General features: G+C 41.6%; 1 protein-coding gene across 2 annotated transcripts; it reads right to left on the minus strand.

Annotated features, from left to right (window-relative positions):
* Nucleotides 1-4820: 4820 nt before the first annotated feature.
* OLFM2 (olfactomedin 2) lies at nt 4821-59522 on the minus strand. Of its 2 annotated transcripts, none has more exons than XM_074203327.1 (6): nt 59445-59522; nt 12307-12456; nt 10247-10399; nt 9795-10014; nt 9424-9530; nt 4821-5903 (listed from the first exon to the last, which is right to left on the minus strand). In XM_074203327.1, exons 1-6 carry the CDS (start codon nt 59511-59513, stop codon nt 5226-5228), a joined length of 1377 nt encoding a protein of 458 aa, XP_074059428.1. In that variant the 5' UTR covers nt 59514-59522; the 3' UTR covers nt 4821-5225. The 2 variants fall into 2 exon arrangements, with proteins under 2 accessions (XP_074059428.1, XP_074059427.1); XM_074203326.1 differs by lacking the exon at nt 59445-59522 and adding an exon at nt 43738-44077.
* Nucleotides 59523-72089: the final 12567 nt, after the last annotated feature.

Raw genomic sequence — 72089 nt, forward strand, 5'->3', positions numbered from 1 at the left:
GTGGAACAGACCCTCCCCTTAGATCTTCCAAATTGTCTTGGGCCAGAAAATTGTTTCACTCAGTCTTTCTGTGGGTTTTGCTACTCTAGAATTTGGTTGGTCATAATTTTAGGATGTTTGGAGTGAGAACTTCTGGGATTTCCTGCCTTATTTCTGCCATCTTAGCTCTGCCCCCTCATCCGCAATATGTAAGCGCTAGTTACTATTATTATTATTGTTCTCCTGTAAATCTTTTTGCATTTTTACATTCATCTGTGCGATGAAATAAAGGTTGTCCCATAATCAATATGCACATTCTCCACAGAACACCTGTCCAGGATCTGGGATCTAACTCATTTTTGACACAAGTTATACCAGAAATTTATTTTGGATATTTCCTTTGTGGTTGTTGTTGAGTTGTTTCAGTTTTGTTCAACTATCTTATGCCCATTTGGGGGGTTTTATTGGCCTTTGATAATGGAGTAGCTTGTCATTTCCTTCAGCAGTTCATCTTACAGATGGGAAACTGAGGTAAACAATTACGTGACGTGTCCAGGTCAAAAAGCTAGATAGTGTCAGGGGCTGGATTTGAATCCAGGAAGATGAATCTTTCTGACTCTATGGCCAGTACTGCATTAACTGTGCCACCTAGCTGCTCCAGAGTTATTTGAGTAATTGATAGTCTTATAGTGTTTCCAGGGAACTGATTTGTAAACCTGCAAATGTTCTTCTATATGTGTATTTTATTTTAGAAGGATAACCAGTGGATGGTGGATATATACTCCGTGATATTCATACAATGTCAGGAATCAGAGCAAGGGGTTCACAGAACTTAAAAAATATTTTGATAACTAGTTTCACATAATTGGTTTCCTTTGACATATTTTGTTATGTATTTAAAACAGAGCATGGGTAGTACAGTCATTAGAACATCAAACCTGGGATCAGAAAGACCTTACCTTCCAGTTCAAATCTAGCCTCAGACCCTTACCAGTTGTATAACCCTGGGCAAGTCACTTAACCCTTTTGGCCTCAGTTTCCATATATGTAAAATGAACTACAGAAAGAAATGATAAAGAAATGGTATCTTTGCCAAGAAAACCCCTAATGGGGTCACACAGAGTCAAGCATAACTGAAAAAATGACAGAGCAAAGGAAAGCTGTGTCATTCTCCTCCCCTTTGACTCCATTCACCATGCATATAACTACAAAAAAAAAAGATCACTCCATCAATTAACATTTTTAAAGCTCCTACTGGGTACCAGGTACTGTGTTAAAGCACTGAAAATATAAAAAAAGACCAGAAAAAGGCTCTTCCCTCAAGGAATTCACAATCTAACAGAAGACAAAATGCAAACAAATTTATACTAAGCAAAACATGATTGTTGCTGTTGTTTGTACTTCCTTCTCACAGGACTATGACATCAGGAGATAATGCCATGACAAGCATGTGAATTTGTTTTGAGTGAGAGGGTGCTGTAATATAATCCCTAGTCTCCCTTTGTCTTCCAGAGCCATCTGGGTCCAGTGATCAGATATGCATCAGGATGATCAAAGATGGCCCTGGATGCAAGGTAGGTATCAGGGTTAAATGACTTGCCCAAGGTCACACAACCAGTGAGTGTCAAATGTCTGAGGCAATATTTGAACTCAGGTCCTCCTGATTTCAGGGCTGGAGCTCTATCTACTCTGCCGCCTAGTCACTCATCCACTACACTACCTACTCACCTTATACAAATAACGGAGGGAAGGTACTAGAATTAAGAAGGGTTGGGAAAGGCTTTCTGTAAAAACTGGAATTTTAATTTGGACTTAAAGGAAATCCAGTTAAGTAAGTAGAACTGAGGGATGAGAACATTCCAGGCATGGGGGTAAAGCTAGAGAAAATGTCCAGAGCAGAGAAATGGAGTTTCTTATTTGTAGAAGAGTCAAGGACCCTGTCACTGGATCAAAGAGAACACGGGGGCCAGTAAAATATGAGAAGACTGGGAAGAGAGTAGGGGACTAGATTATGGAGGACTTTGAATGCCAAAAAGAGCATTCTGAATTTGATTCTGGAGGCAGTGGGAAGTCACTGGAATTTATTGAGTAGGGGAGTAACATGGTTAGACCTGTGCTTTAGGAAAAATCAGTTTTTACTGAATGAAAGATGGATTGATATGGAGAGAAACTTGAGGTAGACAGGTCCACCAGCAGGCTACTGCAATAATTCAGGCATGAGGTGATGAAGGAATGCACCAGGATGATAGCAGTGTCTGAGGAGAAAAGGAAGAAATGAAGGAGAGATGTTTCAGAAAGTGAAGTCAACAAACATTGGTGACAGTTTAGATATATGGACATCAAGGGAGAGTGAGGAGTTGAGGATGACTCCTGGATTGAGAATCTAAGGGATTGGAAGGATGGTGTCACCCTCTTTAGCAATAGGGAAGATAGAAGGAGAAGAGGATCTAGGGGGAAAGATGTCTCCTGCACATCCAATTTACTCCCCTATGTTTTGTATCTTCCCTTATTAGAATGTAAACTCCTTGAACAAAATAAATTGTCTTTAATTTTATATTTATATCCTCAGTTCTTATTTGGCACATGGTGAGTTAATCAATAAATATTTATTAAGTACCTTCCATGTGCTAAGTGTTGGGGATACAAAATATGGCAAAAGACAGTCCTTGCCTGTAAGGAGTTAACAATTTAATTGTACTTAATAAATCTAAGTGCTTAAGAAATGCTCTTAAAAATTCATCCATTAAAGTATTATTATTATTATTATTATTTAAAATTAAAATAACAAGAATCAGAAACAATTGAAATCTTCTCAGGGCATGAATATTGTCCTTCCTCTTGGGATGTATTTGGACTTGATGCAAAAGTACTGCACATTGAGGAAAGGTGGGAAGACAGATATCATTCTACAATATCTTCAATAAGTGGTATTCCAATTTTCACTATGGTAACTTGTTATCCAAAGTTTATTTTTTTAATTTTAAAAAACTTTTAGAAACTAAAAAAAGATATGTTTTAAATGAACATATTGGGAAGGAACATTTGTTATTCATATGTTCCATTTCAAAATATGACTGCTATATCAGTGTACATGGAGATCTTGGAGTAGAAAAGATTCATCATTAGAGACATTAATTAGAACTGAGAGAGACTGGGGTTCCCCTCTCTGAAAAGCTAATGAACTCAGTCCCTAGTCTGAGTTTCTCCATGCTCCCACTACCCTTGGTAATTCATAGAGCATACTAGGGTGGGATTAGGAGATGAGGATTATCTGGGAAAGGAGCCAAACCCTGAGCCTTTGAATTCTGTCTGACTGGGGCCTTCAAGGCTTTAGGGCAAGGAGACTCAGGTGAGTGGGAGTAAAAGTTCCAAAGGAGATCTAAGGTGGGATTGAATGTCAAGTTCCCATGACCCTTGACATAAACCCATGACAAATAGTGTATGTTGTGCTTTGAGAACTCTAGTTCAACCCACTCTTGAGAACTACTCTGAGGAAAATATAGTACAGGGGAATAGATACACTAATACAAGGAAAGTCACCCGGGAAAGCAGACTCCCCTGAACTGCAGTGCTATGTTACAAAGAAGTTACATTTGTTTTTCATATTTGCTTGATTGTCAACACAATAAGTCAACTTAAGACAGTTTAGAAATGCTACTCCAGGAGGTTTATTGTCATCTGTCATGATAATGGATACCCTGGAGTGTGTGGGGTGTTCAGGAGGATTAGCAGCTCTAGTTGGAGGGTTGAGCCCTTCTCAGAGCTGCTCATCCACCTTTGGTGTTTATCTGCTTCACACAACTCTCACCCGTGGCTCCAAGAAGTTATACCATGAAAAGCTTGCTTCTCAGCAATTGGGGCTAAACCAGGTTGAAGGCAACCAAGGGGTATCAAACTCTTCATGTGAAGACTTCTCCAGTAGAATGAACAGGTGAGAACAATTTGTTCTAGTAGCCTCGAAGGTGACTGAAACCAGTTCTGTGCAGAGCTTAGAGTTAGGTCAGACATCAACGTTGCCAAGGTCATCCAATGCATCCCTGGCCATCATCGATCATCTTGACTTTTGTCTTTCTATTGGGCTTCAATGACTCAGCAAGAGAGAGTGTGGCTGACAACTGCACTTTTTTCCTCCCACCCTTTTATTTCTTTTCTCTTTGTAATGTGTACTTAGTAAGCAGTGTTCCATGATAAAGCCTTTCCCCCAGAAAGTTCATTCTACTGAACTTTTAGACCACCTACTTCTAGAAGGCAATGAACATGAGCAGGCCTATGGTCAGAAGTTTAGTGAGGGTCAGAGAAGGCAGCTTAACAGAAAGATTTCATGGTCAGTGTGAGCCATATGAGGCTTCAGGAATGTTTCAGTTGATCTCATTTTCCTTTTAGATTAGAGTGATGTGTGGACATAAAATTTCCACACTTGCGGACATGAAATTTGTGGACATAAAATTTCCTTTACTTGTAGGGAATGTCATATAGGAGACATAAGAATTTCCATGGATTTGGCTGTGTTCAGTGGGAGTTATGGAGAGGTTCCCTCCTTTCTTTCTGTTAAATGCATAATAAAGAATAAACCTAACAAGCCTTGAGAAGCAGAGTGGGTCTAACCTAGCTCTGTGTGTAGATCCTACCCATCCAACTGTCCCCCAATCATATCCTAATGACATTTGTGTCATTACCTACTCCATTTCCACCACACACCCCCAATCATGGGAAGGAATGAAGAGAAAAATGACCTCCCAAGAGCAAGCCCTGAACTCCATTCTTATATAAGAAAATTAAGGCAGACTCCCCACTTGAATACAAAAAAGCTTTCAAACGCAGAAAATGTCAAAGTTCTTGTTTATTGAGCCAGAAAGAAGAGCAATAAATAAAAAAAAGAAGTAGATTCATGCAGTCAATCCCTAGGCAGATTCCCTAGGCAGGATGAGACAGGGGATGGTGGGGAGATGGAGACAGAGAAAGAGACAGAGGCTCTAATCTATATCTAAATCCATAGATCCTTGCATAGATATAGAGAGAGCAAGAGAGGCACCCAGAATTACCAAGAAAGAACAGAGACAGAGCTATAGAGAGACAGGGACAGACACAGACATATAGAAAGAGGCAGACCAAAAGAGAGATTGAAATAGAGACAAAGAGATAGACAGATTGAGAGGAAAAAGATAGAGACAGATCAAAATAGGAAGACAGTGACAGAGAGAGGTTCCCCTCCCCCCCCACAATCCCCCCTTTTCACAGGCTGGGTCCTAGGGACCTCCAGCTGTGCTGATGACATGGAAGAGAGTGACGTTATAGAGAACTTGGTGGCCATTGTTCCAGGTGTAGAGGGCACGTTCACGAGGATTATAGTCCAGCATGGAGATGTGGGAGTACTGGTTGTGGAAGGGCACGTCCGTGTACTCATAGCTTGATGTGTTGGTAAAGTAAGCGAAGTAAACCTTGGCTCCAGCAAGATGTGAGTTGGTCACATAGAGAACACCACAGATCATGAAGGCTTCCCCTGCACTGCGCTTGGGGTAGCCTGTGTCCCATGACCGCATGACCTCAAGGGTGTGGGGATCCAGCCGACTCACCACAATGTTGCCCGCATTCTGGTTGGTGGTGTAGACAGCCCACAGACCACTCTCATCTACCATGAGGTCCATGTCAGAGAAGCCTCCCCAGGAGTAGGGGAAGGTGTTGTTGTAGCCAGCCCCAGGCAGACTGCGTTGGACCAACACTGAGCGTGACCGGAAGTGGTATTTCACTACCACATTGCTCTGGTATTTGTTGTAGAAGAGGGAGCCATTGTAGACCACATGGCCCGTACCTGCCCATGGTTGTGGCAGCAGATGCTGAATGAAGTTCTGTCCCTTTACAAAGTCCCCCAAAGTGCGGAATTCGAGCACCCGCCGTCCTTTGTAGTAACCATCCATGTACCACACCTGGAGGGGCAGTCACTGGTCAACGGAGGTACTCCCTACTGCTTCCCACCCCCAGAATCATAGGGAAGATCAGGTAAACCAGCAAGCCCTGTCACCTAGGACACTCATCATTAGGGATGGCCTTTGATGATCAGGGTTCCCCTGAGGTGAACAGCCACTTGGATGGGACCACTAGTCACTATCAGAGTGGCCTCTGTAAATTATCATATTGAGGTCCAGTAATTATCTGGAATCTTACCAGGTCCTAGAGAAACCAGTAGTTACTAAAAGGATCACCACATGGTCAAGTTCTTTTCCTCTTAACATTTTCATGAACCCTATTGTAACTAATCATTGTCTTGCCCTGATCCATCCCTGTTGCAAGGCATACCTCGTATCTTTAAGCAAGCCTTTCCTTATTACAATTATCTAATTCCTTTGGTTTTCTTCTTATTTATTTATTTTTGCAGGTGAAAGCAAGAGTGGCCCATCTAGATGGTTGGGAAAGCTATCTTTTATTACTTTCCCAGGTCTTGAAAATTTTAGAACTATGTAAAGAGTTAATTAATAATTCAAAGGTTTTAATGTGCATAAAGTCCTAAATTCAATCCTGGAGATATTAGGATAGATTAGACCCAGATTTGCTTCTCAATGACTTAAAATCTAATGGTAGAGTGAGCAAATAAGTACGTAAGATAATTGTGATAAAAGGAGAATGTGAAGAACTGGGGAAAAGAAGAGATCCAGGCCAAGAGAGAGGAGATGGGAATCTGAGCATTTGGCAATAGGTCCAATGTAAGGAATGAAGGAAAGAAAAGAATAAAAGATGACTAAGTGATTTGCAGGCCAATATGACTTGGGTATGAGGGTACCATCAATAGGGGTAAATAAATGAAAAGTAGGGGAAGATGATGAGGACAGTGAGATCACCTTTAGTTGGGGAAAGAACAATCAGGAAGACATCTTGGAGGAAATAAACTGTATGAAGTATAGATGTAGGTGGGAGGTCCATTCCAGATTTGAGGGATGCTGTTGGCAAATGAAGAGAGATGGGAGAGGGCAGTACAAGAAGGAAGAATAGGGGCAGCTAGGTGGTGCAGTGAATAAAGCACTGGCTCTGGAGTCAGGAGTACCTGAGTTCAAATCCTGTCTCAGACACTTAATTACCTAGCTGTGTGGCCTTGGGCAAGCCACTTAACTCCATTTGCCTTGCAAAAACCTAAAAAAAAAAAGAAGGAAGAATAGAGAATGGTTCAGTTTTGATTCAGGGAATGCAGCTGTGAAATGAAGGTAGAAAGAATGGCTGGAGTCAGACTCGTGAGGGCTTTGAATGCCAGGATGAGAAGTCATGCTTTATTTGATAAATAACTGGGAGGGATTGAAGGGTTTGTTTTTTTTTTTTAGTAGAAAAATGACATTCATAGCACTGTGTTTAGAAGATTTCTCAGTCCTATTGTTCTTTAAGAAATCATGAGAGATGGGATTTCAGAAAAATCATAAAGACTTGCATGAACTGTTGCTGAGTGAAGTGAGCAGAATCAGAAGAACATTGTACACATTAACAGCAACAAGATGATCAGCCATGATGGACTCAGCACCCCTCAGCAGTTCAATGATCAAGGACAGTTCTAAAAGACTTGTGATGGAAAAAGCCATTCACATCCAGAGAAAAATCTATGGCATCTGAATGCAGACCAAAACTTACTATTTTCAGTTTTTTTTAATTTGCTTTATAGTTTATGTTTTTCCCCTTGTTGTTCTGATTCTTCTTTCACAATATGACTAATATGGAAATATGTTCAATGTAGATATAAATGTATAACCCATAGTAGATTGCTTTCTGTTGGGGGAGGGAGGAGGAAAGTGAGGGAGGGAAGGAGAAAAATGTGAAACTCAAAACTTTGCCAAAAATAATTGTTGAAACCTATTTTTTCATGTAGTTGGAAAAAATAAATAATTTTTTTTAAAAAAGGAAGACTCTTCAGGCAGCATATGGTGGGTGAAAAGGGGAAAAACTGAACATAGAAAGGACAAGGGAAAGATTATTACAAGAGTCTCAGCAAGGCATGAAGACCTAAACTGGAACTGTAGCAGCAGCTATAGTGAGAAGCAGATTACTGAGAGAGTGCTGCAATGGATAAAAGCAATAGAGTCAAAAGAGGTCTTACTACAAGGAGTAGTACACATCAGAGGTAGAATTTGAACCCACATCCTTTACCCCAGAGCACCATGGAACTCTTTCCCCCTGAACAATAATGAATCAATAGAATTTTGTTACAAATTGGATAGGGGGATGCAGTGGGGAAATGGAAGATTCTTAGGTTACTCCAGAATTTCAAGTCTAAGAAACTAAGCATGGCCATATCAAGAGAGAATGAGAAGTTCAGGAAAAAGGAGGATGGATTTGACATATCGAAACTGAAGCATCTCGATGGAGATATCCAGCAGACAGCAGGAAAAACTGGACTAGACCTCAGGAGAGGTTAGAGTAGAGATACAATTTTGGAAATAATCTGAATGGAGGTGGTCACTGAAACCACAATCATGGGTACCACAGCATTATGGATTTAGAGCTGGCAAGGACCTCAAGGGTCCATTGAATCTAGGAGTTCTTAACATTTGGGGGGAGGTCATAGAGTCCTTTGGTAGTAAGTCTGGTAAAATCCATAAACCCCTTCTGAGAATAGTCTTTTTAAATATATAAAATACACAGAATTACATATAAAACCAACTATATTGAAATAACAATTAAAAATAACTTCAAACATCCCAAATTAAGAAATAAAATCCAATCCCCTTGTTTTTCAGTTGAGAAAATTGAGAACTGACCAGGTTAAATGACTGACTTGCCCCAGATCACAGTCAGTAGCAAAACTGGAGTGAGGGTGATCACTCAAGGAAAGGATGGAGGAGGAGGGAAAAGGCCAAGGACAGCTTTGGGGGAAACCTATATTTCAGAGATGCAACAAGGATGAGAAGACAGAAAGGTAAGCAGAGAAATACAAAGACAAGAGACTTGGCGGTATCAGGGGAACCAGAGGATAGATTATCAGGCAGAAGGGGGCGGCCAGCAATGTCGAGCATTGCAAGGAGGTCAAAAAGGAAGAGGAGGCTAAGAAAAACCCATGAGATTTGGTGGTTAAGAGGTGACTGATGGTGCTGCAGAGAACTGCCACACAGGAGAGTGGAGGCAGCAGGAGGCAGTTTGTAGGAGATTGAAGAGAGATCAAGTGGTTCTGAGGACTGCCTCAGGGACACTTGAATCAAATATAAGAGAGAACTAGGGAAGGGGGGTGTGGGGGGGGCAATAAGGCAGAGGTAGGGAGAGATAACAGAAATTTCCAAGGATAGGACTATATGTTCCCCTTCAAATCAAATCAGGGCTTCCCTGAGGAGGGAGGTCATTTATTCCCCCCTCCCCACCAGAGAATTGATGGGGCCACATCTACCACTCAGATCTTGGAACTCCCTGATATAGGGATATGTCTCTTATAACACTGGGGACTCTCCAAGGCAGATTGGGATAGGAATTAGAACTTACACGACTGTCTGCACTGGGGGCCATGGTATCTGTCATCCAGGATCCAAAGCGGGAGCCCATGGCACGGATAGTGATGGGGTTACTGACTCCAGTGAGTTTGCCACAGCCTTGAGGAAAGAGAAATTGGTGTGAAGAATGAAGGGAGTAGGAGATTCCATCTGGAGCATATTTAGAAGGGAAGGGTGATATTCTGAAGATCAGGATGGAACTACAGCCAAGGGACAAGGAAAGCGATTGTACCAGGTGAGGGCACACCAACTTCTACATTATGGAACTAGTCAGAGGCTGGGGGATGATACAGTATACCCAACTTCTGTAACATGGAACTACTAATAGAGGGGCAGAGGTCAAAGTTCAGGGTCCAGACATACCCAGTTTCTGTGCACAAGCATGGAGCCGGGCCTCAAGCACCAGCACGCGTTGCTGCAGTTCCTCATAGTCAAAGGCGCCCATCTCCTCCTGGATGGCCGCTAGGCTTGCTGATAGGTTCCTCACCTCCTCTCGTAAGCGTACAATCGTTCTCGTATCTGCTTTGTACTGCTCCAGGACTGAGCTCAGGGGTAGCAGCTCAGTCATCCTGTCCTTCAGCTCCTGTTGATTGAACTCTGTCATCTGACCCCATGCCAATTCAACTTCTCCCCTTAACCCAAACCCTTTGTTCTTTTTGCATCCCTAGTATTCAGTGTTAATACATAGTAGACACTTAATCTTTATTGATCAATTAACCCAGATAGGGCCCCTTACCAACCTCTGAACTCAAACTGAACCATGCCATGCTGCCAGTCCCAATCACCAACTCTGCCTTTGACCATGGGATTCCCACCTGGAAATTCTTGGCTGATAAGCTGCGGGCCCCATCAGCTGCCCGGAGCCTTGAGTCCAAGCTTCTCATGAGGGACTCTGTGTTCCTCACATACTGTAGATCACGAAATGTCCGTAGCTCAAGAACTTCCATGGACTGGGAGACATTTTGGACCTGCCGGCAAGAGCAAATAGACAGACAGCCCCAAGGTAAGATCACTGCCCCTGGCTCTGTCAAACCACCAAACAATTTTTTTCCAGTCACCTAGCCCCAGCCAGAATAGATGTGCCCCAACTAGATGGTGCTTCTCTTTAACTCCTGACCCCTCCCCCAGGACCAGACACCTCCAAGATGGCAAGTATCTTCCCTTAACAAAGGCCTTGCTGACTCTTCTCCATAGGGCTAGCCCATCTTTTAGATGGCCAGGGCCTCCTGCTGACCCACTACCCTCCCTAGAATCAGAGGACATCTCTGAGGTTCCTGGTGCCTTCTTCTGACCTCTTTTTGCAGCTCCAGGATACTTCAGAGACACCCACAACCTCCCTTCTGAGAGAGGCAGCAGGATGCCACGGATGGCTGAGTTTGAAGTCAGGTAGTCCTGGGTTAAAGTTCAACCTCTGATCCTTATTAACTTTTGTAATCAAGGGTAATTCACTCACCTCTCTAAACTTCAACTTCATCTATCAAGTAACTACAATAATATTTTTATTATTTAGAGTTCCTTGTGGTGTTGAGTCTCAAATGGGAAAATATATGTAAAGTGTTTTGACAATTTTAAAGTGTGATACAGAGATCAATTATTCTTTATTTGACTACTGAATGTGTTGATTCTTCTTCCCAAGCCCTCAACACATTCAGGTCAGCTGGAGCCTCCATTTGTCTCTTTTCCTTAGAGCTAGGGAAACCCTCAAGCATAGCTTCTTGACTACTGACCCTCTTTCTGGGGCAAAGATGTCTTTGGTAGGAAGCACTGGGATCATGGAAATTTTAAGAAAACTACCAGAGATGCTGCCAGGGAGACCCTGGTGCTGAGAAGCCCCTAAGAAATCCCTAGAAGTATCATTTTCTCTTGGTTTCCTCTCACTGTAGAGGGGTCATAGATACAGCAGAGCTGACCAAGAGGGACTCCACACCTTCTTTAAGGACTCACTCTATGCCCAAAACCTCTCCATCCTTCTGGGACTAGTTGAAGTCCCTTCTCCCTAAAGCCTTCCCCACTATTCTAGCCCCCACCCCTTCCCCTCTTCTCGGCTCCTATGACACAGGACTAAATACCCTTTTAGTTCAACCTCATTACTTTTCTAAATAAGGAAATGGAGACTGGAAAGATATGAAAGAACTTGCCCCAAATCATGTGACTATTCAGAGCCAGAGTCTGGCCTGGAAGTCAGATCTTCTGCTTCCAGAATCATTGCTCTTTCTAAAACACCAATCTCCTGTAGTTAGAGACCTCTGCTCTTATCTCCTATGGGTTTCACTGGGTAGGAACTCAATTATCATGATTATAGACCAAGAATTGGATTTATGAACAAATAACATGTAGATTAATCCCTTCATCTTACAAATGAAGAATCAAGACTTGGACTTAAGTGACTTGCCTGAGATCATATAGGAAATAAATATCAAAGGTGGAATGTGAACCCAGGTCCTCTGACTCCAGAGGTAGTGTTTTTTTTCCTCTGAGTCAAGTGACAAATTAAAGCCAGAGAACTTTAGGCTGGAGGGTCTGGGTAGGTATGATTCTATGTTGAGTACCCTGAACACTTTCTCTGGGAGTCTTCATCCTAAGTTGTAGGACACTTGGCACTTCTCAGGATTTTTGTAAAATCAGAAAGTTGAATTAACTGATCTCTAAAGTTTGTTAGGTTTATAAATGTTGGAGTTGGGGCCCAATGGAGGCAATAAGACTTTTTAGGATTCAAGAGAGTGAATAAAACTGGATTGTTCAGCCTTGAGGGCTTATTAAGGAGAGGTCTGTGTGTGTGTGTGTGTGTTGTGTAGGGCAAAGACAAAGAAGGTTCTAAGAACATGAATTCATCAAGTTGGAGTCTCTTCTCTCCTGTTCTCCCTTTTTCATGTACCTTCTCCATGAGCTGCCTCAGCTCCCTGCTCCGGCCATCACGGGAACAGCTGTTCTGCACAGGGATGACGGCTGTGCATACACACTTTCCGTCCGGAGCCTGGGCCGAGGTGTAGAGCTGCCAGCCATCCTCGGGACTTTGGAACAGCGTCTGCAGAGGAAGAGGGATATTTAGGGAATAGAGAAGCCCTTCTTTACTGCAGAAAGAAGAGAGACAGAATACTGCAACCATCCAGAGTCCTGAAATTCAGGATTGGCTCTCATGATGCCTGATTCCTGGTCCCCATTTCTGCATGAATCCAGCTTAAGGAGTTCCTGTTGTTCTCCATGTCAATCAGACTAGCTTTTGTGGTTAAGCTCTCTACCTTTGGCTGTTTTGTGTTCTCTGTGAGCAAGAAAGAACTGTGGAGATTGAGAAGATAGAGTTCTCTGTCTCCCTGTCCTTCCTGTCCTTTGTACTTACCCAAATTATATACCCAAGTCAATAAGAGAGATAAAGAGAGAGAGAGAGAGAGAGAGAGAGAGAGAGAGTGTGTGTGTGTGTGTGTGTGTGTGTGTGTGTGTGTGTGTGAGAGAGAGAGAGAGAGAGAGAGAGAGAGAGAGAACAGAGAAGAGAGATCCCCCTGGTCAGAACTTTTATCTAGACTAGAGAGTAAAAGGATGAGATTGAATCTGGCATTCAAAATCTATAGAATACAGATCTGCTTTCCAGACTCATGGTCCCCAAGCCACAGACCCTCTGGCTACTACTTGGTCCTGCCTGGAATGTGCTCCAAAGTCCTATTGAGTATCTGGTCCAACTTATGCCTATCAGGAATCTTCTCTCTCCAAAGCACTGCTCACAGGTGGCATGGGAGCCTTATTTGAACACCTCCAGTCCCCCAGAAAGAGGAATTCATTATGTTCTGAAGCAGCCCTGTTCTCCTTTACATGCTTTCAGCATTAGGAATTTGTCCTTACCTCTTCTACTGTTCAGTATTTTACCAGACCTCCATCTTTTTTCTCTGTATCTTGTACCCCTTGCTCATAATTCTGCCCTCTGGGGCAAAGCAAACCAAATTTAATCCCTATTTTACATGGTACCTTTCCAAATCCTTGCACTGATTGTCACGTTCCCCCTTGGTCTACAACAGGTTAAATATCTGCAGGTCCTTTGACCAAGCCTTATCTGTCATAGGCCAGGCCCTTTACCATCTTGTTCATACCCTTCTCCAGTCTATCAACCTCTTCCCCTAAAAGATGGCAGCCAGAACAGGACACAAAACTCATGTGTTTGTGATCAGGAAACCGTTCCCTTTCTGGGTAGACAATCTCTTATTAATGCAGCCTAAGCAGCCATTTGACTGCCAGGTCACCCTGTTATCTAATATTGAGCTTTTAGAAATCCTCTCCCCTCCTTTTGGGAAAAGATTGTCTTCTGATGACTCCCTTCACCCCATATTTTCCTAGTATAGAACTCGTGGTGTATTGAAAAGAGCATTGGTTGAAGGATTGGAAACATCCAGGTCTCACACCTACTTAAGAGAATAGTGAACAAATATTACCTCAGTTGATCCTCAAAACAAACCAGGGAGGTAGGTGCCATGATTATTCCTACTTCATAGAGGAGGAAACTGAGGCTGACAGAAGTTAGGTGACTAGCTCAGGGTCTGAGGCCGGATTTGAATGAAGATCTTCCTGACACCAAGCCAGTGGGTAACAAAGTAATTCAGTGTTAAGAGTGCTGGACCTGAAGTCAACAAGATCCAAATTCAAATCTGGCCTCAGATACTTAGTAGCTGGACAAGTTACCTTACCTTTGTCTGCCTCAGTTTCTTCATCTGTAACAAAGGCTAAAAATATCACCTACCTCCCAGGGCTGTTGTAAGGATCAAATGATATAATATCTGTAAAGTAACTGGTACATAGCACATAAGAGAAACTATGCAATGCTAGGTATTATCATCTATTGTGCCACTTAGCTGCTTCTGGCTACTTCTAAAACTTACTGGCTGTGTAACCCTGGATCACTCACTTTTCTGTTTGACTCAGTTTCCTCATCTATAAAATAATAATAATAATAATGATAATGATAATAATAATATCTGTAACACTTCCCAGAACTGATGTAGCACTTTGACAAACACTAAAGCACTATATTAATGTCAGTGATGAGTAACTCTATTCACTTTCAGTTTATCAGATTTGACCTATTGGTCTAACTAGAGGATCTTCACCTCATTTCTAGGAACTTTTTTTTAAGGATAGCTATATTTCAAAGGATTTTGTTTCCTTTGTAATTTTCTGCATTTTATTTTATGTATTTAAAAATTTTATTCTGAGAAAGAATTCCTAGAACTTACTAGGCTGCCCAAGATCTCTAGAGATCTCAAGATCCAAATTCCACCTGTTCTTTAAGGTCCAGTCCAAGGATCTCTTTCTTCTGGAGGCCTGCCTTGACTAGCTATCACAGCCTACACTGACTGACTCTCCATCCTTAAGGTTCATACCCCTCATCTGGTCCAGACCATGCCCATCCTTTTGTTCACTTAATAACTCAACAGACATTATAGACCCCTGAGGTGTGTAGGCTCCAGGTTAGGTGTGGGTAAGGAGGCAACTGGATCAGGAATAGCTCTGCCTAGAAGGGGGCTCTCTAGGAGAAGAGATGAAACTAGCAGGAAGCAGAATGGATGAGTGTGAGAGGGGTGGACCTATGGAGGAAGGGACACAGGGAAAGAGAGAAATACAGGCATCCAGATCCGGAGAAAGGGGCACACATGCATATACAGAAGGGAGCAGAAATACAGACAGAAGAGGGAGATGTAAACAGAGGCAATAGAAGAAGCAAGACACAGAGGGAGAAAGAGAGGAACACAAGAGTTAAATACACAGAAGGAGACAAACATGAAGCCAGAGACAGACCCAGACAAAAATGGTATATAGGCCCACAGAGGGCCAGACCCAGAATCACAGCCTGGGGCAGGCAAAGAGACTAAGCCTATCAATTCTTAGCCAGTGCAGATGTGGGCCCCAAATGGCACTTTATCCAATCTCATTTCCAGGACCTGGGTCTTGCTATATTAGAGACTCTATGGCAAATGTGCCTGTATTGCAAAGGGTCACCAAATTATAGCTCTCTGAGAAGGGACCTCCAAGGCCATCCAATTTCACTTTATACCTGAAAAAGAATACTCTCTATAAGAGACACCTGAAAAGTGATCACTCAACCTTTGTTTGAAGACCTGCAGAGGTGGAGAACTCATTACCTTTGGACTCAGCCCAGTCTAAAATCGTATCTTTTTCATCTTGTAATCAATGTTCCTAGCTCTATGCATTGGGATTGAGGAGAAAAAAATCACAAATCCTTCTTACACATGACAGCCCTTCAAATACTTGAAGAGAGCATCAGATTTCCCCTATATATCTTCTCTAAAGCTAAATCCTTTCTTTAACTGGTCCAAAAACCCTTACCATCCCAGATGCCTTTCTCTAGAAGCTTTTATCTTATTATTATCCACGTCTTTCCTAAATTTAGGTGCTTGGACCTAGTCCTATAATTGTGGCTTGACTGAGCAAAATATAGCAGGGTTCTCATTTCCTTAGGCCCCAGAGTGAACCAGCTTGAGTTGGTAAAGCTGGATTTTCTTCTACCAGATCTGCAGCAGGTAGGGGTCTGGTCAGACAGTCGGCCCCCTTGTCAGGGAAATCTCCAGGGGCTACTCAATGCTTCCAGTGATAAAGATTGGATGGGACTCCCTCCAAGTCTGTTCTATCCAGGGCCCAGACCTTGTACAAACAGAAGCTTTGACAGAGGGGGGAAAATAAAGTCCTTTTCAAGAGATTTATTCTGCTCACGACTATCGGCGCAGATCCCTCTACCTCCCGTCCTCCCACGCTGCCTCTCTCCCACACTGCCTTGCCTCCCTCCCACGCTCTTTCCAGCCCTAGAGTCCAGAGAAGGCCAGGGAAACCAGAGCTATTAAACACTGAGCTTCCCTCTGCCCTGGGAAGGGAAGGTGGAAGGGAAAAGGGTAAGGAAGGGGAGAAAGAAGAGAAGGGGGAAGAAGGAAAAGAGAAGAAGAGGGAGACCACAAGGGAAAGGAAGAAAGGAAAAGAGAAATGAAGAGAGGAGGAAGATTTAGGAAGGATAAAAGAGATTAAGGGAAAACTGGAAAGGAACTCCCTTTGATTCCCAGTCTGAATCTAAACTGCAGTCCCTTATTAGAATCTTAGAACCATACAAGGTTAGAAGGGCAAGAGTTCCCCAGAATCATCTTAGTTCATCCTCCTCAGTTTGCACACACAGAGACACACACACACACACACAGACACACAAACACACACACACTAAAGCCCAGAGAGGGAAAGGAACTTGTACAGGGTCACACAGCATATCAATCAAATGCTACCTCCTCCATGAAGTCTTTCTTTAGTAAGCAAAGTTCACTATCTCCTCCTAATGCACACAGAAACTTGGTTCACATATTTCTTCAGAGCCTCTTGGGGCAGGAGGTGGTACAGAGGATGGTGTACTGGTCCTGGAATCAGGAGAATTTCAGTTTAAATACAGTCTCAGACACTTATTGGCTGTGTGACCCTGGGCAAGTCACTTAACCCAGATTATTTCTGGGGGGAAAGGAATCTCTTCTCATATTGTTTTTATTTGTATTTCATTTCCTGAAGATACTGAATTCTGTAATGGTAGAAATTAGGACTTCCTTTCTTCTATCTTTGTCTTTGCAACACAGACCAGCACCAGACCCTGAGGAGCTCCAATGTTTGCTGAATGATAGTACAGAAGGTGAGGCTTTACATTTGTTTAAGGAAAACACCAAGCAAGCATTTTCAGAGGAAATCTCTACCATTTCTCTTTCTTTCCTCTTTTTCCTTTACTGAAAGTTCAGGGCTCAAAAATTACAATGAACTTTTCTTCCTACCCTTTTCTTTTTCCAGTGTGAGATGAACTTTTTTTGCCCGCTTTGAAGCAAACAATTGCTTTTTTCCCAATTAACATCTAAAATAGTCGATGGCAAAAATGGAGGCAGAATTTAAATTGCAAAGATGAAAGGCTTTCTTTTCTGTCTTGAAATAGATCCATGCATCCCTGTACCCTGCATCTCTCAGGGACCCTCCATCAGTTTCCTCACTGGCAAATATGATTTATTAAACATTTATGCTAAGCATAAATAAAGTGAAGAGTCCTCTTAGCTGCCTGTATGTGCCTGAGGCTCCTCTCTAAAGCAAAGCCAACTATAGAGCAACCCAGTTTGAAAAAAAGTAGGGAGGTTGAGCAAGCCTCAGGGCTGGTCAGTACAGACCAAAGCCAACCCACCAGTATTTTGGGGGGAAGCTTGAGGATCTGATTTTCAATATCAACTCCTTACTTACTCTTTGGAGAAATTATTTTCTTCTCTGGGCCTCAGTTTCCTCATGAAATTAAAGAGTTAAATGAATCAACGATCCCCTGCTCTTAATTCTCTATCTAGTTTTGGTGGGGTGCAAAAGAAATCCATGGGGACCAATTATCTCTGTTGGAGTGGCTGTGCTTCTCCCATCATTATTTCAGGCATGGATTTTTCAAGAGTTTTCATTGAGACAGCAGCACTTATCAGTCTAATCAACCTTCCTCATAATTTCTGGATCATCTCATTCTCTTAGAAGAAAAGATGAACCTGCTTTCTATAATACCTCTTTCCAGATCTCATTTTGGCTAAAACAGCTTATTTTTATTCAACCTACTTCATTTCAACACTGAACTAGAATGAGACAAAACAAAGAAAATAATACAAACACCCTTTCACCTCATGTGGCATATTCTCAAACAGAAAAACCATGTAGACATATAGACCTCAGAAACCATCAGGTTCAATTCTTATCATGTTTCAGATGAGAAACTGACATCCAGGGAGGGAAGAGATTTGCCCAAAGTCACCGAGGTAGCAAATGGCACAGCCAGGATTTGAAACCATGTCCTCTGACTCCAAGACTAGTTATTATTCTACCATACTAAACTGATGTCTTAGTCATTTAAATTCTTGTAGATAAGCATGATTGATAGAGGCTTGTCTTACATTCTTGAAGACCATGACAAACACATAAATTGGATCTGAGTGAGGGGGTGCTGTGCTAAGTCACCAATCTCACTTTCTCCTCTGGAGTCATCTGGGTCCAGTGGCCAGATATGAATCAGGATGCCTGGAGATGACCCTGGATGGGAGGCAAGCAGGGTTAAGTGACTTGCCCAAGCTGACACTGCTAGTAAATGTCAAGTGTTTGAGGTTGGATTTGAATTCCCATCCTCCTGACTCCAAGGCCACTGCTCTATCCACTGCACCAGCTATATAGTTAGATATAGATATATGTACACACACACACACACATTCTAGAAAGCTCTACCATCTGAGGAGAATCTTTCTGTTCCTGGTGCCCCTGGGGGTATAGCCAAGCTCACAGAAGTACCATTCACAGGAAAATAAGCACCTTTTATCTCTTTGATAGCCAAGGATGTTCAGAATTATCGTGGTAAAGCACAGACCAGTCTTTCCCCAAAAGGAGCTGACCTCTCTTAAGAGTTTCACAGGCTTCCCTTGGCAGCTCAAGAGAAATGATTTCCTGTTCACATCATATATGCCCATCTCCCTGCAGCCGCAGAGTATTTTCCTCTCTGTCTCCCTAATCAGTTTTGGGTTCCTCGGAGTCCTGCTAATGTAATGGCCACCGATACTCCCCTCTTTGCCCCACCTATTAACACCCCTGGATACCACCTATGGGGACAACTGCATTCCCATCTCTGTTGAAATCTTACTTGTTCCTAAAGGGTCAATGATGGATCTCCCTTTACAACTTTAATTCTTAGATCATCCAGTCCAAGCCCCCCTCCCCCCTTTAAAAATGTGGAAACTGATATCAAAAGGGAGGGAGTAACCTAAGTCACAGGGTTAGTGATGCCAGAGGGAATTTCAAACACAAATCTAATTCAAATCTTCACCTTGTCCACTATGCCCTCCTCTCCCATGCTGCCTCCTGCCTCAGGGGGCTCTTTGCCTTTTTATGACTTCTCATTATGGCTTGCACCAGTTATGTCTGTCTTATGGCTCCCACTAGACTATGAGGTCCCTGGCGCCACAGACTGTGTGTCACTCAGGCCTGAATGGGACACACAGATGGTCTTGGCAAGTGTGTGTTGAATTGATGTGCTTGCCTGGAGAGACCAAACTGCCACTGCCACAGGCTGGGGGGAATAATGGCCCCACCCTGCTCATTACAGAGAAAATTTAGCCTGATAGATGAGCTGAAAGAACCTAAAAAAAAAATTATTCCACCTATCCAAGAGGGAAATAAGAAAGGCAGCCCCTAAGCTCTTGTTGACTTCAGATCTTCTAAGTCCTTGGCAGTGATGACTTTGGAGGGGTGGGCAGACCTGGCCTAACATCCCAAAAGGTTGGAAATAGGACCTATTTTCAGAAAACAACATTGAAGAAGGGATGAGCAGCTGGGATGGTCCCTGATGAGAGGGCAGAAAAAGAGTATTGGGGGGACCCCCCCATATGGTCCCTGAGCATGGACCATTCTAACAGCAGCAGGAGTTTTGTTGGTAGTCAACAGTCTGGCACAAAATGGGAGTACTTGGTATGGGGGCAGGGCAGCAGGAGGAGAAACAGGAGGGAGGGCAGCTCTCTGAGCAGGACACTGAGAACACAGCTTGGCTATAAAACTCTTCCCACATCTGTTTTCCATTCTGTTCTCTCTTCTGTCCTTGTCTTTCACCCTGAAAAGACAGATTTTGATTTGGGCTGTCTCTGGACCCTGAGTGGGTGGTCATTGGATAGACCTAGGGGGTGAATTTAGGTTCTGAGCCTCATCCCAAACGCCTGCAGAATGGTTGGCTCCATTAATGATAACACAATACCCTTTCCTTCTCCCATCCTTATTCAATGAAGAGCAGAGATTCCAAGTCTTAGAGTCAGTGAACCTTGGTGCTTGTCCTTAATGTTTATGTGACCCTAGGAAAATCATTTTACTTTACTGATCCTCAGTTTCCTCATCTGTAAAATGATTTTCCTTCTCAGGACAATTGCGAAGAATAAGAAAGAAAATAGATCTGCAGGAACTTGGAAAAGTCTGGCATATTACTGATTCTAAACCTATCTCATTATTCTTCTCAGAAAGGTTCGGTCCAGGTGAGCTGCTCATATGACTTTTCCCTCCATAGTCTGGCAGGGAGACCTTTGGCTATATATTAAAACAAATGTAAAGCTTTTCCTTCTGGGAGAGGGTTTATGGTTCCTCTAAAGGCCGGTGGCTTCCTTCTAACCAGGGCTTTGGGCTCCAATGGGTCAGTTGCCTGGGTCTTCTTCCAGCCAGCCTCCACTGTTTTTCCCACTTTAGTGAAAGGTCTCTTAATTAGAGAAACAGAAACTTGAGAGGAAGAAGCTTCAGCAACAGGGAATTTCTGCAGCAAGCCACCCCACCCCCTTGTCTGCTTGCCTGCCTGCCTGCCTGCCCTGATGAACAGGGCCAGCAATGAGAATCAGCCATGTTGCTATAGAGCAAAATAAAAGCTTGGTTTCTCTGTCCCTTTAGAGAATGGAATGCAAGCAACCTTTCACCAGTGGGCAGCCCTGGGGTTGAATTTTCCCTTTTCCTCCAGCCCCATAGAGCATATTCATCTGCCTCTTGCAACTCACATTTTATAGATAGGAACCTGCTTCCCCTTAATGAGGCAGGTAATAACGGTGCCTTCCCTGACAGAGCATTGGCTTTTTTTTTCTTTTTTGCTGGGTGCTGGCACCAGGAGCCAAGCCCCAAGCTGGAGCCAGGGGAGCAGGGCCTTGCCTCTATAAGGAAGGGCAGGTGGCAAGATGGCAGCCCAAAGGGAGTTTCACAAAAACCATGTCCCTGCTGCAGGAATGGGTGCCCATTTAATCTCTTTGCTGAAGTTGTCAGAAGTAAAAATGAGCTGTTCTGAGGTTGCAGACACTTCCCTCGACTCACAGGAATTCAATTTCTGGAGAGAGCATAAATTTGCAACAGTAAGAGCCATAGCTGGGTAGAGAATATTGGCTGGGGATGGATTCCTGAAATCAATCTGATGTGTGGAATGGGCACAATGCGGGTATTTATCTTCTATAGCTGAGACATTTTATACCAAGGTACTTGCTTCTGTCCAGAGAGCACAAAATGGTGGCACTCTGCAATGCCTAGAACTGAGAAGTTGTATTATAACGAAGATGGGAAGCAATAGCATTCTTCCCTTCTGCACTTTTCCCACACCAATGAGGGCAGTCTGGAGACAAGTAGGGGGTGAATGGGGCACCATGGGGGCACTGCTCACAGATGATGGGGAAAGAAGCAGCAAGAGCTAACCTGTTAGCTAATATAAATAACACTTCTCGCCTTCCTGTCTCCTGGGGGACCTAGACTCAGCCCTCACCATCTGCTCTCACCAGCTCCAGCTAAGTTCCACTTGGTCCTCTGATGCCCGGTGGACGAAGAAGTAAATAGATCCGTCTGGTTTATGTACATGAGACCAGAGCACTCTTTAGAGCCCCCAAACCTTTCACTCTTCCCTTTAGTTTCCAAACATACAAAGGAGGAAAAAGAGAAATATGGATTACTCCATAAAGGACCGTCCTTGCTGCCTCTCAGGTTTGATAAAGGGGCTAGGGTTGAAATTCTGACCAGCAGCCCTGGGGATGACCAGCGGGGATGTTGTCACATGAGCAGGACTAGTGATTTGTTCATTACTACTGGCCAATTGAAGGAAAATCGATTGGGTAAAAGCCGATCACTGGCTTTCTTTCTCTCTCAGCTAGAATCCTGCCGGACATTCCAAGGCTATTAGTTGGTGCATTCATCAAAGCGAAAGAGACAGTGGTTTGTTCCTGCCACACCATCCGCACCAGCGCTGGGCAGAGAGCCAGGAGGGCCCTAACAGAATTGACCATCCAGGTGCAGCCTTGGAGAGGCCTTCAATCAGCAGCCATTGTGGTGGAGCCTCAGGGGCGGGCTGGCACCTGCGTTGCTGAAAAGGACAGGAAGTGGAGTATACAGCCCAGAACCCAGCCTCCTTCAGCACCTGCGCCTCTCTACCCTAGGAGCCAGGCTGCTGTGGTCAGATAGAAATAGTTCAACTCGAAGGCTGGTTTGTGGGGTTCTGAGCACTCTAGTCCCCAGGCCATCTCATTTCTTTTTCTTCTCCACCTGACCCCCAGAATCATCTTTGGTTTGGTTAGTCTCCAGTCCTATCTTGACTGCTCACTTTGGGGAGGGATGAGGAGGCCTAAAGTCCCTGGCCCAGTGGCTTAAATTATACTAAAGTCATGGCCTCTCAGGCCTAGCTGGCAGGTAAGGACTCAATCACATTTGTAAATCCCCAGGAAAGGTCTGGCCAGAAGCTGAGCACGCAGGGAGGGAGCAGTGAACTCCTCTGTGGGCTTTGTTCCTTCTTCAATTAAGATAAAAGGGATCTCAGCTGTCAGAGGATCCAGGCCAGCTGGCCCTGCCCCCAGCCAGGGCACTGGAAGAAAAGCCTGCTTGCCTGCCTCTTCCCTGTGTCAGACATTTGCACAGTGCTAGTCATCCCTGTTAGCCTGGCCTTTCCTGAGCATCTCTGGAAAGGGTCAGTGGGAAGGTGGAAAAACAAAGTCCAACAAAAGAGAGTATTTTTGATACTATTTCCCCCTGCTGAGCCTGGTCTCATAGTCAAAAAAACAGATTGGAACAAACATGGTAGGTCAGAACCTTGGCTGATTTTTCCCTAACAACCCAACAGATTTGTGTCCTCTCCCTACAACCTGTATCCAGCACTGACTCACTCCTAGGTGAATAAAAGGAAGCCCCTCCATCCCCACCCCACCATGGAAGGAAATCTGAATGCTGATTAGCCTGGTGGAATTTGAATAACCTTCTCTGAAGGCTGAGGATGGAGGAAACAGAAGGCAGAAATGGGGTAAGGGGTTTAGGAGAAGGGGATGAGAACAGCCAAGACAATGACTGAAAGAATCCTTGGTATTACTGGCCTGGGCTTAAGTCCCAGCCCAGTCAGGGGTGGCTGGGGCTGAAAGGATGCGGGTGTGAAGAAAGAAACCACGTCAGCCACAGATCCCTGTTATTTATAGACAGATCCTGGTTCATAAATTCCAAATTGGTTTTTTTTTTGTCTCCCTCACTGCAAGACCCCTATAAATATTCATGATTTTTCTGCCTTGGAATATTTAGGGAGTTGGAGGGAGTAATGGGGAGGGCTGCTGAGAGAGAGAAGAAAGAAGACTCAGTGGAGAGAAGCCAGCTCTGACATCCCTGGCCTGGCCTTAGAGGTTGAGGATGTAGGGTTTGGGGAGAGGAGAGGAATGGGCTACCAGCTCATTTTCCCACCCCTTAGCAGAGCCGTTCCCCTCCTGGGAGAGAAAGGCTAATCAGTCAATAAATAGAGACATTGCCGTCCATTAGTATTCTCCCCTAGTCGTCTATGGAAAAATACCCAACTCTGGGAGACAGAGAGGGCGAGTGCTTACTCCCTACACATCAGCTCTGGCTCCCACTCAGTAGCTCCAGAGCACCTTAGGTCCTTCTAGGGGAGGAGGGGGCCCCTTCAGACCTAACTAAAGTGCCAGATGAACCAGGCTCAGTGCCAGGATCTTGAGGCAGAGGCCCCAGTCACCCTGGAGGGGAGAGGATGTGTGAGAGCATACATTCAGTTTAGCCTGTGAGAGAGAATGAGAGAAAAGGGTGGGGAGGGGGGAGGGAAGGAGAGAAAAGAGAGAAGGAGACAGAGATAGAGAAAGAGACAGAGATAGATATGGTTTGTTTCCATGTGTCTGTGAATCTCTGTGTGAGTGTGTCTGTTGCTCAGCAGATGACTCTAATCTCAGCTTAGTCACGATCTCTAGGCTCAGGGCTGTACCACCTTTTTTGTTCGTGCTGGCCAGCTTCCCAGGGCCAGTTAAGGGCACATTCTGGCCCCAAGGAATATATTTTTCGTCCATTTTCTCAAGGCTAACACACTGTCTCCACCTAACTTTTCCAAGTTAAAACTCCATCTCTATCACTGGCCAGATCCTATTTCTGTTCTCATTTCCTGGAAGCTGCCCTAGTCCCAAAAGTCTCTCAAAGCCACAGAAACTGTTCCTGTCCTAGGCTCTTTCACAGCCCAAGGAAATGGACTTACTGGCCTAGACAAAGACTCCATCTCCCATCTCTCAGACCTTCTCATGGCCCTGGTGACAGCTGGCTCATTTCCTAGGCCCAGCACATACTCTGTCTAGAAGAGAAAGCTTAACGGAAAAAACACTGCATCTAGAGTCAGGAAGACTTGGGTTTGGATTCCATCTTGGCTACTTTCTACTGTGTGACCCAGGAAAATCACCTGACCTCAGTGTGCAAGGTAAAGTTCAGTAATCTCATCTGGAACATGGTTCTAATAGCACCTGCTTCCCAGAGAAATTATGAGGATCTAGTAAACGAATGTATGCAAAGCACTTTACACACCTTAAAGGTTCCTATACATGTTGGAACCCATCAAAATCCCAAGGATGGCCTTATCAGTTAGACTATGCACAGTGACCTTGGGTTTACCTCTTCTCCTTGAGTCTGCCATGGTCCTGGAGGCAGCTTCTTTAGTTCCTGAATCCTGTCACAGTCCCAGAGACACCTCCTCTTCAGAACCTTGTCATGGCCCCAGAGGTGGCTTCCTCATCTCCCTGACCCTGTCATAGTCTCTGGAATGTCCTTTTCACCTTCAAGACATTTCACAGCCCCAGGGATGGCCTCCCCACTTCCTAGACTGTCCTGTAATGAACATATTGGGATGGTCTTCTCAACTTCCTGAACCTATCATGGTGCAGATGACATTTTTTTTTTCTCATTTGTTAGCTTTTGTCAAAGTCCCATCCTTATCCTCAGAAGTCTCTCAGGCCCTAAAGATGGACTCTTTTACCTTCTTCTAGATTAAGAAAAAAAATTTAAATGTGGGTTCTATAAACCATTTTCTTTTTTTTTTTTTAAGGTTTTTGCAAAGCAATGGGGTTAAATGGTTTGCCCAAGGCTACACAGCCAGGTAATTGGAAAGTGTCTGAGGCCGGATTTGAACTCAGGTACTCCTGACTCCAGGGCCAGTGCTGTATCCACTGCATCATCTAGCCACCCCGTAAACCATTTTCAAATACATACCCACATACACACACACACACATACATAATTGTGTAAATACAATTAATTTCCTTTGTAATATTTGGTATTCTGGTTTAGCATCTAAAATGTTTTTCTTAGAAGGGGTCCCTAAACTTCTGCTAAAGGGGTTCATAACACAAAAAAGGATTAAGTATACCTGTAACAGTCTTGAAGGTGAGAAATATTCCTCTTCCAGGAGACAAACACTTCCACTCCTGAATGATCCCAGGAATAGATATTCACCTCTCAATTCAATTTAAGAAATTGATCTTAACTCCTAGATCTTGTCATGACCTAGAAGACAGCCCTTTCTCCCAGGTCCTAGGATACCTTTCCTAATTTTCCTGAGCACTCACTATGCTTGATATCGCTTACCCTCCTAAACTATAGCAGTCTCTCTCTGACTGCTGTCCAAGGTTCAGAACTGATGCAAATGCCATTTGTGGTCCAGAACTGAGGAGGGGGAAGGGGTTTGAGTTTTTTCCAAAACCATTATCTCAAATTTGTTAAAGTGGATTTTATGGCTTTCTCACAGATTATTAGGAGAGTTTATTGATGGACCATTTCAGACAGCATTAATCTTCAGGAGTTGTAGACTTTATAGGAACAATTCATCACAGCTTTTTACAATAAAGAGACCAAAGTCGGAAATTTTTGTCATATTCAAGATTTCTCCCTGACCCCTCCCCTCCCCCAAGCATGAATCCAAGGAGTGGAGGCCACCACATATCACTTTTTGTGAAAAAACAATTTTCTAGGGACTGTCCACATGCCAGGCTTTTCAGAGAACTGATGAGACAGGGATGCTTCTAGGGAGCTATGAATTACTTCCCTTTGTCACACCAAGCTTGAACCCAATTTGTCCTGGACTATGTATGTATTAGTGACAGTGTATGAAACAGAAAGATGCTTTGCATTAACTAATTTTATTATGCCATCTTAGTAAATACCCCTTTCTAAAAGCTAAATTAAGTTCGGCTGACTAATTTATATCAACTTCTAATCATGAAAGAAAAACTCTGATGGCAGCTTATGAATTATAACATTAGAAAGGGAGCCCACTTAGTTCTGAGGGGATATAACTGCCACATCTGGGGGACTTGAGGTATCAATGTAAAAAGAAATTAGAACAGTAGCTCCAGAATGGGTGCTATATATGTGTTATTTTAGAGAGCTTCATAATCCTGGACTATCCTCCTCAGGATATTCTCCAGTTTATCAGTGTCCTTCCTAAAATATATATATAAATCAGTATCCTTCCTAAAATATTATACATAAATTCATACAATGTATGTATACAATACAATGCATGTATGCAATATAATAAAACATATATATATATATATGTATATATAAAATACAACAAGACCTTTGGTTCCTGTGTTTTTATCTCAATACAGCTCACAATTGCAATAGCTTCCTTGATTATCATACCACATATAACTCATCTTGAGTTCATGGTCTACATAAACTTCCAATTCTTTTTTCAGATGAACTGGTGGGGTTGATTTGATGAAGTCAAATGCAAAGCTTCACATTTATTCCTCTTAGATTTCATATAGATTCAACCCAAAAGTCTAGGCTGGCAAGGGCTTTTTTGTATCATCTGCCAGATTTGTATCATCTGAAATATGATAAGCATGAGCATCATACACAAGTCATTGATTAATGTTAAACAGCACAAGTCTAAAATCACCTTCCCGAGTCATTCCATGAGAAAACTCCTTTCAAGATGACACTGAATCATTAGTGAATGACTGCTTTGTTAGATCCAGTCAATCAATCAGTTCTGAATCCTCTTAACCATATCACTAGGTAATAGGAAAGGTACAGGCAGAGGAAAAAAAATGTTCAACTTGAACTTCATTAAAACCTAGTTGTGAATCTTACCTCTGACATCTAATTAGCTGTGTGATACTGGACTAAACGTCCCTAAGCCTCAGTTTCCTCATGTTTAAAATGGCAATAATAGTACCTATAATATAACACAAGCTTATTGCCAGTGAAATAAAGTAGACAGCTAGATAGTGAAGTGGTTAGTTTTGGATCTAGATGTCAGGAAGATCTGAGTTCAAATCCAGACTCAGACACTTTTCAAACTGTGTGACCCTGGGCAAGTTATTTAACCCCTGTCTCCCTCGATTTCCTCAACAATAAAATGGGTATACTATTAGCACTTACCTTCCACTGCCGTAAGAATCTAATGAATTCATATTTGTCAACTACTTAATACACAATGACTGGCACATAGTTATTAGGGTTCAATTATCTCCAACCCTTCTTCATAAAAATATTGGAGTGGTTTACCATTTCTTTCTCCAGAGAGGCAAACAAGGTGAAAGGACTTGCCTAGGGTCACACAGCTACTAAATGTCTGAGGTCAGATTTGAACTCAGAAATGAGTCTTCCTGATGCCAGTTCTGGCACTCGCTGTTGTTTACAAAAGAATATGTGAGACGGTATCAAATTGTTCTGCTAAAAGTAAGGTAATTATATCTATAAAATTCCCTTGATATTCTGGTCTATTAAACTTGTCCAAAAAAGAAAAAGGAATCAATGTTAGTCTGGCATGATTTGCTCTTGATGGTACCATGCTGGCTCTCTATGATCACCACTTCCTTTTACAGATGGTCACTAAACAGCTCTTTAACAAGGCATTCTAGAAATTTTCCAGGAATTGATTTTAAGCTCATTGGATTATGGTTTGCAAGCTTTCATTCTCTTCTTAAAAACAAAACACAAAAAAAGCCAAAACCAAGATAAATAGAAAAGCTTCACATTCTCTAAAATCTTCCGGAAATCACAAAGTGATTCAGCATCACATGTATTATTTCTTTCAGTACTCTAGAATTTTGTACACCTCATCCAGGAGAACCCAACTTATCCTGGATAGTTGAATGCTTACTATTTCTCTGCTTTTATTGGGAGACATAAGCTCACAGCCCATATTGGATTTCAACCCTCATTTAGTTCTTTTTTGTTCTGCTTTTTACAATTAGAGCTCATTCTTCTCGCCAGAGGAAAAAGAAGCAAAACAAGAGTTGAATTGTTCTGCTTTCTCTTTATAGTCTATTATCATCATCTCAACTACCCTGAGAAGCAATCCTATTTTTTATTTGATCCTCCTTTTCCCTAATATAACTTAAAAAAAAATCTCAACAAATCTTGCTATTGTCCTTAAATTCACTTGCTGATTTCTTATTCTGAATTTGGCATACTTCATCTTAGTTTTAAAGAATTAGGTCACGTTTTTTAATTTATCCCATTAGCTGCCTTTCTTCCATTATCTGTATCTTTGTTGTTGTTTTTGCAAGGCAGTGGGGTTAATTGGCTTGCCCAAGGCCACACAGCTAGGTAATTATTAAGTGTCTGAGGCTGGATTTGAACTCAGGTACTCCTGACTCCTGGGCCAGCACTCTATCCACTTTGCCACCTAGCCACCCCTTATCTGTATCTTTTTAAAATCCAAGTTGGTCAGTGAATCTCCTGTGCAGCCATATTAGTTGCTCCAGAGCTTGCTCCCTCTGTACTGTTGAATTTCTTTCTTGAGTGACCCATTCCTCCTGGATTGACTTCTCCAGCAGACTTTTAGTTAATCAGATTTCATCTATCCTCTCCCTGAAGATTTTGAAATCAATTCCTTTTAAATCCAGAGTATCAAACTGTGCCCTGTTTTTATTTCCTCTATCACAAATTCCAAGATGGAGTGCCCTCTTCTGTCAAGTTTCCTATCATTTTTAACTCACCTTTCTAAGCTAGTTTCTTTTGATTGGTGAGAATTAGATTCAGAACAGAAGTTTCCCTTGTTGGTGCTTCCATTTTTTTTCAAGGATGCAAGTCAAAAAGTAATTAGCTTTCTGCTTTGAGCTGAAAGAATGTTTCAGCAGAAGTTGTGATAATTGAGGTATACTCCTTCCCTGTTCTATCATACCTTCATTCCAAGCTTGTCATATATTTCCCAAATTCCTTTTCTATTTTCCATTTCTGTCTAGGTAGTCTGAAAGTATACTAATGACAACATTGTGCCCATCTCCATTGTTCTTCATCCAAAAGTTCTGTGTTACTGAATCTTCACATGAGTAAATCCTTGTCATTTACAGTTGTTCCATGCTGCCACCACCCCAATCTTGCCTTTGACTTATTCTATTCCTTTTGAATAAAGCATATCCCTCTAAAGTCATGTTCCCATCATGATTCTAAGCTCACCAAATCTCAGGGATGTCTATGAGGTCCAACCTGCCTTTTTGTTTTCTTTACTTTGTGTATTTGTGTTTAAACATCTGATGAGAGGAAGGGTAGAGAAGTGAGGGGGCAGACTATATTCTCAGGCAGCAACTGAAAAAGAAGCCCCTTCCACATCCCAATAAATAGGCACCTTTTCTAAATCACAGGATCTCAGAATTGGAAGGGGACCCTTAAGGATCATCTTAGACAGTTTCTTACCCTGATCCTCTCTATAACAAAGCCAGCACATGGTCAATCATATGGCTTCTGCCTGAACACACCTGATGACTAGAAACTCCTTTTCACCTTTAGATTCCTCTAATTATTAGGAAGTCTTCCCTTAGATCAACTCTAAATATCTCTTCCTTGGTAGATATATCCTGTTCCTATTTGTCCTATATATAGCTTGTCCACACATTGTTGGCATGTAGTCCCCCCCACCAATTAGATTGAAAGTTCCTTGGGGGCAGGTACTATCCTTTGCCTTTCTTTCCATCCTCAGCACTTAGCAGCCCAGCACTTAAGAAGTGCTTCAGAAATGGCTCTCATTATTCATTATTCTTCTCAATAACTATTCATTAATTTTAATTCTTTTCTCTTTGGGCAAGCACAAGTGAATTCTCTCTTCCAAATGACAATCCTTCAAATACAGTATGATAGCTATCATGGCCCCCTAAGTCTTCTTTTCTCCTTGCCCATCAGGCCCAGTTCTTTTAGTTGATCTTGTAATGCCTTATCTCTTTTCTTTTCACTAACTTGGGGGTGGTGGCAGTGCACAAACATAGCAGTGAACGTGGGTGGCTTCAGCCTGAGGGGACCCTCATGATTTTTCACAGGCTTTATGAACCAACTCTCCCCTGCCAACCTCATGCCCTTCTCTTCCTTCTGGCAGGCTTATTCTTCCCAGATTTTAGAAAGGGAAGAAAATAGACATGATGAATTTTTTTAAAATGCTATGGCAACCTCAAGACCCCTACCCTAAGCACATGGAAGAACTATAGGGCTTTCCTTTCCTATGAGATAGGTGGTTCTAAAGAAGAGGACAAGCTGAGAGGATACAAATCAGGGAGGGAGAATGGATGGGGATCATAAACAGATTTAGCTTTGAATTGAGAAAGTTCAACTTCAGGCTACTCATCTATGCTTAACTATATCCCTTTCCTTGAGGCTTCCAAATTATAGAATGGTGATAGTCATGGACTGTTGCAACCACTTTTCTAAGGTGTAAGAACTGGTGAACCTCCTATCTTGCCAAGTCAAAGGGGTAGATCCCAACAGGTCTAACTATATCAATTACTCCATTTCACTGAAGACTTTTTGACTTACTTTTATTGAACTATGTTGGGGATGTGTCCATGGTTAGTAAGGGATGGGGATGGAATCTCCTAAGAATCTTACATTGGATCCAGGTCTCTCTTGAGTCCTCATTAAAAGATGCTCTTTGTTGTAAATAAATTGAAATTCCTTTCCAACATTTTTCTAGTTGTACAAAGCTCTGTGCTGGTGCTGGACACATTGAAATAAGCCCCTTCTCTTGTTTTTAATTTTGAGCAGCTATTGTGGTTTATTACTCTATAGATATGTGTTTGGACAGAGGTTTCTACTCAGAAGTACCTTAGAACATGACCCAGACATGCTTGGGACCAACCACTAATTTTGGAAATGATCAGATTACAGACCTAGAATAACTAAATTTCCATGTGACCAGAGAAAACCTATAGACATACTGCTATAGGTTTTCTCTATCTCTTCCCTTTAGGAAGGAATAAATTCTAAGAAAGACCTACAAGAGGAAAAGGGGATTGGGGAAAAGGCAAGGGGGTTGGGAAGAAGCTTTCCCCCTCTGAAATTGAGGGGAGGAATATGTACCTGGACACTGTGTGAGGACAAGTAGCAGAGCAAGGTTAAAAGGAATCTGAGAGTGCTATTATTTGATAGGTATATCATGCCTCTCCATCCTGATGGTAGTGGGTGGTTGGAGAGGAGAGGGCTTTACAGGAGGAAAATCAAAAGAGAACAGTGCCATAGAAGTCCAGGAAAGACAGTATTTGGGAGGAAGTATTGGGCAACATCAACAAAAGGTCAAAAAGAAAAAGCCATTTGAATGAGCAGTTAAAGTCTTGTTAATAACCTTGATGAGAATATTTTTAGTGGCATGTTGGGTCAGAGATAGGTTGAAAGAGGAAGAGAGGTGAATGGTTGATGAAGAAACAGAGGCAGCTTCCCAGACCCAGTTAAAATCCTTAACCCCAACCCTCTAATCCTTACACCCATCCACTCTTTTGAACTTCATGCTTGTCATAGACTGAGCCTTGATCTCCTCCCCAAGACTGACTCCCAATTCCAACCCCAGAATGTGACCTCAACTCGACCAGTAATTTCTCTCTCTTGGGGACCATGTAGTTCAATGATGAAGATTTCATTTCAGACTCAGGAAATAATAAGGACTCTACTCATCCATCAGGAAGCTTCAGGATGTAAGACAGGGAGAATCATGGTCAATAATAATAGTTTATATTGGAGTGGCTAGGTGGAGCAGTAGATAAAGCACTGGCCCTGGAGTCAGGAGTACCTGGGTTCAAATACAGTCTCAGACACTTAATAATCACCTAGCTGTGTGGCCTTGGGCAAGCCACTTAACCCCATTTGCTTGGCAAAAACCTAAAAAAAACCCCAAACAAATAATAATACTTTATATGTTTATATGTTCACAGCATTCCAAGGTTTCCAAAGGGACTTAGAAAAATACTTCACTGCAGGATTTTTGGTTTGTTTGTTTGCTCACTTTTACTATTTCATGTAATTATTAGAGTGGCTGAATATCAAATTAGACAAAGATCTGACATTACAGGCAAGAAGATAGGTTCGAGGCCCTCCTTTGCCACATATTGATTGAGTAGTCATTGCATCTGGGCAAGTCATTGGACCTCTGTGTGCTCTAGGTAATTTTTTTTTCTTTCAGTTTTTACAAGGGAGTGAGGTTAAGTGACTTACCCAAGGTCAAATAGCTAGGCGATTATTATGTGTCTGAGACCAGATTTGAACTCAGGTCCTCCTGACTCCAGGGCCAGTACTCTATCCACTGCACCACCTAGCTGCCCTAGGTAATTATTTAAAGCTAGAAGTTGCAGAGAAGGTATTGATCTACATTGGTAAAGGAGGTTTTTTAAGAGGAGCATTCCATGCTGATAAGATCATTGGTTTGATTAAGAAAAATAATTTACTGTATAGCTATAAAATAGATATCCCTGCATTATGTGATTTAAATAAAACTCACATAATTATATTATATTTATCTTTAACATACATATAAATTACATATAATCTACCTATAATATATAAACATACCCATATATGCAGCACATATCCTATATGTACAATAACATCTATAGAATATCTATGTATATAAAATACATATCCTGATGTCTTATTTTATAAAAATATATGAATTATGAGTTTTTATAAATATATAAATTATGAGTTGTGTGTAAAATTATATATCACGCAAAATATATATATGACAAATTACATATATAAATCATTTATAATATAGAAATAGATATTTTATGTGTATATGTATCCCCACATATATGAAAGCTCAAAGAGGAAATTACTTACCTAAGATTCCCCCTGCTATTAAATGTCAAAATCAGGACTTAGGGTTCCCGACTCCAAAGCCAGTTTTCTTGTCACTACAACTTAAGCCATCCATTCCACAAAATCCCATCTAGACCTTCCATTGTTTGATTTTGACATAGGCTTTGAGCAATGACACCTGCATTTGATAGTGATACAGGATCTGCAGGTCCAAAAGATGAAGGGTCATAGTCCGGTGGGACAGAATGACCTCTATTTAGAAATGTCAGAGATCATATAGACCAATCTGCTAACTTTACAGATAAATAAACTGAAGGGAAATGACTAGAACAGTAATAAGTGGCAATTTGGGATTTGAACTCAAGACCTAAGTCTGTGAATTGAAACATTCTTTCCTTTGTACTCAATTGTCCTGATAGCCCCAGAACTCAAATTTCCTGACTCTAATACCATACTCTAAGGCTAGGGATAAAGGGAGAGAGTTATAAAGAATGAGTACCTCTTTGAAGAAGAGGGGACCCTCCCCATCTCACCCCATCCTATTGCATATGCTGATCTGTTAACATAAGCAAATGTGCTCATATATAGCTCAACATAACTAGATGTGTGACAGACAATCTGCCTTTGCCCAAGGTTCCACATATCTGTGGATCACCAGCTTTTGCCTGCCCTCCAATGGCTTGACAGGGTTTGAATTGAAGGGATGGAAACCTAGTCCCAAGGCTTTCAACCTGCTTCCATCAAGGGACAATGGGATCACAGAGTACAAGATGGGGAGGGTAGCCCATTTTATTGATCCATTTTAATTGCAATATCTTTATAAGTACCTTTTTATTTTTGGGGGGGCTTTTTTGCAAGGCAAATGGAGTTAAATGGCTTGACCAAGGCCACACAGCTAGATAATTATTAAGTGTTTGAGACTGGATTTGAACCCAGGTACTTCTGACTCCAGGGCCAGTGTTCTATCCACTGTGCTACCTAGCCACCCCAAGTACCTTTTTTATTGAAGAGCAAGATCTACTTAGTGGGAGTTCACAACATCAATTTATCTCTTGTCCCCAAAGTCACATAGATTGGCCAAGAAGTAAACTGCATTAGCAGAGGTATTTTGCTAGGTTAATGATAGCCTCTGAGGTCCCTTCACACTCAAATTCTGTGACCATGATAAAGCTACAGAGATACACACACAGAAAGAGAACTGCTGAGAGATACAGAGAGGCACAGAGAGAAAAGGTCACAAAGACCCCAAAGTGTTGGATCAGAATATACAAGCTGAGTCATGGACTAGGCTCCAGGGCCCCAGAAGGGCAGGGTGAGCAGGCAGACATACAGATCTGTCATTTCCCTCCCTGTACTTTCTCAGGCCACCTTGACTCTGAGGGTCAGCAGCATTGGCACATGGTCTGACTGAGCTCCCTCAGCCTATTCTTTTTGTGTTGCACCCTCCTCCCCCTGCAATCAGCTCCTTTATTCAGGATGAGCTTGCCCAGCTGCAGCCTCACCAGATGTTCCCATCTTGGAGCTGGAGCTTGGCCTGCTGGGTCCTAGAGGGACACCTGAATGGGCAGGATGGAAAAAAGGCAGGATTGTGGGAATGGAAAACAGCACATCCCACCTCTCCCCATCTGGCCCAGGCTATAGGCATTTGCTACTCCACCACCCACCTATCATAGGCCTATACCTTTTTCTCAACATTCCTTCTATCCTTTATGTAATCCAAGTCCACATCCTGTACTAAATAGACAACTACCTATATTTTCTGTAAATGTGCTTTAAAGTTCAAAGAAATGCTTTATAGACTATATCTCATTTGATGCTTGTAATAATCCTGTAAGGTATTTTTAAGATGATTTACTTTTGAGGAACTGAAGTTGAGGGAGCTCAAGTGACTTGCCTAGGGTTATATAGCTAGCAAGTATCTGAGGTAGGATTTGAACCCAGTTCTTCTTAACTCCAAGTCCAGTGTTCTGTCTAATATATGAAGCTGCCTTTTAACACAATTTACATGGAGAAAGAGACAGAAAGACAGATTCTCTTAGATAGAAGGGACCACAGAATTTATCTGGTCCATCCAAGCCAGGAATATGAAATCTACTCTATAACCAACCTGATGGTCCCTGAAGGTTGTTCAGGCTGACTAGATGCTTCCTTCTACTTTAGGGTTTTCCCTTCATGGGCTTATTTCATTAACTGAGTAATTCTAACTAATAGGAGAGAAACCCTGATCTTTCCATTTGATTTTTTTAACTCATTTTTTACCTAGCCTTAAAGCACTGAATAGGTGTTGCCTCAGTCAAACAGACCTGGTAAAGAACCTAGTTTAAAAAGATTCCCTGCATCCAGGGTCCTCTCCAGTCCTCCTGATCCATTTCTGACTACTGGACTAAGATGGCTCAGGAGAAGAAAGTAAGGATAGTGACTTTGAACAGCCTTCCCTCACTGAAATCCAATTCAATTGCAAGTCATGGCATCGCCTTCCTGATGTCACGGTCCTCTTGAGAACAAAGGACAAACAACAACTGATGAAAACTATGTGTTCTTCTACATGAAAAAGAAATGCATCTCCTTGAAACTTTTCCCCATTGTTCCTAGTTTTGCCCTCTGTGACCAAGTAGAACAAGATGAATGCCATATTTCAAGACAACTATTGTGCCTTCCCCCTAAGTCTTCTCTTTTTTTGAAGCTAAACATCTCCAGTTCCTTTGACCTCTTGAGGTGGTCTCCAGTCCCCTTTAGCTTCTTGGCTGGTCACCTCTTGATATCCTTCCTAAAATATGCTATCCAAATCAGAACACAACTCTGAGTAGGACAGCAGACAGTGGGGCTCTTATGTCATCATTCAGGACACTAGGCTTCTAGAAATGCAGAGAACTGAATTTAGCTTAAGATTGAAATAGCTTTTTTGCTGCCATACCAAATGTTGGCTCCTACTGAACTTGCAGTCTATTAAAATTCCCAGGTCTTTTTCACACCAAATGGTGCTTAGCCATGCCTCTCCCACCCCTGTACATGTGCAGTTGTCTTTCTGAAGCCAAATAGGAGATTTTACATTTATGTCTATTGTATTTCTTCTTCAATCCAACCTACTGTGTTCCTTTGTATCCCAATTAAATCATTCAACATGCTAGAAATCCTTTTGAGATTTGTGTCACTAGCAAGTGTTATTATCATGCCATTTAGGTTTCCATCCAACTCATAGATAAATGCATTAGAAAAAAGGGGGGGGCTGGAGAAAAAGAGATTAAAAAAATACAGAGAGAGAGAAAGTGCATGACAAAGAGGTACTTAAACAGGCAAGCAAAGCCACAGAGACAAGAAGTCAAACCCAGCCTGACGCAGGACAAACTTACAATACATGAAGAGAAAGAATCAGAAAAATTCGAAGAAAAACACAGAAAGGTTCTGAGACATTCATGGAGAGATAGACATACAAATTTCTGAAGTTTCTGTCCTTGACCTTCTGTCTAATTTACTTAATAGAGATATAAAATATTTATCAAGAACTATGTGCTAGACAAAATGCTTACTACTGGGGATGCAAATACAAGCAAGATAGTTCTTGCCCTCAAGGAACTTATATTCTAATAGAGGAAGATAGCACAGGTGAATCTGGGAAAGGGAGTAGCTATTGGTGAGACTGCATGGTGTGGAGATGGTTGGGAAGCAGCATCAAAGCCTGGTTCCAAGGAACACAAAGTGAAAGCTCACCTGTTAGAACTAGGAGACTCATGGCTGGAGGATAAGAGTGTCCTGGGAAGGAAAGGGGCAGAGAAAAGATGAGGATAATGACTGGAGTATAGGCAGCATGGTGAGTAGATACTCTGAAAGTAACAATTTCATATTTCTGGCTCTACATTCCCTTCTAAGTTTCAGACCCACATTTCCAACTTGTCTCTGTACACTCCACCTGGATATCCCACTGGCACTTCAAACTCAATAGAGTTTATCTCCAAATTTGATCCTCTTTCTGGTGTCAATATTTTGGCAATGAAATCACCATCACTCAATTTTCCATGTTAAAAACCAAGCTAAGAGCTCTCCTCATGAGTAAAACAAAAACAAAAACAAAAAACTTTAGGACCATCTTTGACTCTTTTCTCCCTTTTATCTCCTATCCAGTCAATTGCCAGAGTCTGTTGATTCTATCTCTTTAATCTCTCTTACATCCATCTCTTTCTTTCATTTCCCACTGCCACTATATAGGCCCTTATATATAACATGCTTGAATTATTATAATAGCCTCATAAAAGTTCTTCTTGCCTCTACTCTGTCATCTCTAAACTGTCTTTCACAATATTCCCATAATAATCTTTCTTATGCAGAGGTCTGGTGAGTGATATTCAAACTCTTTTGTGAGGCATTCCCATTCCCCTATAATAGAGTGCTATATTACTATTCTAGTCTTTTCTCATATTACTCTTTTCTGCAAACTCTTTGCTCCAGATAAACTGGCCAACTTTCTGTTGCCTGAAAAATCCGATGTCGGCTCTTGCCTATGCCTTTGCCTCTTTTTCTATCCCTAGAACTTAGCATAGTGATTGGCAAATAGCAGGCATTTAATAAAGGTCTATTGAATGAGTGAGTGTCCTCTATATTGGCAGTTTCTTCTTCCTTCTCCCTCTTCATTTATTGAATCATTATCCATCTTTTAAAATACAACTCAAATATTACTCCAAATTTTTTTCTAATCTATCTAATCATTAAAGATGTGTTTCTTTTAGATTTCACAAGACACTTGATTTGACAATCTCTTATGAACTTTTGATTCAGTATCATATAATGCTGTATATTAGAGTAAGTAAAAAATAATTTGTCAAGAATTTATTATAAAAAAAAGAATTTACTATGTACCAGGCAGTGTTTTAAGGGCTGGAGATAGAAAAACAGATCCAAAACAGTCCCTGCCCTCAAGTAAGTTACATTGTGATGAGGGAGGCAACATGTAAATCAAAATTAGATAGATAGATAGATAGATAGATAGATAGATAGATAGATAGATAGCCACCTCAAATGGAAGGCACTAGCAGTGGGTGAGGGGAGAAGCTGGGAAAGGTTTCCTGCAGAAGGTGGGATTTGAGCTCAAGTCCTGAAGAAAGCCAGGGAAGCTAAGAGGTGAAAGTGGGGAGGAAGAACATTCTAGTTGTGGAGTTGGAAAATCCAAGATAGTGACCATGTCTTAGGTACACTTTATATTTTCTCCAAAGGTCTAGCACAGTGCTCTGCATACAGTAGATACTTAGTAAATATTTTATGAATAGGATAGAGAACTCAGTTGTTGAGACATACACACCAACACAAATAGAATCACACACACATATAAATATACAGATCCACAGAGAAACACACATTGCATGAGCACACACACACACACACACACACACACACACACACACAGAAAAAACACCTAGACATAATGTAACACCCAAAGATACAGAGAAATATAGTGATGCAGAAAGGAGAGAAAAAAATGAGGGGGAGAGAAAAGCAAAAAGATGTGGAAGGAGAGACAAGTAGATAAAGAGGCAGGGGACAAAGAGAGAGAGAGAAAGAGACAGAGAATGGAAAGGCAGAGAGGGAAGGAGAAGAACAGTCAGAGAGAGAGGCAAAGACTTAAAGAGGAAAAAAAGAAGAGAAAAAGGGTCATCAGAAAAGGAGAGAGGAAAAAAGAAAGGGGGAGACAGAAAGGAAAAAATAGAGGCATACACAGAAAAGATACAGAAAGATAGAGAAGTTGAAAGAACAGAGAAACAAATGAGAATCTAATGGGGACAGCTAGAGAAAAAGACAAAAGGAACAACAGGGAAAGATGTAGGGAAGAGTGGAGAGAAGGAGGACGGGAGGGAGAGAAGAGAGAGAGAGGGAGAGAGAGAGAGAGAGAGAGAGAAGGGAGGGAGGGAGAGAGTGAGAGGTAAAATGGCAGGGAGAGAATTAGAGTGAGTAGAACAGAGACAAGCAGCTGGACAAAGAGGGAGAAAGATGGGAGGGGAAGACATGGAGATGAGGAGAATGTAAAGGCAGAGTACAAAAGAAACAGGGAGTAGTTAAGATTCAGAGAAAAAAATAGAGAAAAATCTAGGTGGAAGATATAGAGACAAGCAGAGAGCTGGAGAATGAGAGAAACAGAGAAGGGAGAGGGGAAAGAATGAAAAGGAGAAACAGAAGGGGCAATGAGAAGCAGAAAGACAAAGAGAGGGAAAGAAGCACAGAGAAACAGAAAGTATAAAGAAAAGAGAGAGAGCCAGAGAGAAATAGACTCAAGAGTAAAAGAGTTAGAAGGAAAAGGATTGGTAGAGAAGAACAGAGAGAGAGAGGGAGGGAGGGAAGATAGGAGAAAAGAGAGAAATTGAATAGTGATGGAAATGGAGATACAGAGGAAAAACAGAAAGGGAGGGAGATATAGGAAGAGAAACACACCAAGAAAGGCAAACAAAGAGAGATAGACATAAATGCACATGATATATTGAAGAATAAATACTAAGATCAGTTAACACTAGAATTTTCCCCTTTATCTTAACTTTGTGCTTCCTTAGTGTCTCTAAATGCAAGTGGGCAACAGTGCTATCCTTCAAGCCTGTGCTCTTTTGGATTGAGGGAGATACAGAGAGCCAAAGACATATGCAGAGACACAACTATATGGTGAGATATCCACAGGGAGACACAAAATCCACAGACTCAGAGCTAGAGAGTTAGGCACACAGATACACAGAGAGGAAAAACAAACAATATAGATAAGCTCTAGCAACAGACATACAATGACATACAGCAACACACACAGAAATACAATCTGAACCACAGAGATGAGGGGGAATACATAGCTACAGGAAATAATAGCTCATGTTTATAGAGGACTTTAAGGTTTACAAAGTGCTTTATAAGCATAAACAAATTTAAATCTCCTAACAAACCTATGAGGCAATTATTACTATTGGTATCCCAGTTTTACAGATAAAGAGAATGATAAATAACTTAAAAGTGTAGTAAGTGCACAGGCAGCACTCAAATAATTCTTTCTGACTTCAGACTCAGTATGTTATACTACTCTTATGCACAAATACAAAGAAAGCAAGGGAATATAAAGATATAGACTCAAACAGATAAAAATAGAGATAAATATAGGTATGCAAATACATAGAAAGAGTCAACCCTAGGAAGTCACATATAGATAAATAGATATGGAGAGACACTAATATGCACATAGAGATAGACAGATACAGCTGGAGTACCCCTAGGGAGGAGCCACTGGGGAAGATGTCAAGGAGGCTCTCATGAGGACTCAATTCATTCCCAGCCAACATTCTCATAGGACTAAAAGAAGCTGTACATCCACAAAGGATGTTAAAAAAAAGCGCTTTTGACTAATGTAATCAAACTGGAAGCTAACTTTTTAATCTATTATTCTCAAATGCCTAATTTTGATAGTTTCTTTTTTCTTCTCCTTGCCTTTTCTCTGGATCTTGCCTCTTAGCTTTCCAAAAAAAAGATCTCTTTCCTTGCTTCTTTCTTCCTGAAGCCCCAAAATTCTGAAGCAATCTAAGTGCTAACTTAAATAGACCATAAGAACTGGAGTTGGAGGTGATAAGAACAGAGATCATCAGTGAGTTTATTCATACCAGCTGATGGACTAAACTCGGGAGCTTTCCAGGGTGCAATGAAGTCCCTTGGTCACTGGCCATGGTCCTGAACACTTCTTGGCGATGTGTGGGGCAATATTACTTTAATCTTTACATTCCAGATTTTACAATGAAGTGAGATTGGAAGAGACCTGAGATGGACAACTATTATATCTGAGGAGAAAAGGCAGTGATGTGTGGGTGTGAGGGGATAGTATATAATAGGATGATGTAATTAATATCTTCTTTAGGCTATATCAATAGATGTCTAGAACAAGACAATCTATAGAACCAGATTGGATCCTAGCTATAAAGGGTCTTCAAAGTCACTCAGCTCCCACCCATACCATTTTCATTGTTGCTCAGTTGTGTGACTCCTCATAACCAGAGCATAGTGTCCATGAGGTTTTCTTGGCAAAGATAGTAGAATGGTTTACCATTTCCTTCTTCAGCGGAGGTTATGACTTGCTCAGCGTCACTTAGCTGGATTTCAGGCTGAATTTCAACTCAGATCTCCTGAACTTCAGGCTCAATCTCCCTAACAAATATTCATCCAGCTTTGATGGATAAGGAGAGTCAGTTTTATCACTGTTTGGACAGCTCCAATTATTAGAAATCTCTTCCTTCTATAGAGACAAAATCTAACATTCCATAACTCATCAAGTCAATCATTTTAAAAAGTATTTATTATATATATATGTGATGCACAGTATTAGGTGCCAAAGATGAAATAAGAGATTCTGTCCTCAAGGAGCTTAGTTCTGTACTGGAAGGGTGAGGAAGAGTAGATAGAATAAAGGTAATTTCTCTTTCATATGATATTTTCATAGATATTTAAAGGCAGTAATCCCATCTAACTCCCAGCCTCATCAGACTTTTCAATGGCTCCTCATATAAAATGATTTTGACTCTCCTCAAAATGCTGGTTGTCTCTCTGCCTTGACTTCGGCTTGTCAAATTACTTCCTATAATGTTATTTTATCCTTTGAGTCACCCTTTGTTCACTCCTTAGGCCCTGAAAAGGTTCCAAACTAATAAACCTCAGAAGATTCAAAGGGCTCTTTGAAAGGGGTAGACACTGCTCTGAAGAAATCCTTGTTTAGCTTTCAAAAGTTCAACATCGATTAAGCACCTTCTATGTTCAGGATCCCTGTGTTCAATGCCGGAGAAAGGTTGTTTTCAAAATATAATCCTTGTGTGCTATGAATTAAGGCTAGAAAGAGGCTGTGGAGGAATTCAATGTCAGGCTATGGTAGTTTGCATTTTCTTCTGTAGGCAATGAGGAACCACAAAGGGTTTTGAATAACAGGAAGAAAAATTAGGCAAATGGTATTACTGTATTATCTTGAAGAAACCCCTTCTCCTCATTATGTCACATTTTCTCCACTTTAAAATCTCTTCCATTTCTGATAGACTATGAATTGGAGACATGATTTTGGTTGCAAAGGACATTATATCTTTTCAGAATTCCCTCCCTTTCCTATCTCCCTCCTTGAAAGAGAGAATAAGCATATTCTAACTTGGAAGCATATGATCACACCTGAAGGCCTAGACTTTGGTTCCAAATCTGCCATGTGCTATAGGCAGACCCTCAGACTCAGGAAGAACTCTCAAAATATCCAATATGTTATGTTACCTCCTCTTTCCATTTCAAGGAGGGGGATAGGCTCTACAATGTAAACTAAGAAATTATGGGGTAGGGGCAGTTTCTGTCTCAGTAACAGACCCTAGTAAACATTCTCTTTCTATAAATCCTGGAAAGATGGGGTAGGTGGGGGGAATTACAGAGCAGTTTATTGGGGCCAGAGGGGAGAAATAGAGACACAGAAAAATGCACTTTTGGAGAATAGGGGTGTGCATCTTTGATACTCAACAGGATGGTCACTGTCACAGTCTCCAGTGGGAAGCACTTTCTTTTACTTTTGGCTGGAGTTGGGGTCAGTGAGGTTGGTTCTGTCACTATTAATCTCATTTTTGGCTTCATTTTCCCTGGAGCTGTGGGCAGGACTGATACTTTGCCAGCAAAGTGGGGGGAGGCAATGCCAGCCACCTCTAGAGATGGCATCATGCCCAGCCCCAGTGCAGCTCCCTCTCTGGGCCAACTTGTTATGGGAATAAATATTCAGCACATGGTAAGATAGTTAATGACGGGGAAGAGATGAGACGGGGGAGGAGAGAGAGAGGAGAGTTGTGCAAAGACAGAAAGCCAGAAAAGCTACACCCTCAGACAAAACCCAGACTATAAAGTAGACACAGCAACACCCAGGACAAAGTAAGAGACAGGCAGCATCACAGAGAGCATCGCACGGTACCACAGGGAACAGAGGGCCAGAAAGGAATAAACGCACAGGCTTGCACATGAGACATCCAGCCACAACCAGACATAGTAATAGACTCCAGCAACGAAACACTTGAGAGACAGCCAGCAGCAGAGACACCGAAGCCTGAAGCTTGTAAATTCCTCTAGCCGCAGCTCACCCTGTTCCCGTTAAGGGTCGGGCTGCATAGCACACTCCATTGAGACTCAAACATTCAAATGATAACGGGGCGTCGAAGGCAGTCGCCAGCCTCTCCACCCATCCAGTTCCCCGGAGGACATCAGTTTTCCCGCCTGGGGGTGGGAGCAGGGTAGAAGAGCCGCTGCCCGAAGGCGGGGGAGAAGTGGAAGGAGGGGGTGCACGGTGGGAGCTTAGATCGCCTCTCAGACGGCAGACTGGTAATAAATCTGCCACCGGCGTCTACCCTGGAGATAAGAAATAGGGTTTTCCCAGAGAAGTCGGGCTGCGGGGCGCCGCCGAAGTTCGACACCCAGAGAACCCACCACGCCCCCCCGCCCCGCGGTCACTCACGATCCTCTCCGAGGTGCCCGCGCGGGACACGGTCCCATTGAGCCCCACGAGCGAGGGCAGCGTCTGCGACATCCAGTTGGTGACCATGGCCATGGTGCTGAGCACAGCCCCGATCTTCAGCAGCGGCACCGACATGGCTCCGCGGCCGTGGCCGTGGCCGCATCCCCCGCCCGGGCCGGCTCGGCCTCCCGCTGCCCCCGGATCTCCGCGGTGCCCGCCTGGCCGCCCCCGCGCCTGGCCCCGGCTGCCCGCCGGTCTGGCGGACTGCGGGCCCGAGACGAGGGCGTCCGGGGACGCGTGAGCACCTAGGGCTGCGGCTGTGGGCTCTGGCGCTCCCGCTTCGCTTATAAACCCCGCTACACCCGCCCCCCTCCTAGGGGCGCCTCAGCCGGCACTTCCAGCCGGCCTGACGTCACTGCTCCTGGACCCCGCCCCCGCGGGACTCTCCTCCCGACGCCCCGCCCACCGTGACGCAGACCCCCCGACCACGCCCACTCTGTCCCAGCCCCTAGTGGGGGGACCCCAGGCTTCCCTCCCGAGTGACCCGAGGCACAGGGAGGGAACCTCAGCCTGGGGTATTCCTGGGACCTCAGCGGCCACGCCTCCAAATCCTCAGGGAGGCCCAGGACAGCGCTCAGGTTCCCTCACCGCAACCCCCGCAGGCTGGAAGGCTCAGAAGGGCATGTTCCTGGGCCACCAAGTAGGGCTAAGTTCAGACACCCTGAAGTCTGTCCCAGCTCAGGAAGCACACTCCCCCGAGAGGGGGTGTAGGGATTCCCCTCGGAGGTTCTCCAGTCTCCCTTAAGGGTGGGAAGATTGGGCAATGAGCTTTCCTGGTTCAAATTCAGTACAGACTGAAAAAGAGCTTTCGAGTGAGGGGAGAGCATTACGGAGAAAGGATTATTTAGACACCCACCTGCAGAAGGTAGGAGATATACACAGTATGCAAGACAAACGCAACGCCAGTTTAAATAAGATCTGAAAAATGAGATGCATAGAGAGGGAGCCATATAGAGACAGTGACAAAAATAGTCCCATCGCAGTTCTTTCCCACCCCCAAAATGACTAAGTGCAATTTTATAAACAAATTTCTGTTCATTTTGTTTGTTCTGTTTCCTCCTTCAGACTGGTACTCCCCAGGGCAAACAATCTGTCTCTTCCCTTTGTGTCATTTTCTTAATCTCATCCCCTCCACCCCCACCCCCAACCTTGGCAAAACTGCAGGCAGTAGATGAAACTATAGGTTAGAGCAGAAAGGGACCTCTCATTTCAACTCTCTTTAACCTCTCCCATCCTCTTCTTCCCATCAGGTCATAAGGAATAAGAGGTCCTTCTACTTATGAAAACTAAGCCTTTGTCCATATGCTCTTGATGCCATGTTCTCCCACTTTCTTCAAGATCTTATTCCTGCAGTTATCTCCCCTGTCTCATTTCCTGCTTTTCTATTGGCTCCTTCCTTTGTGTCTAAAAACATGCTCAACTTTCTCCTATATTTCCTTTGACCCCATGCCTCCTCAAGCTATTCTTTTATTTCTCTTGGCTGCCACACCACTCCCACACTTTCCCACCTCTTGAATTCTGGCTTCTATTCCCACCATGCTAATGAAACAATTCTCCGATATCACCTGCCACCTTCCATCTAAGGCCCCTTTTAAAAGTCCTGTCTTCTTTTACTTCTCTATGGCATTTGACAGAATAGACCATCCCCTGCTTCTTTATACTCTCTCTTCTCATGTGATATTGACTTTCTTGGTTCTTTGTCATTTTCTGTAGTTGAATCTCAAGAATTAGAAGGCATCTAAGATTGTTCATTTTAGAGGTGTAAGTTGGAATGCCCTCTATATGTAACATCTTTGCCAAGTGGTCATACAGTTTCTGCTAAAAGACTTCCAGTGAGGGGGAATTGGGAACTGGAAGCAGTCCATTCTATTTCTGGATGTCTCTAATTCTTAGATTTTTCTCTTCTATCAAACTGAAATTTGTATCTTGCACCATCCATCCCTCTCCATAGTCTGTTCTTTGGGACTAAGCAGAATAAATCTAATCCTTTGTCCCTCTGACATCTTCCCCCTACTCTTTAAATGTGGAAATCCCTTCAAATTCTGTCATCAGTGCTCTTTTCTTTATAAATCTTCACCCTTGGAGAGATTACCTAATTCTATGCTTTCAGTTAATTCTTTCATTTATTTTAACTTCCTCCCTATAGTCTCTTCTTGACACCTGGCTCACTCTAGCTTACCACAGATACCAGACCAAACATAGCTTTCATGTCTCATCTAGCCATCTGGATACCCAGGCTACTTTGTCATTTCCCTCTTCTTAGCCCTCATGCCACTTCTTTTGCCATGTGTTACTCTGGATACAATAATATTTTCAAATATACTACTTCTGGGAAGGCAATGTCAACCATTGCCCCAAGGAACAACTCACATTCCCATCATTCCACAGTGTCTGGAATATAGTCAATATACAACAAACATTTATTAAGGATCTACTCATGTGCTAGGCAAATACAAAAAGAGGCAAAAGACAGTCCCTACTCTCAAGGAGCTCACAATCTAATGAGAAGAAATAGCAAGGAAACAATATATACAAAACTATATATGGATGCGTGTGTGTGTGTGTGTGTGTGTGTGTGTGTGTGTGAGAGAGAGAGAGAGAGAGAGAGAGAGAGAGAGAGAGAGAGAGAGAGAGAGAGAGAGAGAGAGAGAGAGAGAGAGAGAGAGAGAGAGAGTTTGGGAAAGGTTTCCTTGAAGAAAGGATTGTAGTTGGGACTTGAAGCCAGAGAAGCCAATAGATGGAGCTAAGGAGGAAGAACATTCCAAGCATAGGAGACTGCCACAGAAAATGCTTTGAGTGGAGAGACATAGGACAAAGAAAGGTGTTTGACTGATATAGGTAACTCCAAATTGAGGAAACTCCCTCTTCTAAAACAGACCAACACCTTCTTTGCAATGTATAGTCTTAGAATCTTGTCTACTTAATGACTATCACATGGTAAATGCTTAATAAATATAACTTCATTCTTTCATTCATAAACCACAAAAATAGGTAGATATCTCCAGCCTTGTTGATGCTCCTCAATTGCCATTCTGAATTTCCAGTTGCCTAATCTCTCTGGGATATTCAGCTAGGATCTCAAACTTTCCTTTGTCTCCCTTCATTCATATTCCCCACCTAAAACCTGATAAGAGAGAAGGAAAAAGTGCCTTATTTTCCCTTTCTCCCATTTTCCTAGTATTTAAAGTAGAATTTACCATCTTTTCCACTAAATTAGCCTTTCTACTTATCTTCCCTATTTATGTTGATGCAGCTAATATCTTCTCTGCCACCCAAGCCCCATACTTCATTTGCTTTTGACTCATCCATCTTCTTCAACCCCACATCCAATTAATTAGTAAATCCTGTTGCTTCTAATATCTCTTGCATCTGACTAATCTTCCTTTACTCACAGTGCGATTAACCTATTTCAGGCCCTCATTACATCTGGCCTGGACCTATTGTGGTCACCTCCTAACCAGTATTGGGGACTTTAATTTTCTTTCTCATGCTATCAAAATAAGCTCCTAAATGCACAGTTTTAATTATGTCACTCCTTGGCTCAGAAATTTTCAGTAGTACTTTATTGAATATAGGATACAATATAAGTTTCTTGACCTGTCAATAAAGGTATTCTTCAATCTAGCTTCAAAATAGCTGTCCTTTCACAAACCACTATCCTTTCTCTTGTAGTGTCCTTATATAGAGTTCTCCCTGACTGCAGGTCTTTTCTAGGTAGCTCACTCAGTTGGGGTGCCTAGGACATGCCCCTCACTGAAACTCAATTCCAGATGGCCAGTGCTTACTCTTTTTTTTTTGCAAGGCAAATGGGGTTAAGTGGCTTGCCCAAGGCCACACAGCTTGGTAATTATTATTAAGTGTCTGAGGCCGGATTTGAACCCAGGTACTCCTGACTCCAAGGCTGGTGCTCTATCCACTGCACCACCTAGTTGCCCCTAGTGCTTACTCTTGACTCCCAAAGCTCCTATGGTCTTAGGCCTTGACTGGGCTAGCTCCCTGTTGGTTTTTCTTACCCTCTTGGGTAAAAAATTCTATTACAAAATGTCATATGGGACAATGGTGGTGAGGAAGGAGCATAATAGCTTTCCTTCTAGAGAATGATAACCTGTCAAGAGTTGAGTTCTTCCAAAGCTGGCTTTCTTCTCAACCACCCAAACTGATTAGGACTATTAGACTGATTAGGACTGATTAGACTAGCATCATGTTGAGTGCCCTCTCTACACCTAATGGATGAATACTGCCACTTAAAAAAAGTAATGATCGATCATGGGTGGGGGAAATGAGAGAAATTCCTCTCCCCCCAATTGAAAAATGATTCTCTCCCAAGGATGAGGTTCTTTCATAATTCCGTGGTTGATTCTCTTCTTCATTTCCAGAGGTCACACTCCTTAGAACTGTCTTCTGCCTGAAATAGTTCTTTTGAGGGTATGTTTTGCTTGGTAAAGGGCAACTAGAAGATTTGATGGCTCTCTTCCCTCTTAATCCATCAATTATGATTGAAGAACTTCATCATATCTCATAAAGGGTCAATAACATTTAGACATTTCTTTGCATTTCATGTAGAACCTTAAAACCTGGCTGCTTTTTTTTTTAACCAGCCACTTTCATTCCATAATTTCATCAGTTGGCCTGGGAAGAGAGGGGAATAAATTGATCAGGAATCTAGAGATCATCCCTCCCATCCCCACACATATATAATAAGGGAAGTAATGTTTCTTTGCCCCCTCCCTGAATTTTCCCTCTAGGTATAGCTTTGTCTCTGTCTCTGTCCCAGTCTGCTCTTCTTTGAGAGAGAATGGAAGTTCTGTGATTGAAAAACAAGGAAAACTTGAATCCCATAGATCTTGGAAGTTTTGTGGGACCATAACCTCTATAAGAATGATGACTAAGTATACTCTGCTGTTTAGAAGAGATTCATACTGGCAGGCATGAAGAATGCACACCTTCCACTAAAATGAGTTCTCCAACTGATAGGTAATCAAACAAAAAAGAAATTAAGTTTAAAAAAAAGATTGAAGGTACTAGCTAAATAACTAAGGGTGCCTCTATCCTGTGTTCTAAAGAGCTTCTGAGGCAAAGAATCTCATGTTGGGAGTTGGAAGATTTTGGAGTTAAGACTAAAAGGAATAAGGCAGAACATTCTCAACTATCTTTCCTACCTCCTTCAGTTTACTGATCCCATGACTGAGTGTAAAGATTGTTTTTGTTTTAAAGAATTGTTGAAAGTCTTGGGAGTTTTCAACCAAAGAGAGGTTGACAAAGCCTACTCTTCTCTTGAGGAAGAGAAAGTCCTTAAATGGATTTTGGCTGAAACAAAGAGCTGAAAGAAGAGAGGTTTCACAACAAAGTGCACAGTCAAGTTTTACTAGCAATGTCTGTGGGAATAGCATCTGTCGCTGACAATAATTCTGAAAGTCACTATGCATCTAGCAGAGACTAGAAGGAACATCATGATGACATCGCTTTTTTAACAGAAACCGTGCAAGTGTCTAAAGCATCGATTTCTTCTCCACATATGAACTCTGACCACCCATCTTCTCTACTTGTGTGCCTTTCCACATTATAACCTAACAACACATGATCAGCACATGTGTGCTCATCTACCCTTGTATATCTATGGCTTCCACTGATAGTATATTTTTTATGGGAAAATGATCTCCAAATTTGAGGGGGGGGACCAAGTTTGAGTATTATTATTTTTAAATTTTATTACTGTGTGATTTCTTTAAATATCTGTTTTGAATTAATTGTTTTCTATATGACTATTAAAGATAAACATATCAGTGGGGTCTATAAATTCTACTTTCAAATGGAGAAGCATCCAGAGTACCTCAAACTGAATCAGTATTATGAATTGTGGGACGTCTCCATGGGTTTCATGTGAGATGCTCAAAACATATTCTCCTTCAAGTCCCATTTTGAAACTTTTTTTATTTCTTCACTGGAATTGTTTCTTTCAGTTCTAGTTTTTGTTATCCTCCCCTTGGGCCTTTCCCTTCTCATAATTGGCCCATTGTATGCCCCAACATTGTGCTTTTGAATGTCATTGATTATCAATCCCAATTATGCCTCTTGCCTCTAGAAGTATTGCATTTCTGTTAATCACTAGTGCTTGAAAAGTTAATAGTAGTATAAAGTCTTTGATTACACTGTTGCTTAATTGTATTTGGCACTGAAATAAATGCTATTCCTGGATTTTTCATGGTTGAATTGTTGGTATGTACTTTTCAGTTGATATAGTTACATAGAATTATGTTTACATTTGGTTATTGACTTGACCATTTTTATTACTATCTGACACTACACACTCATCCGTTTACAATCCACATTATTTATTTGCTGAATAAAACTTTAAGATTAAAAAAATGGAAATCAAAACTAAAGAAAAACATGGTGAAATAATGAACTTAGAAATGTGAAGAAGATTTCTGAGTCAAGGAGGTGATTCTGGGTATAGAAATAAGGATATTAAGTAAACATTGGAGATATAAGAGATTTTGGAAAAAAATATGAAGGTACAAGTAGGGAGATCCTATTCAATCTTTTTTTCCCTGTAAATTGCCCCAAACTTTCAATCATTCAAAAGTTCCTAACAACTGATCACAAAAAGAGCCTGGAAATAGAGCAGTACTATCTCTCTAAATAGAAAGATTTGCTGAGATAACCTGAAATTATAATGGATAGAGAAAGTTTGCCACTGAAAGAGCTAAAATGTTTAACAGAGTATGTGAGCAGGCTACTGTATCCACAGATGGTGTTGGGTGTGGCTCACTATATCAACTTGACTTTGTTATACTCCTTGTTCTTTTTTTTTCTTTTTTTAGGTTTTTGCAAGGCAATGGGGTTAAGTGACTTGCCCAAGGCCACATAGCTAGGTAATTATTAAGTGTCTGAGGTTGAATTTGAACTCAGGTACTCCTGACTCCAGGGTCCGTGTTCTATCCACTGTGCCACGTAGCCGCTCCCTTGTTCATTTTTTTACCAATCACCTTGCAACCTAATTTGTATACTTTCTACTTCCCATCTTAATTCTGGGAATATAATCAAATTAATACTATCATAGCTACTGGCAAGGGTGTATCATTCTACCTTCCTATGTCTTCCCATCACTATTGCAACTTTCCAAACTATAATATTCATGTTACCACTCCTCTCTTTCTGATTTTCTGTCTCGATCTGTCTCTCTTTGCCTTTACCTCTCTCTCTGTCACTCTGTCTCTGTCTCTTTTTCTCTCTCCCCTTGTTACATTCTACTAGTAAATACCATTTCCAAATACTAATGTTACTGAGCCTCAGATAAGTATATGGGTTATAGTATCTCATCAAGGAACTAATACTCAGAGAAGTTAGATATGACTTCAGTTGGCCATGTCCAAAGAATCTTTGAGACTTAAAGGCTTTTCTAAGATTTAATAGCTGTTATTACAGATTTATAAAGTACTATTCTGCTATTGCCATTCAATGATCTCAGTTGTGATTACGTGATTGAAGAAGACTATTAGCATAATATCAGCAGTCAGTTTCTTTGAAATGCTTCTAAGAGTGCTGACTGTCAAATATATATAAATTTTTAAAGCTTTGGACTGTTGTCTCACACATGCATCACCATTAACCTATGCAGACCCTAAAAAACTTGTTGTCCAGCATCTAGTTGCTAGACTCTTAGAAATGGGAACAATTCTAACCTAAGAGAGTAGCTGTTATCAGAAAGCAATGGTATTTATTGGCAAAGGACATAGAGACAATGAGTTTTGTTATCCCATACACAAATTGAAATTCTCTTCTCTGAAATAGGCCTGTCATTGAGAAACTCAATGATGTAAAATGCTAGGGTTAAAGTTCAAATATGGATGGACAATAGTTCATGGATCTGTGTTTTGAACAGCACCAAGTTGGAAACTGCCCGTGAGATATAGATAGCATTATTAACCAGAGATTAATTGAATATATCTGGAGGGAAGACTGAGGTACATCCAACAACTCTAAACTGATAGCCATGGAACATTGAAGCTATAGTGGCCACTGATTTAAGGGATATAGGCTGCCTATGATGTTCAGGAATCTGAGTTTGCAGTCAAACAGAAGTGTGCCTGATGGCTTGAGGGACTTCCATAAGAAAAGGTAACATAAGGGCATGTGAATCTTGTATCATTGAGTCAATATTCTCTTCTACTTTATGATCATAGTAAAGGAATCATAGAAATAAAATCATAGAAGTCAAGAAATAAGGCAATGAACTTGAACCCAAGACAGTCCTTTAAGGATTCAAAGGTAGAAGTTAGAGTTATGCAATGGAATGTTGAAATCATGTAACCTATCCTGACAAGATAGCAGGAATCAATTTGTGTTACTCAACCATTTTGATCTATGGCCATGAAGATATATGATGACCTTGGACAGTGGGTTAAGGGAGAACCCAACAGCCTAATTTACTAACCCAAGATAGGAGTAGATATCACTAAGAAGTTTAAGGCCTGTGTTCATTATGTTATATTACCAACTGCAAATTGAGACTATAAGATCTCAACAAGCAAGTGAAAACATAAACCCAATCTTAATGTTGACTTACCATTTTACCAGTATGTTCTTCTAGGTACCAGAAAACTTCTATGTTTGTTGCTTAAAGTGTTATGGAAGAACCATTTGCCTGTATATAGATTCCAATCCAAGATCCATTCTGACTTTGACAACATATTACTCAATGAAATGTTAGTTTTAGCAATAATTAAGAAATTCAGATATGGGGCAGCTAGGTAGAGAAGTGGATAGAACACTGGTCCTGGAATCAGGAGAACTCGAATTCAAATCCAGCCTCAGACAATTAATAATTACCTAGCTGTGTGACATTGGACAAGTCACTAAACCCCATCATCTTGCAAAAATCAAAAAAAAGAAAGAAAAAAAGAAATTCAGAGCTATACCTTCCTAATCCCAAGGAGACCCATAGCCCAAATATTTTAGTTGACCATTGCTGAACATGCTAGGAACCCTGAATTTTGAGAGGACATCTTAGTGGAGTCAATACAAAGACATACACTCATGCACACACACACATACAAATGCATACGCACACACACACACACACACATACACACACACACAAACACATATACACAGGAATGGTCCCAAAGCATTTACACCAAATTTCCTAAAGTTTGAATAGGAGCTATGTCTATGGACCTATGCTCTGGAATCTCAGAAGACAAGAAAGTATGCAAAGACTCCCAAGCAGTACATCTCTGAACTGAGAGATCAGCTAAAAGAAGCCTCTACCACTTGCCTATGAGCTTAGCTCAGAAAATCTTGAATGGAAACATATTGCCTAGTGGTCAAGTTTACTGAAGTTCATTTCCAAGGCCTTCAAGAAGGTTCCACTAAAAAATCTTGGTAGGTTGATGGAAAATCATTGCACCATACCATAGTGAAGAGAAAGGGCAATTCTCCTATTTATAGAACAATCTCTGAGAATGGGAGGAAGGGAGGGTAGGGGTTCCTACAATACAATGCATTGTAGCCATCTAGTACCTATTTGACAGTTAATTTCCTGGGGAAGAGGAGAAAAGAATTAATGGACAGACAGATCAGAAGATTCTAAGAAAAGTCTGCTTACCAGTTGTAGAAAGACTGATAATAGATATGGCTAGGTAAAGCTCAGAAGATTTTTCAGAAAAGGAAAGAATTGTGCCTTGGTACCCACAGAGAATCAAGGAACTCTGTCTGGATTTAGCTTGATTCCATAGGGTCCTCTTTTCAGGGTTGAACTGAACCTAGAAGCAACATCTTTCAATCATTCTCAAATGTAGGATGAGAACTATAGACCATGGTCTATATATGGTCTCTGAATGCTTATAGCTACTCTGGGACATCTAAACGTTCAGGAGATCACAGGAAAAGTACCAGATCTATTTGGCCAGTGACCAGTCCTAATTGTGATGCTTCAGAGAAATGGGAGAATCAATTGCTTAATATAGCCAGATGAAGTTTATTGAAAAAGTTTATAGGCTACATGCTTTTTATGTAACTGAGAAGCAGAATGGTATAGTGGCTGAGAACTGACCTCAAAGCCAGAAAAATCTGGGTTCAAGGCTTGTTTCTGCCACATACTGGCTGCATGATCTGAGGAAGTCATTTCTTCCCTTGGTGTTCTAGGTAGCCCTCCAAGAGCATTTGCAGAGATGTGCTGACCTGCATCAATAGAGGAAGTTTCTTTTTTTGTAGTTTTTTTTTGCAAGGCAAATGGGGTTAAGTGGCTTGCCCAAGGCCACACAGCTAGGTAATGATTAAGTGTCTGAGGTCGGATTTGAACTCAGGTCCTCCTGACTCTAGGGCCCGTGCTTTATCCGCTGCACCACCTAGCTGCCCCTTAGAGGAAGTTTCTTTACCAAGGCAATCCCTAATCTAAGAAATCATGAATCCATTCTCTATATTTTTGTACTGCAATCTATGTTCTTATTGGGGAAGGATAGAAGGGAGGACTCCAACCTGAAATTGTATTGATGGTCATATACATACAATAAAGGAAAAAGTAAGGCTAAGTGTCAGAGATTGCTATTTTGCCTCCTGGGGTCAGCTTTGTCTCTTTGCCTTAGTCCCAGCCCACACATTAGAAAGGGAAAAATTTGCCCTAGAGGCAAGTCAAAACATTAGAAAGTTCAGTTCAAAGAAAACACTAAGTTTGAGAACACTAGAAAGAAAGCCAGGAGTGCCTCTTATCTGTGATCTAAAAAACTTGGCACCTGCAGCAAAGACTCTTCATTGGAGATCCAAGATATTCTAACCAGAAAAGTTCATCTTTCCCCACCTCAGTTTATTGATACTGTGGCTGTGTATGGTGGTTGCTATTTTTCCAAAAGAGTTGTTCAAAGCTTTGGGGCTTTCAATTAAAAGAACATGGCAGAGCCTACTTTTCTTATGAGAAAGAGGAAAAGCAATAGTCAGAGACTTTAATTGAAGTAAGGAGCTGGAAGCAGTTGTGTTGCCAGCAGTTAGCTGAAACTAGGGGAAAAGCAGAGTAGCAAGTAGCAGAGACTATAACCTGCAAAGCATTATCTGGCAGAGGCAATGCTTCTGGGAAAGAAAATACTTTCACCAGAAAGCAGAAGTGAGTAGGACTCACTCAAAAGCAGTGTGATACCATCCTGTGACATTAGCAGACCTATACTGTCTGCCCTTTCATGCATATCTCCTGACCATACCAATTTCCTATGCACATCTGCCTACACACATATGGACATACACATCTCTGATGACATGTACTCCCTTCTTAGGTGTGTCCCTCCACATGTGTAGCCTATGTGCATTTGTGAATGCACCCCTTGTTTATAAGAAAACTATGTTATTGCTACTTCTTTGCTTTGAAGCAATTGTGTTCTCAAGCTAACTATTAAAGGTAAACACATGAGTAGGGACTCATTAACATGATTTTTAGTAAAAATGAATCCTCAGAGTATTCACTGCTCTGGAGTTGGAAAGTTCCTCAGAGGCCATCTAATCCAAGTCTGTCATTTCATAGTTGAAGAAACTGAGACCCAGGGAAATTAGGTGATTTACCCAAAGTCACCCAGGTAGTAATTATTAGAAGTGAGATTTTTTAACCTTGGTCCTCTGGTTACCCAAAACTCATTTTTTCACTGTGGCATGACCTTGAATATGGATATACTACTGTGGATGAGCCATTCTGCAAGTTGAAGCAATCCCTGAAAACCATCATATTTTGTTTAACAAAGAAGAGTACTTGCCAATCCCTGATTTTGTTTTATTCTCTTCTGCCTGACTTTTTTGTATTCTTTCCTGCCTCAAGGACTTTGATCATGTTTCCCCATACCTTGAATGGTCTCTTGCAACCTTTACACCTGTGGAAATTATTCTTTTAATATCCATTTCACATACCACCTCCTTCATGGAGTCTTCTCTGAACTCATCCCCAAGGAAGTGTCTCCCTTGTCAAATATTTCATGTCACTCCATTTAGAGAAGTTACTCCTCTAAGGTCACACACATCCTTTACCTGAGCAAAACTAAAGCAAACTTTAACTTAAGATCCTTTTTTCTATTCTTGTAGGAGAAGAGGAGGAAGGGGCTGCTGGGTCATTCAATACAGAAGGAAATAACTTTATGATAACCAGACTTATGAGCTGATTGCTCTATCCTCCTCCTCTTCTTTCTTCTCTCTCTCTCTCTCTTTCTCTCTCAATCTGTCACACACACACACACACACACACACACATACATACACACATCACACACTCTTCAGTTATTGATTCTTGCCTCCTTCCCAAGGGAATTCAATTAAGGAATACCTACTGCATGTTAGAAGAAAGGAAAAAAAGGAGGGTAGAGATAGGGAATGACTCCAAACTCTTTTTCAGCAACAAACCTTGTTTTTTCCAACCCATTGAGACTACAGATTACATCGAGGACTCAGGCCACACTTCAGAAGACCAACCCCAATTTGGGTGACCTTGAAGCTTAGGTCAGGACCAGGACCCTGCTGGCTAGGACCCTGCTGAGTGGGGACTACAGAGTCAGAGAATTGATATTGGGGGGGGAAAAAAAAAAAAAAAGAGAAGGAAAGATCTTCTGTGGTTTGACACTGACATCTTGTGGCTACAGCCAAAAATACATCCTCTGGATGAATTTAGCAACTCACTGCTTACTGTCCCTGTGATGGCTCCCATTGACTTTTGTTCTCTCCCTCAAAAATCCCTTAGCAACCCAAACTGGGCCTTATTCTCTTCTACTGACCTTCTCCCTCTCTCTGAGTCTCAAATGGATGCTGTCCCCCAGCCCCTATCTCACAAATCACTGAGGAATCAGTCTGTATTTTCCCTCTGGGAATTAGCAATGCAGCAGACCTGAAGTAGAAGGAAGAGTCCTCCAAAAGTTTTCCTTCATTTGTGTGCATGAAAACCTGAAGTGGGATTTGGGAGGGACAGCAAGGTCCCTAGGAACTCAGACTGATGCCCTTTATTTGGCTTCTGATGTCATTTTTTTAGGGTAGGCTTTGTTACAATTTCCCTCTGTCAATCTAATCTCTTCTCAAATCATCAAAAGGAATGGCTAACACTCTGGGATTTCCTTCCTCTGAATCCCTTTATATGAGGTTCTACAGTCACAGGGACCAGCAGGCATGAGCAGAGCTCTAAGGAAAGAAAGCAACATATTTACTCTCAGGAAAATGGCACCATCAATATAGGCAGGAAGGTGGGAGTTTCCAGAAATTGTGGAATTTAACATTCAGTATTTCTGACCATGAAGATAAAATCCTAAGGACCATCCATTACCTTCCTCTGAATCCAGGAATTCTGGGAGACCGAGAGGTACCTGAGGGACCCTTTGGTAAAACTGAGGGAGGCACCCGCAAAAATTTAATGAAATGAAAATTAAATTTGGTTAAATGCTAGGTTTGACTCCTGATTCTGTAGTACACTACCTTTGACATTTAATCTTTTTTTGATTTTGGTTTCTCGATCTGTAAAATGATGGGATTGAATCAAATGATCTTTAATATTGCTTCCAGTTTTAAATTTATGAACCTATGATCCAGAATGCTAACTCACAAAGTCCCTATAGATTAACAACCCTTCTCTCCAAAAGAATTTTCTTCCCTGCTTCTTCACTCCCCACCTGAGACACTTTGGTATCATGAGTTGGAAATTTGCTGCGGTATGAGATGGGTTCCTGTATATGTGTACGAGCAAGTGTGAGTATGAGTAGGAGGGTGCCTGAGTATGGATAGATAGATGTGTAATAGTGGGAATGTGTGTGGGAGTACATTTGTTCTGAAAAATGTCCCCAGGCTCTTTCTAGTCCCTTAAGGTGGGTAGTCTCAAACTCAGAACTCTCTTTTGAAAATTCACCCCTTCCCTCTCCATTTGACTATGCTGCCTTATTCTGCTCTGCTTTTTCCCCTTCAGAATTCTGTCCGTTCATTTCCACCATTTCAACCAGAGCTCTATGAAGATGACTCAGGTTCGTTCAACTCCAGCCCTTATTTCTCTTTTGAACTCCAAACACACATCTACAACTGCCTACAAAAGGGCATTTCTACTTGATTGTTTGGCCAGCATTTCCAACTCAAAATGTCAAGAACTGACCTGATTATCCTTTCCCCCAAAACCTCCTCTTCCCATCCCTTGACTTCACTATTTGTCACCTGGAGTCTCATTTACCCAACTTGAAGATACCTTTACTTCCTTCTCCTTTACCTTTCATATCCAATCAGTGGCTAAAAGCAGTTGATTCCACTTTTGTGATATCTTTCTCTTCTCCCATTCCCACAGCTGCCATCCTAATACAGGCCCTCATTTCTTCTTCTCTGGACAACTGCAACAATATCCAGATTTTTTCTGACTCTTCATTCCATTTCGTTTTTCACATTGTTGTAAGACTAATATTCTAAAGTCTCATGTCAGTGTCTCTCATGATCTGGTCTCAGTTCTACTCCCCATTGCCTAATGGGGCAATGAGCAAAGCTCAAACTCTCTTAATGGCATCCAAATCTGGATCTGCCTTTCCTTTCCAGATTGATTTCATTTCACTTCCGAGTACTGTTCTCTGCTCCAGTCAAATTGAACCACTGTTGGTTCCTTGCATATTTCATAGCCAAGTCATTGCTCTCACTATTCCCAGTACCTCGAATGTACTTTCCTTCTCACCTGTTAAATTCCTACCAAGTCTTCAAAGTCTGGCTCAAATGCCACTTCTTCCAGGAAGTTCTCCCTGATTTTGCTTATCACTAAGACTTTACCCCTTAGCCCTTACATAGTCCTGTGAACCTCTTTTTCTTTATAACCTATTTCTATGAATCAGAGTGATCTATGCAAGTATCTTTCCCCTATTCGCCTGGGCTTCAGCATCCGGGTAGGGTGTTGTACCTAAGCTTTCTATCTCTCACTGGCCTAGCAAAGTGTTTTTGCAAAAATTCGGTGATTCACAAAGGTTTGATGAATATGGTGTGAAAGTCGGGCTTGAATTTAAGAGTGCCTGTATCATTTATTTTCTTTGTGACTAGGGGCCCTTGCAATTAATCTTGAAGATCCTCAGTTTGTTCATCTGCAAAATGGGGCTAATAATACCTACCTCGGAGACTTGTTATGAGGTTCAACGGAGACAATGTAGAGAAAACCCTTTGGAAACCGTAAAAGTCTATGGCTGTGTGAGTGGAGTTCTGAGGTGTAGGGGGGGGTTCCTTGCTTCCATGAGGCCTGTGAGTGTGAGGGTCTTCAGGCGCCGGACTTTAGGCCCCTATCCCCAGTGTTTGCATGCCAGCTGTGAGCCCGAGGGGTGTGAGCACAGGCAGGAAAGCACGGACACACCGCTGACACCCTCTCTCACACACGCACCCACGCACACTCACAGTCACTCACGCTGACACGTGAGCCCCCGCCCCTTTTCCAGAGTCCGGGCCCTGGAGTGGGGGGCGCAGTAGCCGAGACCCCCCCAAGCCAGATTCCCCCTCCCCAGATTCTGGCCTTCGGGTCACACCTTGCTCCAGAGGGTTGGGGACACGGGAGTGTGTGGCTGGGGGACTGGGGAGAGGAAACCTCTCGCCCCACCCCGCCCTTCCCCTCCCCAGCCAATCTGGCCCGAAAGCGCAGTGTCCCCGGGCCTCTACGCCCCGGGCCGCTTCCAGGGGTCCCCCCTTACCTGTCCGGCGCGGCCTCGGCACAGCAGCAGGATCAGCAGCAGCGGCGGCGCCGCCGCGAGGAGCAGCATGGCCAGGTGTCCAGCCCCTGCTCCCCCCCCCGGTCCCCCAGCCCCCCCGGCGGATCCCGGCCCCGCCCCCTAACCCCACGCTAGTGGCACCTCCTTTCGGACCCAGAGACCATCACCCCGGGTGGTCCTGAGGCCACCTCCGCTTCCCTCACCTCCGGGGGCCTCCCTGGGCGGGGACTCCGCTCCCACGCCTGCACCCCCGCCCAATTTGTGACCCTGGCTCTGTCTGCCTCGGTCTCCCCCTCTTAGTGTCTCTCTCTCTCCCTCAGTCTCTGTCTCTCTCTTTGTTACCGGCTCCGCCCCCCCCGCCCCGCCCCCATCTCCCGGGAGCCGCGGGGTCGGGGCGGAGAAGAGAGACGGGGAGGAACTGGGAGGGGGCACCCGTCCGTCCTCTGGAGGGGGTGGGGTGGAGCGCTTGCCAAAGTCTTCCGATTCCCCACTCTTTTATTCCCCGAAGATTTGGGGGGTAGGGATGGGACCCCCAGCTTCCAGAATGAGGGGCCTGGGGGCGTCATAAGAACGACAAAAGGGGAGGGTCTCTGGTCACGTGATTAGCTAGTCTTCCCCCACACACATACACACCCCCACTCTTGAATGCACCACTGTATAGGGCTGCCTTGGGGAAAGGGGGAACAGTCTTTAGGCCGTTCAGCCAGATCCGGGAGCAGCCCCGAGCGATAGCCAGCTTTGGTCACTCCTTTGACCGCTCCCCTAGTAAAAACATGGGGGTGGGGGGCGAGGGCAGGACCATGGAGGGAGGGATGAGAAAAGGGAGGGGGCTTTGTTGCCTCAGACTTTGGTTCCTTCCTCCACCAGGGGCCCTGAATGGAGGGAGTGGTCCCTGACATCCTTCTTCCAGGCCTACCCCCTCAGCCAGTTCTTTCTATTTCCATGAGCCAAGATTAAAGACCAGATTCCTTCAGAAAATGAAATATTAAGAATGTTTTATTCAGAAATTGCTCAACTTACATGTAAAGTGTGTCCCCTCTCTTATTTGTCATTTCCTTCTGTTCCTGGACTCCTCCCTCCCCATTCTTTCTTCCATATCTCTGTCCTCAGGCCTTTCTGCCCAACTAGGGAGCTAGGGTGATGGTGGGGGTGACACCCAGGGGCTTGGATGACCAAGCACAAAGGACAGGAAATATGGATTATAACATGGAGCACCCATCCTGCTTAATAGAGCATTCCTGACTCTGGCACTCAGGAGCCTCCAGTCCTGTCTAGCCCAGAGCCATGAGTTGCCTCCTCCCACACTTGCTATGATTTGGGACAAGTGCCCAGACCTAGATCCAGGCTCTGGGACTGACACACAATGGTGGCCCAGCTGCTAATCCTGCTGCTTTGTTGAGGCAATCCTGGACAGGTGAGGGTGGGTTCCTGGGGGATGGGGGGTTGTCACTGGTTCTACTCTCTGCTACTCCCATGTGGAGTATGGACTCATCTAGTTGAGCCTGAATTTGGACCCATACTGCCTTCTCTACTTCATGGCTCTCTTCCTGCGTAGTTCAATGAACCTCATTTTTGATATGTAGATGTAGCAGAGTTCGATGTAGAAGAGATGTCCAAGTAAAGAAATAACCTTGTAAAGTAGAGATCCTAAGTCTGATCAAGTCAGCTGGGGGCAAGGAAAGTTTCTCCATCAAAGATGACTGTAACATGTTGACTGAAAGCTGTTTGGACAGTGCAGAGGTGAGGTGAAACATGGACCTCTATAGCTTCACAAATTAGTTTATGCTCCTATAAGGGTTAAAGATCAGCCTTTCAAGAGAATATCATAGGGGCAGCTAGGTGGCGCAGTGGATAGCACACTGCCCTGGAGTCAGGAGGACCTGAGTTCAAATCCAAGCTCAGATAATAATTACCTAGCTGTGTGACTTTGGGCAAGCCACTTAACCCTGTTGCCTTGCAAAAAAAAAAGAGAGAGAGAGAGAATATAACAGTAATCATTAAGTTACTGAATCCTATTTTGTCATCCTAACAACTTATATACTATATTTTGTGTATCAGAAATAAATACCTGCCATAAATACCTAATCCATAACACATACTGAATACCATTCTCTCTTTTTTGGAGATTAAACCTAAGCTTTAAGACTTTTTCTCCTGAGGTATTGGGGAAGGTGAAAAGTTATCTAACTCCTCTCATTGTAGATTGGGCTCCATCCAGGACTGAACTCAGTCTAGATGAGGTGCAAGATCTAGAATATAATGGGGCACTTTAGGGTAAGGAAAGATCTAGAATATAGTGGGGGCACTTTAGGGTAAGGGAGTATGTGCCTGCCTAGTTCCTTTAGGCCAACAGTGGTTTTTAATGTCAGAGTTCGTATTCGAAGATCTCTTCTAGCATTGTCCTATGATCTAAAGTAGACCAGAATGAATAATAGTTATTGTGCCTTGGTAATTTTACTTCTAAACTCTGTACACTCTTGCTTTCTATTACCTCTGCCTATCCCAAGTAGGAAATCACTATTGAACCCCAAACTCTAAATAAGGAAAAGTTTTTTTTTGGTTTTTGCAAGGCAGTGGGGTTAAGTGGTTTGCCCAAGGCCACACAGCTAGGTAATTAAGTGTCTGAGGCCGAATTTGAACTCAGGTACTCCTGACTCCAGGGCCGGTGCTCTGTCCACTGCGCCACCTAGCCACCCTGAAAATTTTTTATTAGAACTATCTAAAAGTGAAGTTGGGAAGTAATGAATTTCCCATCATTGAGGATCTTCGATCAGAGTTTGGAGGAATTCAAAGTTAGGGATTCCGTAGAAGACACTCAGGTATATATTAAAATAGTTGCTTTGAGTTATGCTTTTTGAATCCCAGACACCTTGTTTCAGGCCTGATCCATGCCCCTGGAAACTGGTGGGGATACTTACCCCAAGTATACAATGTCTGAGCCCAGGGAGAAACCTTTGAGATTACCTGGCCCCGCCCTTCTTTTTTTTTCTTTTTTTTTCTTAGGTTTTTGCAAGGCAATGGGGGTTAAGTGGCTTGCCCAAAGCCACTCAGCTAGGTAATTATTAAGTGTCTGAGGCCGGATTTAAACTCAGGTACTCCTGACTCCAGGGCCCGTGCTCTATCCACTGGGCAACCTAGCCGCCCCCTCTTTTTTTTTTTTAAAGATTTTATTTATTTTGAGTTTTACAATTTTTCGCCTAATCTTACTTCCCTCCCAACCCCCCCCCCCCCAGAAGTCAATTTGTCAGTCTCTACATTGTTTCCATAGTATACACTGTTCCAATTGAGTGTGATGAAAGAGAAATCATATCCTTTAGGAAGAAACAAAGTATAAGAGATAGCAAGATCAGACAATAAGATACCAGTTTTTTTCCCCTAAATTTAAGGTAATAGTTTTTGGTCTTTGTTCAAACTCCACAGTTGTTTCTCTGGATACAGATGGTATTCTCCATCGAAGATAGCCCCAAATTGTCCCTGATTGTTGCACTGATATGAATGAGCAAGTCCATTAAAGTTGAACATCACCCCCATGTTGCTGTTAGGGTGTACAGTGTTTTTCTGGTTCTGCTCATCTCACTCAGCATCAGTCCATGCAAATCCCTCCAGGCTTCCCTGAATTCCCATCCCTCCTAGTTTCTAATAGAACAATAGTGTTCCATGACATATACCACAGTTTGTTAAGTCATTCCCCAACTAAAGGACATTTACTTAATTTCCAATTCTTTGCCACCACAAACAGGGCTGCTATGAATATTTTTGTACAAGTGATGTTTTTACCCTTTTTCATCGTCTTTTCTGGGTATAAACCCAGTAATGGTATTGCTGGATCAAAGGGTATGAATATTTTTGTTGTCCTATGGGCATAGTTCCAAATTTCTCTCCAGAAAGGTTGGATGAGTTCACAGCTCCACCAACAATGTAATGGTGTCCCAGATTTCCCACAACCCTTCCAACAATGATTATTATTCTTTCTGGTCATATTTGGTCCCTCCCTTCTAACAGGGAAAAGACTGAGGTCCAGAGAGGGGGAAATGACTTGCTCAAGGTCACACAGAAGAGACAGTACTAGAACACTGTCCTGATATGATTACAGTATGCTTTCCATTGTCCTTTTTCCACTGCTTTCAGAAAACCATTCTTCCTCTGTCTAAGGAGGGGGGTAGGGGAGAGGTAGTAATACTTTTCATATATTTATAGAGTGTCAACATTCAAAGGGACCTTATCTCTGAACCCTAGGGTTACTCATCATTCTTAAGTTACATGTGAGTTGTGCTAAACTAAAACTTTTCCTCAATGAAGACAGAATATCCATCACTTTCACTCTCATATATTGTAAAGGAAGAGAAGGAAGTCAGAGTGACCAGACTTAATCACTTAAGTCCTCCAGAGAGGAACTCTGTGACCCCTGTTCACCACTTCCTTCTCAATAGATATTAACACTCTACTGCTTGCATTATGATCCAGAGAAAAACTAGTTCAACCCCTATCAATTTTCACTATACCTGTGGTACAGTGCAAACCAGAGGTGTCAAACATGGCCAGCAACACATTAGAGAAGTGAATCAAATTAAAATGTAATTGGGAAACATTTAACAAAAATAATAAAAATACAATCAAACAGATGGCATTTTAAAACTAAGTCAATATGCTAGCAGGGATCCTTCCAAGTAGATTAGAGGCTCCCACTTCTACTTAAGTCTGACACCACTGGTGTAAAAGACAAGCAAACAAACATGTTTAGGGGGTTTGAAAGATGGGCTTAAAAGTCTCAATTTCCTCATCTGTAAAATGGTCATAATGGTAATTATAGGATTTACCCTCCCAGGCTATTGTGAGGAACAAATGAAATTGTGGTATTAAAATGCTTTGTAAAGCAAAATGTAAATATCTCTATTTCACTATTATTCTCCTGTTATCTAGTGACTGAGCTCAGATCAATTTTATTTCTACTAATTATGAGGCAGGTACCTACCTGAGTCTTAAGGGGTCATTTTTAGTAGAAACTGGCAAACTTGATTTTGCTATTGCTAGCATCATGGCTTTCAGTGAGGTAGTACTATGGAAACTGGATGGAGCAGGAAGAGTTCAAATCTGGCCCCAGTCATTTAATGGCTATTGTGACCCTGACCATGTCACTCAACCTCTTTCTATCTCAGTTTCCTCACCAATAAAACTGGGGGTATTAATAGTACTTTCCTCCTAGGGTTATTGTGAGGATAAACCAAGATACTATTTGTAAAGTGATTTACATTTACAAAGCAATTTATGAATATTAGTTGTTATTCACAGATTTGATAACATTTCCTTTTGCATCTTTATGTAAGTTGCTGATAAAAATCTTGAATAGGACAAAGCAACAGATAAAAGACATTGTGGGCCATAGCTAAAAACTTCTAATCAGATTTAAAATCAACATTTTGGGGGGGGAGGGGATCTGGTTGTCCTTCATTTTTGGAATGTGGAGTCAAGGTATAGTGTGACCAACTGTGATCAGATTAATATAAACTCAGAAGGCTGTGTCACAGGTCAGGAACAAATAATTCACATGAACATTTGGAGTGGAGATGTTTCTAAATTTGTGAGTCTCATATTTCTTTTGAGCTACTGCAATTGTTCAGTGCCTTCTTTAATGTGGGCATGCCTTGCTGGGTGGTCCTTTGCCAGAGTCTCCCATGTCATGAAATCAATTCCAAAGTTCTTCAGAGAGACCTTGAGGAAATCTTTTTTTCCCCATATTTTATTTCACTTTTCCCCAGTTACATGAAAAACAAATTACAACATTCACTTTTAAAAACCTTGAGTTCCAAATTCTCTCTCTTCCTCCCACCCCAAATCCCCCTCATTGAGAAAACAAGTTATTTGATATAGATTAAAAATGTATTGTCATGAAAAACATTACAATAGTCATGTTGTAAAAGTAAATATAACTCCCACCTAAAAAAGAGAAACCACAAGAAAAATAAAGTGAAAAAAGTTCAATCTGTATTCTGACACCATCAGCTCTGTCTTTGGAGACAGATAGTATTCTTCATCATAAGTCCTTCAGAGTTCTCTTGGGTCACAGCATAGCCTAGAAAGGGTAAGTCATTCCCAGCTGATCATCCTACAACATCGCTGTTACTTTGTATATAATATATTTCTTATTGTAGCTAAAGCAAATTTTTTTTACTGAGAGCATCCTATTGAAGCCATCTTCTTCAGACCATCATATAAGAATTTTGTTTTCACGAATTCTCTGTGAAACATTTTTTTAGGTTTTTTTTTTGCAAGGCAAATGGGGTTAAGTGGCTTGCCCAAGGCCACACAGCTAGGTAATTATTAAATGTTTGAAGCCAGGTTTGAACTCAGGTACTCCTGACTCCTGGGCCGGTGCCCTATCCACTGCACCATTGTGCCATTTAGCCTCCCCTGTAAAATATTCTTTTAGGCAAAAATACATTTGAACAATGTGGCTAGGCCATTAGAGTTTTGCTATCTGCAGTTGAGTTTGAATGGTTGGCAATAGTTCTAGAGAGGACCTTAATATCCCATACCTTATTCTGCCAGGTGATCATCATTTTCCTAAGACAATTCAGTCAGGTGATGCAGTGAATAGAGAGTACCAGTCCTGGAGTTAGGAAGACCTGAGTTCAAATTCAGCCTCAGACACTTGACACTTAATAGCTGTGTGGCCTTGGGCAAGTCACTTAACCCCAATTGTTTGGGGGTCATTTCCAGTCCCCATCCATATCTGGTCACTGGACCCTGATGACTCTGGAGGAGAAAGTGAGGCTGGTAATTGAGACAAGCATCTCCTCACTCAAATCCAATTCACATGTATTTTATGGCATCACATGACGTGATGGTCTTCTTCAAGAATGAAATATAAATGACAAAAAGCAGTCAATTCAAATGGAAGAAATTCAGTTTCTTGACACTAATATATTGTCCAGGTTTCACAGACATAAAGCAATGGGGTCAGCAAAGTGGTTCTATAGACCTTTAGTTTGGTAGGCAGTCTAATATCTCTTCACTCTTACACTTCCCTTTGCAGCCTCTCCCAAAATTGAGCTAGCTTAGGTAATGTGTGTATCAATCTCATCATCCCTGTCAACAACCTAGGAAAGTATACTGCCAAGATAAGTGAACTTATCCAAGCATTCAAAATTTCTCCATTTGTTGTAACCTATGATTTCACATTTTGATGGTAGGGTGATGACTGGTGGAGAACCTGTATTTTCTTGGTATTGATTGTTAGGCCAAGATTAGCACAACTGGCAAAGAATCAATTCATACTTTGTTGCATCTTGGCTTCAGAGTCTGCATTGAGGACACAATCATCTGTGAACAAAATAAAATGCACCAACTCTCCTTCCACTGCTCTATACTTTGGTGGGGAGGATGGAGAGGTGGAGCGGAGTAACCTTATTCAATTGGTCCTAAATCTGTACAGAATTGCTATTATCCAGGCCATATTTCTGCCTTTGTTAAAAGGATAGCAAGATCAATAATAATCAACCCTGATTCTAGAGCACTGACGATGAAGAAGACTACCTGCTTTCTTTCTTTTTAAATTTTATTTCTTTTATTTTTAATTTATGGAATAAAACAAACATTTTCATAACATAGAATAATAAAAAATGATTGCTCATGAAACTGCAATATTTATGTACAACCTACTATTCTTTTTAAATATATAATAAACTTAACATGTAAATTTTATTTTTCCTTTTTTTTCTTTTTCCCCCCACCTCACCCCAGAGGTGACTATCATTGGAAACAAATATATATGCATATATATACACACATATATATGTAATATATGAAAAATCATTCTATACATCTATTTATCAGTTCTTTCTCTGGCTGCAGATAGCATCTTCTTTCATGTGTTCTTTGTAGTTAATTTGGGAATTTATAACAGTCAAAATGACTTAATCTCTCAAAACAGTATTGTTATTGTATACAACATTCTCTTGGTTCTGCTCATTTTACTCTTCATTATTTCATGCAAATTTATCCATGTTTTCCTAAAATTCAATAAGCTCATCATATCTTACAACACAGTAATCTTTCATTACAATCATATACCATAACTTATTCAACCATTTCCCAATTGATAGGTATCCCCACAATTTCCAGTTCTTTGCCACAAAAAGAGCTGCTATAAATATTTTAGAACATATTGGGGTTTTTTCCCCTTTTTCCCCTAATCATCTGTGGAAATAGACCTAATAGTGATTCTGCTGAGTCAAGGGGGTTTAGGAAATTGAATAACTTTTTGGGCATAATTCCAGATTATTATCCAAAATGGCTGGATTAGTTTTTTTCGGCGGGGCTACCTACCAATTGCTGGGGAGGTGATATAGTATGCAACACTTTTTTGGACTTGGCCAACATGGGAATTTGTTTCTCCTAACCTTGCTTATTTTTTTACAAGGTGTTTTATTTTTATTTTTCAGAGGAGGGGTGAGGGAGAGAAAAAAAAATCAATCCTTGATAATTGAAAAAATTAATTTTTAAAGAGATATCAAGAGAATGTGAGCAATGTTATATTGAAATCCAGATGCCCTATTTATGGAATTTCTTCACTAAATTGATTTAATGACTCCATCCCCAAAGTCAATAAAATCTATATATAGCCTATTTGAGATTACTCATTGATAAGGGGAGGGAAGGAAGGAGGGAGAAAAATGAGGAACTCAAAAGTCTTACAAAAAAAAGAATGTTGAAAACTCTTTACATAGAATTGGAAAATAATAATAAAAATGGCAATGAAGACAGTTTGACATGACTTTTGGGGCCTATTTTAGCTGAGTAGTATAATCATGGTATTAAGTGCTTTAAATCAGTTGCTTAAAACTTCATTTTAGAATTTTATTGAGGACTGATATCAAGATTATAATGTAATTTCTAATGTAAGCTGTATGTGGCATAGCCATTCATTCTTACTCTTTGAACAACTTCACCCATCCCAACCTGCAGTCCCACTGGCAAGTCTGGGGTGCCCAGGAATATGCATTTTGATGCAACTCAAACTTTTTCTTTCAAGGTTCTAGGGGCAACCTTGTTGTGTGGAACTAAACATTCCTATTACTTGCCTCTATAGCTCTAAGGCCCCATCAGTGTTCTTCTCATTTATTCAGAATTAGGCACCATGACACCATTAACTCAAATGCAAAACATTTATTTGATGATAAGATAAAAAATTACTCATCAGTGGACAAAAATAGGAGTAATCATAACATTTACTTTATAAAAGACAAATGCAAGAATAACCAAAACATTTACTTATCAGTGGACAGAAGCAGGAAGAAGTGTAGCTTTTATTTAATAGAATACAGAAGCAGCAATAATCATAACATTTGCTCAATAGAAGACCAGAGAAAGAATAATTATACCAGTCCATCCACAAACCTGGATCATAATTTTCCACCAATATGCAATGTCTGTGGGGTAGCATGCATATACACTCACAGAAACTTAGCCTGAATGGGGAGACCCATATGCCTTTAGTCACTCACAATGCTGGACTTGATGTCCTTGGCCCCATCAGGGACAATCTACACAGCACAAAGCCACTGCTAACTCTTTCCCTTCTGTTCCTTACTGTTCTCCTGCTGAGCAAAGCTGCTTTTCTTCTATTCTTGAACCAATGAAGCAGAGATAAGCTCTTTTAACTCACAGTCACCCTCCACAGGGTGCTGGGAAAAGTGTTGACCTCTTACGGTGACAGGAAGTTCCCTTAAGCTAGAGAACTACTAAATGCTTGCAAATAGTAGAAGAGTTGACTCTTTTTCCAGTTATCTCCAAACCTCTTATCCCAGCAAAGTCAAATTTCTGACACAACAGTTTGAGTCTGTTTGTCCCACTTCTAATTCTTACTCTTAAACCAGAGAGGGCAGTGGAGGACAAAACAGGCATCTCTAAGAAGGTTCCTCTCTCTCATCTGTAGATGGCACCAGGGAGCAATAACCCCAACAGCTCTTCACCAAGTTGCAGTATTCAGGCAATGAACTTCTTTTTCCTTTTCCTTTTTTTGCAATTATGTAAAATATTTCTATAATAGTCATTTTTGTACAAGAAGACAAAAAAGGAAAAAATGAAAGAAAAAAAGAAAGTGAAAAATAGCATGTTTCAGTCTGTATTCAATCACTTGGTTTTGTTTACTTCACTATGCATCAGTTCATGTAAGTCTTTCCCAGTTTTTCTGAAATCACCCTACTTGTCATTTCTTTTTTTATTTTAGGTTTTTTTTTTGTTGCAAGGCAAATGGGGTTAAGTGGCTTGCCCAAAGCCACACAGCTAGGTAATTATTAAGTTTCTGAGACCGGATTTGAACCCAGGTACTCCTGACTCCAGGGCCAGTGCTTTATCCACTGCACCACATACCCGCCCCATGACACAATAATATTCCATTACAATCATATACCATAGATTGTTTAGCCATTCCTCAACTGAGGGACATCCCCTCGATTTTCAATTCTTGGCCACTACAAAGAGTCGCTAAAATATTTGTACAAATAGGTTCTTTTTTCCTTTTGGGGGGGGGTAAACTTTTGGGATGTAGACTTAGCAGTGGTATTGCTGGATCAAAGGCTATGCACAGTTTTATAGCCCTTTGGACACAGTTCCAAATTGCTTTTCAGAATGGTTAGATCAATTCACAACTCCACCAATGGCACATTAGTGTTCCTGTTTTCTCACATCCCCTCCAACATCGAACATTTTTCTTTTTTTGGTCATAGTAGCCACTCTGTAGATTTGAGGTGGTACAGAGTTGTTTTAATTTGCATTTTTTCTGATCAATAGTAATTTAGAGCATTTTTTTCATATGCTTATAGATAACCTTGATTTCTTTATCTGAAAAGTTCATATCTTTTGGTCACTGATCAATTGGAGAATGACTTGTATTTTTATAAATTTGACTCAATTCTCTACATATTTGAGAAATAGGACCTTTATCAGAAATACTTGTTGCAAAAGTTTTCCCCCATTTTTATACTTTCCTTATAGTTTTGATTACATTGGTTTTATTTCTATAAATGCTATACTTGGAAAATTTTTGAGAATGAATTAAAAATTATTTGAGATTATTAATAACCTTAGCAAAGTTACAAGATACAAAATAAACCCACATAAATCATCAGCATTTCTATCTATTGCCATCAAAATCCAGCCACAAATCAGAAAGAGAAGTTTCAATTAAAATAACTATAGACAATATAATAGATTTGGGAGTCTACCTGCCAAGACAAACCCAGGAACTAAATGAACACAACTAACTATAAAACATAAAGTCAGATCTAAAAATTGAAAAAATATTAATTGCCCATGGATAGGTCAAGTCAATATAATAAAAATGATAATTCTTCCCAAATTAATCTCTTTATTCATGCCATACCAAACTATCAAAAATTATTTTATAGAGCTAGAAAAAATAACAAAATTCATCTGAAGCTTAATGATATGAAGGGAATTATTTTAAAAATGTAAAGAAGGTGATTTGACCATATTAGATTTCAAACTGTATATTATAAAGCATTAATTATCAAAACAATCTGGTACTGACTAAGAAATAGTTTTGCCCAAAAAAGATTATGAATGTCCACATGGGTCTGTCTAGATGTGGCTCACAGAATGACTCATAGGAAGACTCCCCTAGACTAGAGTCTCTTCCACTTGCCTTAATTGATTCCTGTCAGGAGGTAAAGGAAGGACATTGGAGTCAAAGGCTGGCCACCCTGTTCTAGAAGAGAAGGTACTGGAATAGAATGAGATCTATCTCCCTCCCCACCCATACTATTAGACTAGGACAGGTAATTTTTATGTTCAAATTGAGTTCCTGATTGTTATTGTCTAATGAAGATGGAGTATCCTAAGCTATAGATATCCAAAGTTTGATTCAATTCTCAACAAATATATTTAGAGTTCTGGATGTGGAGACAAGATCTGAGTTCAAGTCTGGCCTCAGACAATTACTATCTGCATCACCCTGAGCAAGTTACTTAATCTAGGTTTGCCTTCATTTCCTCAACTATAAATGGGGGATAATAATCCAAGAATCCCTACTTCACAAGATTGTTGTGAGGGTCAAATGAGATATTTGTATGTAAAAATTGCTTAAGAAAGCACCTGGTAAATGCCAGTTTCACGAAGGACACATATAGCAAATAACAAATAAACCCACATATTCAAACCTATAGCAAACAGAAATTAGAAGTGATATACAGCTGAGAATATACCAGACAATACATAATGAATGATCTTTTCCACTGAAAACAAGATATTTCAACTCAACTGAAAGTCTTTCTCTTTCTTCAGGGCCTGAAAAGAATCTGGAACCACATATCTTCTTTCTCAAAGTTGAAAGCCATAACGAGAGCTCTCTTCTCCCAAGTTCTTTACAGCTCTGATTAAAGCACTAAGTAATCCACCTCTACCAATGGAGAAAGTCTTATGCAAATAGGCTTTGTCATAAAATGAAAACTCAATATATCCATTCTTATGAACTATGAACCTAACAATCCGTATATAATCTTTTCTTAGTCCCCAAATAGTTATTTGATTTATAATTTTGTCAGTTATAAACTCCAAATCAACCAAAAAAATCCACATACTGTAAATGAGATGATGTACCACAATGCC

The sequence above is a fragment of the Macrotis lagotis genome, chromosome X, assembly GCF_037893015.1.
Source record: "Macrotis lagotis isolate mMagLag1 chromosome X, bilby.v1.9.chrom.fasta, whole genome shotgun sequence".
NCBI lineage: Eukaryota > Metazoa > Chordata > Mammalia > Peramelemorphia > Peramelidae > Macrotis > Macrotis lagotis.

What these genes read in the sequence shown, in the direction of transcription:
- OLFM2 (XM_074203326.1), bottom strand. Translation starts at nt 43,872, where the DNA reads ATGTCGGTGCCGCTGCTGAAGATCGGGGCTGTGCTCAGCACCATGGCC. An exon ending in CGGGCACCTCGGAGAGGATC is followed by an intron (nt 12,457 to 43,737) that starts GTGAGTGACCGC and finishes CTTCCTCTGCAG; the next exon opens with ACGCTGTTCCAAAGTCCCGA. An exon ending in TGCTTGTGCACAGAAACTGG is followed by an intron (nt 9,531 to 9,794) that starts GTATGTCTGGAC and finishes TCTTTCCTCAAG; the next exon opens with GCTGTGGCAAACTCACTGGA.